We start from the raw sequence: 72,089 nt of genomic DNA, 5'->3' as shown, positions 1-72,089 counted from the left end.
CACTTGCAATGGAAAAAACAGCAATATATCAAACCCAGTGGTGTAAGAAAATGTGCATAATTTAGTCTCAATTGCTTTTTTACGCTTACAAGTGTCTAAAATTAAGTTAGAGACAGTCTTGAATCACTGCCATCTAGCGTCAAAAGGGTGAACTAAAGCTTCATCCTACGACCGCAGCGGTTGGAAAGGGGTTTACAAAAACCGTTCCGGGTCAGTTAATTTTGAGTTTTGAGGAAAATGTTGCGCCTAGATATTATTTTCATGTCCTTGCGCCAAAACATATGCCAGTTTCCTTGCAAATCTCGGTTATCGATACACTCTATTGCATATCATCCGATTCAGCAGGTCTCCCTGAGTCCATTGGTGGCTTTCCCGACTCGGTAGCTCAATTTGATCGGAAGTTATTGACGAAAAACTCGTTACTCTTTTGACGTCATAAATGACGTCACGGAAGGTGACGGCGGTTGTAGTTGTAGTAGACCGGCTGTAGTTGACCTCCTCTCATGATGCTTAAAGGGAGATAATGACCTTTTTCCACAAAATCTGAGTTAGGACCATTTTCTGACAAAACACAACAAGTTATAATGTAAATTAAAACCATTTTGCTCAATTCGGTACCTTGCCGCAAATATCTCAACTTGAAGTCACCTTAGCGGGGAGCGCTGAAAATGACCGTTGAATAAGTACTTACATCACTTTTTGGTACTTGCATGTAATTTTGTAAAATGAGCGTATTCCTTACATTTGATCTTCATCACATCTAGTTAGTTAATAGTCGTCTATAGTGCCTTCAAAAGATATTCATGGTTTGGGGGTGGTTTATGTCTAAATTTACGCAACTATTTTTCCTGTTCATCATCTGACGCCATATGCTGCTATTTAAGTAGCAACGACTCAATTTTTAATCGGTCCCGCCGACTGCACAATAAAAGAAGATAGATACAACACTTTTGCCGCATCACTGAAAAACTTATGCAGTACTGTTGGGGCATTCCACGATAGATCGTACCACTTTTTTCCAATTTGACACCTTCATCTCTCGGAATTTGACGAGAATTGGTCTCAGGGGTAATCAGGGGCTCTGAATCCACCTGTAACAATTTCAGGCTTATCAGATAAGTATTTTTTTGAGTTATGGTGTATAACATTTTTTCGATCTTGCTTTGCAGCGCTAAGTTTGGCGGGCTGTAACTCTAAGACGGATTATTCAAATGCCAAATGTTATATAACATTGAACATGCAATGAAACAGAGATTAATATGTATTTTTGAAATTTCGAAAAATACGCTATTTTTGATATATGACATATCGAGTTTTCTTTCATTTGTATTTTTTGGACTTTGGGACCAATTTTTTTTGGAATTTTTATTTCTTTAAAAAAAAATTTGGCTCATTTTTAAGAAGTATGCAAAAAATTAGGAAGGTGTTCTTTCTATAAATGTATTTATTTTACGTCACGATAACGGTTTCGAATAGTGATTTCGGGAGGGAGCTTACAAATGGCGTGGTAAAGCTGCCTATAGTGACATCACTGGTTACTGAAATTTCAATTTACGTCTGAGTCATCTGAAAAAAAGTGAAAAGAGGGTTCATCCAACCCTCTTTCCTATAAGCGCGAGGGTGAAAAAGGCTGTTTGGTTCTGACATTGTTTTGGACGCCAATGACCATAGCTGTCCGAGTGAAAGTTACAGGACGCATACATGGTGTCCTCCAGAGGTCTCACAACTTGTATATCTGGGAATTTTTTCAAGGTTACATGAGGTCAGGTCGGTCACGTGACATCACTGTTGTAAATCAATGGGGAAATATAAAAAACTGTTATTTTGGTGCCGAGAATGATCTAAAACTATCCCACGTACATGGTATCGTGATTTCATGCACTCCTTGCAAAGTTCAATGCTTTACTTTTGCATTGTTAACCTTGCGTGACGTCATTTATGACGTCACTAGGGTCGTACGAGTTTTTCGTCAATAACTCCCGATCAAATGGAGCAAGAGGGTCGGGAAAGCCACCAATGGACTCGGGAAGACCTTCCGAATCGAATGATATGCCATATGATACCCTTTGCCCAGCTTCGTGACCTGAGGGGCTCTGACCTGACCTTGACCCGAGGTCAACTACTTAAGTTGACCTCACCCTAGCAAAAAGTATACCATTCGATGCACCTGAGCTAGGCGAACACAATGCTGCCAAAATCGCGGCTCTGCGACCATTTTTTGCGAAGTTATTTACTAAAAACCGAACCCGTAACTTCAGTCACGTGACCTGACCTCAGACGCTACCGGTTAACCTGAGACCTTAAAATCGGGTACCAATCGCTGCGACTTGTAACGGCACACACGCATGTTTTTTTCCGCGAGGCTCTAGCTCTATTAGAAGCGAAACGGCGTGCTGGGGTCGTATCAACCCCTCCGAAACCCATTTTGTTTGCGGGAAAATGAGGAACTTATAGAAAGAACACCTTTCTAATTTTTTTGCATGTCGATTTGCAATGACATGAAGTTTATTTTGAAAAAATAAAAATATGAAAAATTTTGGTCCCAAAAGTCATTAGAGGCAAATGAAAAAATATTATGGTTTTTGTTCAATAATGAAATTTTTTCTTTGGAATTTTTAAATAGTAAAATAATTTTTGATTCATCGCAAACTTAGTGTTGTTTACTTTTTGTTGGTTGCTTAACCCGTTCTTGAGTTATAGGCCATCAAACTCACCGTTACATACCGAAGTTAAAAAAAATGTAATGCAATATAACTCAAAAAGTTTTGATCTGAGAAGTCTGATATTTTGCCAGGCGTCTTTGGGGCCTATGATTACCCCTAGGACCGATTTTCATTAAAATCTGAGAGATGAGGGTGACGGGCCTGGTACGATCTATCGTGGAATGCCCCTGTTATCAAAATTCTCATAACACCGTTCGACAAACCTGAAGTCTTTTTGAAATAAATATGCTTGTATTTTTCGCTTCAGGCTCTGACGCCAAAATAATGAATTTCGTAGTCGCAATCGCAAGACTTGGCTGCGTTTCTGGCGCATGCCGTTCATTTGTGGCGCAAAATAATACTTGGAAACAAAGAAGAGTAGGCACTATGTACCCCCGAATTAGAATCTAATTAATTCTAAACCGAATTAACTCTAATTCAAATTAGAATCCTTACAGCATATTTACGTCTGGACAACGAGTTGCGGGGAAAAGTGCTGATTTTGTTGCAGTTTTAGGAGCCGGTGATTAGGCTGGATTTTGGGGTTACTTTTTCGTTCCGATTCATGTATATCATAGTGTTTGGCTTTTGAATATTTTAGTTCTTTCAGATAAATATTACTTGCCTTACAACTTTTATAAAAACGTTTCATTTTTTATAAGTCGACCTTCAGAGTCCTAAAAATACATCAACACTACAATCATTGTAAACAAACAAATGGAGCACTCAGCACACCACTTGGCTCTGTTCCAAGGCGCTTTTTAAGTTTATCTGGTGGTTTCCGTGCTCTTGTACGTCGTTTTGTTGGATGTTTTGAATCCCTTAAGATTGACTTATATCATATTTTAGAAGCATGTGACTGAAAACAATCCGAAGTATCCAGGAGGCTGACAGAGGTCCTGCTGACTCCTGAGCAATATCAATATCAAGTTCACTTGAACTTTGAAGTTATGAAATTTTGGTTGATAAACGCAAGTTGATCGGGCTCATATATCAGCAACAAAAAGTAAAATTAAAAGAGCTTAATTGGCTGAGAACAAGCTATGATATTGCAGATCTGGGAGCAATACTGAAGAGCGCGCTGAGCCGGATCATGCCAGAAAATGTTGACTGATGAGCGCATATTGATGTATTGGTATGAATATTGAATGATAGCTTACAACAGCAAGATAAATTAGTGCTAACTATAAAGTTAAAAATCTAGAATGAATGGTCTTTGGCAGCTTTACTATGCTTAGATGCTATGCAGATTGTAATGTGCATCAGGTACTCAGTGTCTGGCAAATGACACATGCGATCATTCCATTGCTACTGGAGGAGAAAGCTTGGATCACTAAATCCACTTTATGTTGATTTTGATGTTAATCATTACTGTATTTCTTGAAAAAAGGATTGTTATAAAATTGTCAATGTGACAATCCATGCAACGATGTGATCATATAATGTGTACTGTTTATAGTCATTCGTGATGGTGATTGTTGGTCCAATATACAATGACAAAGCTCTCAGTCTCAGCGTTTCTTCCTGTGGATGGCCAGCAGTGACTCAGAGCTTAGAAGTATTAGTTTTCTTCACAGGGCTGGGATAAAAGAACTGAGGGTAATCTTTCACCAAGGAACTCTACTTTGACATGGTATGAGATGTAGGCACAAGTAGGTAGGTGCTCAGTTCCTATAGTCAGCAGTTGTGTAGGTTTAGTCGGGTTTGCTTGGATTAGGTCATGTTAGTTTTTTAATTTGCCAAGTGTCCATAAAAATGTGACCTGAGCAATGAGCATACCTGAATAACCTGACAGCTGACCTAACCTCAATCATCACACATATTTGCAGCCTACCCAAGACCTGCATAGCAGCTTAGCACCCAGTTATAGGTAGGTACTCACCCTAACTCAATCTACCTGCTAACCTTCCACTTGCCAATAGTTTGCTCACCTTGCCAAGCTGCATCCAGGGAAACAGTCAACTGAGGAACTGGCTCATTGGGTGGCTGGTGCGAGTCTGTGCATTTAAGGTGTTTCTTCTCTGAAGCTGCTCTGCACTGCTGTATGTCATGTTAGATGCTCAGAAAATGTGGGAAATGATTACTAAGCTGCTTAAGTGTTTTGTTAATGCTCAAGACATGAACAAGTACAGATCCTGCAGGGTACAGCTATGAGTTAGGTTTTTTTTTCTACACCGCCACCCATGAACAGGTGACCAGGAGTGCCCCCTCCCTCTATCCCAGCGACACACAGAACCTTACGTTAAGACCAGTGAACTTAAAATGAAAAGTCGCGGCACTCCCAGCTAAGAGTAAGGAAAAAAACAAAAAATGCAAAAAACGAGAGAAATATCAGTGGAGTATGCATGCTGTTAATATAGTAGCTTAAGAGAAGCAAAGTAGTCACAACTGAAAACAGTTGGTGACTGCCCTTCTACGCCTGAAACGCCCACTGATGCACACTTACACAGGGTATTGTTAGTGGGAGGAAGGGATTAGAGGGGGAGCAGTCATACATACATGGAAGATGGTCGTAGATGGTCATTTCTGGTCAAATTCAAGCAAGGTCATTCACTGAGCCTCTGTAAAGCTGTCCAACTAAGCAGAGCTTGTTGTCAGACAGCCCACAGAGGCCAGTTCCGAGGTGGTTGGAGTAGAAAATTAATGCAATTTAAGCAATATAACGAAAATGAGAGGTAACATCAACGAGAGAAAAAAAAAACGGAGAAGGAATACAGTTGGGAAGGAAAGACGGGCAAGAGAACTACTACCCTACAATAAACGTAGTTTTAATGTTTGACGGCCAGACGGGCCGCGAGCCCCCGCCCGCACCCCCGGAAAATCATCTTTCCCGGGGGTGCCCCCTAACCACCGCCCGGGCGAGGGGAGCGCCGACCCGACCTAGGTGCTACTCACCTAGGTGCTAGGTGAGTATGTTATGTGAATGTGCTGTTCCCTGTTTGACCATAGAAAGTATAAAAACAGCCACAGGGTCACAGTTATATTCAATCTCCACATAAACATACAGCAAAAACGGCCTCACTCCGAACACACCACAAAGAACTTAAGCCTTTGCAGGCACAAAAATGCTTTGATTTACAGGATAGGTATACAATATATCCTCTGTCCTTGGAGATCTTGCTGCCAAGTTGAGGTATGATGACTGAACTTCAGGATTGATCAACCTTTTCTTCTTAGCCACTGCTCATAACGAGAAAGACCAAATGCTTGTTTGTAAACTGCCTTGAAAATTTAATGATCCATCTTCAATTCTGACATGAAGGCACAAATAAAATAGTTCCCTCTCCTTTTGGAATACACAAAGCAAAATATTTAATAACTTCTAGTGGATGGACAAGAGCAATTAGCATAGCTATTAGCTTCCCCACAAGTTAACTTAGTGGAAGTGGAACTGATGAAAAACACTCAAATTACACTGACGCTTATTCGCTTCATATTTTGTAACAAATGCGCTAGAACTGCAATATAACAGCACTATATGCTTCTTGACAAAATGCAAAAGTAGTAAAAATTTAGCCCTGATGGCATTCATTCTTGGTGGAAACGTAATTAAAAAATATTTTGTAGTAACTATTAAATTCCGGTCGAAAAAAAGCGCACGGTTTAAAAAAGAATCATTCCAATGACGGTCCATTCTTGCGGTCCTGAAATCGCCACTATTTCCGGCCTCTCCAACGCAACTCGTTGTCCAGACGTAAATATGCATCCTTACAACCAAGCAACGACAAGGCGATAACATAAACAAAAACCCAAGCGTCGCTGTTTGAAACAAAAGCGCCATATACTGCGACTTTTTTATAGAGAAGGACAACGCATTTCGGTGGGTGTTACAAGTACTGCAAGTACTGCTTCTTTTTTTGCAAAAATAAAAACCTTTTTCACATACGAAAATGTGCTAGGAAATTTTCATATTTTATAGAAACTACAGTAGAAATAGTATAGATGTCGAGTAATTTTTATTTAAGAAAAAAGAAAGCTCATTATCTCCCTTTAATACGCTTCTTTCAGTTTCGTGGCACTACCTCAACTAGGGGCAATCACCAAGGCCAAGTTGTTCGCCCGGGCGGAAAATTCCAATAAAGCCTTCAACTAAAAAATTAAACTAAAATATTTATAAAAATAACCTATCTCCCAAAACTTTACCATGTAAAGCAGACATATAAAAGTTACTTTTTCAAGAGAAAAAAGCAGAAAAAATGCTTCCCTCGAATAAAGGTCACGTGACGTGACCTGAGGTCACGAGGTCACGAGGGCAAACACAAAAATAGTAAAAACAAGGGTGTTGATTTACTGCTATGTTCATTGTGAAAACATCCATATCTTAAAGGGAGATAATGAGCTTTCTTTTTTCTTTAATAAAAATTACTCGACATCTATACTATTTCTACTGTAGTTTCTATAAAATATGAAAATTTCCTAGCACATTTTCGTATGTGAAAAAGGTTTTTATTTTTGCAAAAAAGAAGCAGTACTTGCAGTACTTGTAACACCCACCGAAATGCGTTGTCCTTCTTGTCCTTCTCTATAAAAAAGTCGCTGTATATGGCGCTTTTGTTTCAAACAGCGACGCTTGGGTTTTTGTTTATGTTATCGCCTTGTCGTTGCTTGGTTGTAAGGATTCTAATTTGAATTAGAGTTAATTCGGTTTAGAATTAATTAGATTCGTACATAGTGCCTACTCTTCTTTGTTTCCAAGTATTATTTTGCGCCACAAATGAACGGCATGCGCCAGAAACGCAGCCAAATCTTGCGATTGCGACTACGAAATTCATTATTTTGGCCTCAGAGCCTGAAGCGAAAAATACAAGCATATTTATTTCAAAAAGACTTCAGGTTTGTCGAACGGTGTTATGAGAATTTTGATAACAGTAGGTACTGCATAAGTTTTTCAGTGATGCCGCAAAAGTGTTGTATCTATCTTCTTTTATTGTGCAGTCGGCGGGACCGATTCAAAATTGAGTCGTTGCTACTAAAATAGCAGCATATGGCCTCAGATGATGAACAGGAAAAATAGTTGCGTAAATTTAGACATAAACCACCCCCAAACCATGAATATCTTTTGAAGGCACTATAGACGACCATTAACTAACTAGATGTGATGAAGATCAAATGTAAGGAATACGCTCATTTTACAAAATTACATGCAAGTACCAAAAAGTGATGTAAGTACTTATTCAACGGTCATTTTCAGCGCTCCCCGCTAACGTGACTTCAAGTTGAGATATTTGCGGCAAGGTACCGCATTGAGCAAAATGGTTTTAATTTACATTATAACTTGTTGTGTTTTGTCTTTAAAAAAATTAAAATTAAACTTTTGTGACCCTGGCCGGTCAGGAGGTGAACAGAGGTCATTTCCGGGGAAGTACCCGACACGCGCATACCAGGTGTCCAGGATGGCAAAGCAGCAAAGCATATCGACCCGCAGCGAAGCTGTAGGCAGTGTTGCCGGCGGCATGACCCACAGCCAGGTCGCCGAAGCACTGGGCGTGAGTCGCCGCACGACTTGGCGCTAGTTGTCATGCAACAGAGGCGGACAGATGCTTGAGAACAAGCCGGGTCGCCGTAGGAAGAGTTCCGTCAGCCGGGTAGCGGAAATCGTTATCGCGAAGCGCAGTGCTAAAGAGAGGCGAATCCACAAGGAAACTGGCAAGAGGCATGTCCGTGAAGTTGGCGACGTCGCCAGCGACTTTTCCAGCGACGAGCACCGATTTTAGCCAAAACCTCGTCCTAGGTCAATTGGACCATGAGGATAACGAAAATCGAACCCATTCACCCCTAAACCTTGACCTTCAAGGTCAAATTCAAGGTCAAAGGACGGGGAACTGAAAAAGTGCCACTAAATATTGTCCGATTTTCAAAATTTTGGCACCAAAATGTAGCGCGTGCAAAGTTCTAGCCGCACATCGAAAACCATTTTCATCAAGGTCAAACTTCAAGGTCAAATTCAAGGTCAAAGGACGGGGAACTGAAAAAGTGCCACTAGATATTGTCTGATCTTCAAAATTTTGGCACCAAAATGTAGCGCGTGCAAAGTTCTAGCCGCACATCGAAAACCATTTTCATCAAGGTCAAACTTCAAGGTCAAATTCAAGGTCAAAGGACGGGGAACTGAAAAAGTGCCACTAAATATTGTCCGATCTTCAAAATTTTGGCACCAAAATGTAGCACGTGCAAAGTTCTAGCCGCACATCGAAAACAATTTTCATCAAGGTCAAACTTCAAGGTCAAATTCAAGGTCAAAGGACGGGGAACTGAAAAAGTGCAACTAAATATTGTCCGATCTTCAAAATTTTGGCACCAAAATGTAGCGCGTGCAAAGTTCTAGCCGCACATCGAAAACCATTTTCATCAAGGTCAAACTTTAAGGTCAAATTCAAGGTCAAAGGACGGGGAACTGAAAAAGTGCCACTAAATATTGTCCGATCTTCAAAATTTTGGCACCAAAATGTAGCGCGTGCAAAGTTCTAGCCGCACATCGAAAACCATTTTCATCAAGGTCAAACTTCAAGGTCAAATTCAAGGTCAAAGGACGGGGAACTGAAAAAGTGCCACTAAATATTGTCCGATCTTCAAATTTTGGCACCAAAATGTAGCGCGTGCAAAGTTCTAGCCGCACATCGAAAACCATTTTCATCAAGGTCAAACTTCAAGGTCAAATTCAAGGTCAAAGAACGGGGAACTTTAAAAATGCTACGTCACCAGCGACTTTTCCAGCGACGAGCACCGATTTTAGCCAAAACCTCGTCCAAGGTCAATTGGACCATGAGGATCACGAAAATCGAACCCATTCATCCCTAAACCTTGACCTTCAAGGTCAAATTCAAGGTCAAAGGACGGGGAACTGAAAAAGTGCCACTAAATATTGTCCGATTTTCACAATTTTGGCACCAAAATGTAGCGAGTGCAAAGTTCTAGCCGCACATCGAAAACCATTTTCATCAAGGTCAAACTTCAAGGTCAAATTCAAGGTCAAAGGACGGGGAACTGAAAAAGTGCCACTAGATATTGTCCGATCTTCAAAATTTTGGCACCAAAATGTAGCGCGTGCAAAGTTCTAGCCGCACATCGAAAACCATTTTCATCAAGGTCAAACTTCAAGGTCAAATTCAAGGTCAAAGGACGGGGAACTGAAAAAGTGCCACTAAATATTGTCCGATTTTCAAAATTTGGGCACCAAAATGTAGCGCGTGCAAAGTTCTAGCCGCACATCGAAAACCATTTTCATCAAGGTCAAACTTCAAGGTCAAATTCAAGGTCAAAGGACGGGGAACTGAAAAAGTGCCACTAAATATTGTCCGATCTTCAAAATTTTGGCACCAAAATGTAGCGCGTGCAAAGTTCTAGCCGCACATCGAAAACCATTTTTATCAAGGTTAAACTTCAAGGTCAAATTCAAGGTCAAAGGACGGGGAACTGAAAAAGTGCCACTAGATATTGTCCGATCTTCAAAATTTTGGCACCAAAATGTAGCGCGTGCAAAGTTCTAGCCGCACATCGAAAACCATTTTCATCAAGGTCAAACTTCAAGGTCAAATTCAAGGTCAAAGGACGGGGAACTGAAAAAGTGCCACTAAATATTGTCCGATTTTCAAAATTTTGGCACCAAAATGTAGCGCGTGCAAAGTTCTAGCCGCACATCGAAAACCATTTTCATCAAGGTCAAACTTCAAGGTCAAATTCAAGGTCAAAGGACGGGGAACTGAAAAAGTGCCACTAGATATTGTCCGATCTTCAAAATTTTGGCACCAAAATGTAGCGCGTGCAAAGTTCTAGCCGCACATCGAAAACCATTTTCATCAAGGTCAAACTTCAAGGTCAAATTCAAGGTCAAAGGACGGGGAACTGTAAAAGTGCCACTAAATATTGTCCGATCTTCAAAATTTTGGCACCAAAATGTAGCACGTGCAAAGTTCTAGCCGCACATCGAAAACCATTTTCATCAAGGTCAAACTTCAAGGTCAAATTCAAGGTCAAAGGACGGGGAACTGAAAAAGTGCAACTAAATATTGTCCGATTTTCAAAATTTTGGCACCAAAATGTAGCGAGTGCAAAGTTCTAGCCGCACATCGAAAACCATTTTCATCAAGGTCAAACTTCAAGGTCAAATTCAAGGTCAAAGGACGGGGAACTGAAAAAGTGCCACTAGATATTGTCCGATCTTCAAAATTTTGGCACCAAAATGTAGCGCGTGCAAAGTTCTAGCCGCAAATCGAAAACCATTTTCATCAAGGTCAAACTTCAAGGTCAAATTCAAGGTCAAAGGACGGGGAACTGAAAAAGTGCCACTAAATATTGTCCGATCTTCAAAATTTTGGCCCCAAATGTAGCGCGTGCAAAGTTCTAGCCGCACATCGAAAACCATTTACATCAAGGTCAAACTTCAAGGTCAAATTCAAGGTCAAAGGACGGGGAACTGAAAAAGTGCCACTAAATATTGTCCGATCTTCAAAATTTTGGCACCAAAATGTAGCGCGTGCAAAGTTCTAGCCGCACATCGAAAACCATTTTCATCAAGGTCAAACTTCAAGGTCAAATTCAAGGTCAAAGAACGGGGAACTTTAAAAATGCTACGTCACCAGCGACTTTTCCAGCGACGAGCACCGATTTTAGCCAAAACCTCGTCCAAGGTCAATTGGACCATGAGGATCACGAAAATCGAACCCATTCACCCCTAAACCTTGACCTTCAAGGTCAAATTCAAGGTCAAAGGACGGGGAACTGAAAAAGTGCCACTAAATATTGTCCGATCTTCAAAATTTTGGCACCAAAATGTAGCGCGTGCAAAGTTCTAGCCGCACATCGAAAATCATTTTCATCAAGGTCAAACTTCAAGGTCAAATTCAAGGTCAAAGAACGGGGAACTTTAAAAATGCTACGTCACCAGCGACTTTTCCAGCGACGAGCACCGATTTTAGCCAAAACCTCGTCCAAGGTCAATTGGACCATGAGGATCACGAAAATCGAACCCATTCACCCCTAAACCTTGACCTTCAAGGTCAAATTCAAGGTCAAAGGACGGGGAACTGAAAAAGTGCCACTAAATATTGTCCGATTTTCACAATTTTGGCACCAAAATGTAGCGAGTGCAAAGTTCTAGCCGCACATTGAAAACCATTTTCATCAAGGTCAAACTTCAAGGTCAAATTCAAGGTCAAAGGACGGGGAACTGAAAAAGTGCCACTAGATATTGTCCGATCTTCAAAATTTTGGCACCAAAATGTAGCGCGTGCAAAGTTCTAGCCGCAAATCGAAAACCATTTTCATCAAGGTCAAACTTCAAGGTCAAATTCAAGGTCAAAGGACGGGGAACTGAAAAAGTGCCACTAAATATTGTCCGATCTTCAAAATTTTGGCACCAAAATGTAGCGCGTGCAAAGTTCTAGCCGCACATCGAAAACCATTTTCATCAAGGTCAAACTTCAAGGTCAAATTCAAGGTCAAAGGACGGGGAACTGAAAAAGTGCCACTAAATATTGTCCGATCTTCAAAATTTTGGCACCAAAATGTAGCGCGTGCAAAGTTCTAGCCGCACATCGAAAACCATTTTCATCAAGGTCAAACTTCAAGGTCAAATTCAAGGTCAAAGAACGGGGAACTTTAAAAATGCTACGTCACCAGCGACTTTTCCAGCGACGAGCACCGATTTTAGCCAAAACCTCGTCCAAGGTCAATTGGACCATGAGAATCACGAAAATCGAACCCATTCACCCCTAAACCTTGACCTTCAAGGTCAAATTCAAGGTCAAAGGACGGGGAACTGAAAAAGTGCCACTAAATATTGTCCGATTTTCAAAATTTTGGCACCAAAACGTAGCGCGTGCAAAGTTCCAGCCGCACATCGAAAACAATTTTCATCAACGTCAAAATTCAAGGTCAAATTCAAGGTCAAAGGACGGGGAACTGAAAAAGTGCCACTAAATATTGTCCGATTTTCAAAATATTGGCACCAAAATGTAGCGCGTGCAAAGCTCTAGCCGCACATCGAAAACCATTTTCATCAAGATCAAACTTCAAGGTCAAATTCAAGGTCAAAGGACGGGGAACTGAAAAAGTGCCACTAGATATTGTCCGATCTTCAAAATTTTGGCACCAAAATGTAGCGCGTGCAAAGTTCTAGCCGCACATCGAAAACCATTTTCATCAAGGTCAAACTTCAAGGTCAAATTCAAGGTCAAAGAACGGGGAACTTTAAAAATGCTACGTCACCAGCGACTTTTCCAGCGACGAGCACCGATTTTAGCCAAAACCTCGTCCAAGGTCAATTGGACCATGAGGATCACGAAAATCGAACCCATTCACCCCTAAACCTTGACCTTCAAGGTCAAATTCAAGGTCAAAGGACGGGGAACTGAAAAAGTGCCACGAAATGTTGTCCGATTTTCAAAATTTTGGCACCAAAATGTAGCGCGTGCAAAGTTCTAGCCGCACATCGAAAACCATTTTCATCAAGGTCAAACTTTAAGGTCAAATTCAAGGTCAAAGGACGGGGAACTGAAAAAACGTAGCATTTTTAAAGTTCCCCGTTCTTTGACCTTGAATTTGACCTTGAAGTTTGACCTTGATGAAAATGGTTTTCGATGTGCGGCTAGAACTTTGCACGTGCTACATTTTGGTGCCAAAATTTTGAAAATCGGACAATATATAGTGGCACTTTTTCAGTTCCCCGTCCTTTGACCTTGAATTTGACCTTGAAGTTTGACCTTGATAAAAATGGTTTTCGATGTGCGGCTAGAACTTTGCACGTGCTACATTTTGGTGCCAAAATTTTGAAAATCGGACAATATATAGTGGCACTTTTTCAGTTCCCCGTCCTTTGACCTTGAATTTGACCTTGAAGTTTGACCTTGATAAAAATGGTTTTCGATGTGCGGCTAGAACTTTGCACGCGCTACATTTTGGTGCCACAATTTTGAAAATCGGACAATATTTAGTGGCACTTTTTCAGTTCCCCGTCCTTTGACCTTGAATTTGACCTTGAAGTTTGACCTTGATGAAAATGGTTTTCGATGTGCGGCTAGAACTTTGCACGCGCTACATTTTGGTGCCAAAATTTTTAAGATCAGACAATATTTACTGGCACTTTTTCAGTTCCCCGTCCTTTGACCTTGAATTTGACCTTGAAGGTCAAGGTTTAGGGGTGAATGGGTTCGATTTTCGTGATCCTCATGGTCCAATTGACCTTGGACGAGGTTTTGTCTAAAATCGGTGCTCGTCGCTGGAAAAGTCGCTGGTGACTTAGCATTTTTAAAGTTCCCCGTTCTTTGACCTTGAATTTGACCTTGAAGTTTGACCTTGATGAAAATGGTTTTCGATGTGCGGCTAGAACTTTGCACGCGCTACATTTTGGTGGCAAAATTTTGAAAATCGGACAATATTTAGTGGCACTTTTTCAGTTCTCCGTCCTTTGACCTTGAATTTGACCTTGAAGTTTGACCTTGATGAAAATGGTTTTCTATGTGCGGCTAGAACTTTGCACGCGCTACATTTTGGTGCCAAAATTTTGAAAATCGGACAATATTTAGTGGCACTTTTTCAGTTCCCCGTCCTTTGACCTTGAATTTGACCTTGAAGGTCAAGGTTTAGGGGTGAATGGGTTCGATTTTCGGGATCCTCATGGTCCAATGGACCTCGGACGAGATTTTGGCTAAAATCGGTGCTCGTCGCTGGAAAAGTCGCTGGTGACGTAGCATTTTTAAAGTTCCCCGTTCTTTGACCTTGAATTTGACCTTGAAGTTTGACCTTGATGAAAATGGTTTTCGATGTGCGGCTAGAACTTTGCACGCGCTACATTTTGGTGCCAAAATTTTGAAGATCTGACAATATCTAGTGGCACTTTTTCAGTTCCCCGTCCTTTGACCTTGAATTTGACCTTGAAGTTTGACCTTGATGAAAATGGTTTTCGATGTGCGGCTAGAACTTTGCACGTGCTACATTTTGGTGCCAAAATTTTTGAAGATCGGACAATATCTAGTGGCACTTTTTCAGTTCCCCGTCCTTTGACCTTGAATTTGACCTTGAAGTTTGACCTTGATGAAAATGGTTTTCGATGTGCGGCTAGAACTTTGCACGCGCTACATTTTGGTGCCAAAATTTTGAAAATCGGACAATATTTAGTGGCACTTTTTCAGTTCCCCGTCCTTTGACCTTGAATTTGACCTTGAAGGTCAAGGTTGAGGGGTGAATGGGTTCGATTTTAGTGATCCTCATGGTCCAATTGACCTTGAACGAGGTTTTGGCTAAAATCGGTGCTCGTCGCTGGAAAAGTCGCTGGTGACTTAGCATTTTTAAAGTTCCCCGTTCTTTGACCTTGAATTTGACCTTGAAGTTTGACCTTGATGAAAATGGATTTCGATGTACGGCTAGAACTTTGCACGCGCTACATTTTGGTGCCAAAATTTTGAAAATCGGACAATATTTAGTGGCACTTTTTCAGTTCCCCGACCTTTGACCTTGAATTTGACCTTGAAGTTTGAACTTGATGAAAATGGTTTTCGATGTGCGGCTAGAACTTTGCACGCGCTACATTTTGGTGCCAAAATTTTGAAAATCGGACAATATTTAGTGACACTTTTTCAGTTCCCCGTCCTTTGACCTTGAATTTGACCTTGAAGGTCAAGGTTTAGGGGTGAATGGATTCGATTTTCGGGATCCTCATGGTCCAATGGACCTCGGACGAGGTTTTGGCTAAAATCGGTGCTCGTCGCTGGAAAAGTCGCTGGTGACGTAGCATTTTTAAAGTTCCCCGATCTTTGACCTTGAATTTGACCTTGAAGTTTGACCTTGATGAAAATGGTTTTCGATGTGCGGCTAGAACTTTGCACGCGCTACATTTTGGTGCCAAAATTTTGAAAATCGGACAATATTTAGTGGCACTTTTTCAGTTCCCCGGCCTTTGACCTTGAATTTGACCTTGAAGGTCAAGGTTAAGGGGTGAATGGGTTCGATTTTCGTGATCCTCATGGTCCAATTGACCTTGAACGAGGTTTTGGCTAAAATCGGTGCTCGTCGCTGGAAAAGTCGCTGGTGACGTAGCATTTTTAAAGTTCCCCGTTCTTTGACCTTGAATTTGACCTTGAAGTTTGACCTTGATGAAAATGGTTTTCGATGTGCGGCTAGAACTTTGCACGCGCGACATTTTGGTGCCAAAATTTTGAAGATCGGACAATATTTAGTGGCACTTTTTCAGTTCCCCGTCCTTTGACCTTGAATTTGACCTTGAAGTTTGACCTTGATGAAAATGGTTTTCGATGTGCGGCTAGAACTTTGCACGCGCTACATTTTGGTGCCAAAATTTTGAAGATCGGACAATATCTAGTGGCACTTTTTCAGTTCCCCGTCCTTTGACCTTGAATTTGACCTTGAAGTTTGATCTTGATGAAAATGGTTTTCGATGTGCGGCTAGAACTTTGCACGCGCTACATTTTGGTGCCAAAATTTTGAAAATCGGACAATATTTAGTGGCACTTTTTCAGTTCCCCGTCCTTTGACCTTGAATTTGACCTTGAAGGTCAAGGTTTAGAGGTGAATGGGTTCGATTTTAGTGATCCTCATGGTCCAATTGACCTTGAACGAGGTTTTGGCTAAAATCGGTGCTCGTCGCTGGAAAAGTCGCTGGTGACGTAGCATTTTTAAAGTTCCCCGTTCTTTGACCTTGAATTTGACCTTGAAGTTTGACCTTGATGAAAATGGTTTTCGATGTGCGGCTAGAACTTTGCACGCGCGACATTTTGGTGCCAAAATTTTGAAGATCGGACAATATTTAGTGGCACTTTTTCAGTTCCCCGTCCTTTGAACTTGAATTTGACCTTGAAGTTTGACCTTGATAAAAATGGTTTTCGATGTGCGGCTAGAACTTTGCACGCGCTACATTATGGTGCCAAAATTTTGAATATCGGACAATATTTAGTGGCACTTTTTCAGTTCCCCGTCCTTTGACCTTGAATTTGACCTTGAAGTTTGACCTTGAAGAAAATGGTTTTCGATGTGCGGCTAGAACTTTGCACGCGCTACATTTTGGTGCCAAAATTTTGAAAATCGGACAATATTTAGTGGCACTTTTTCAGTTCCCCGTCCTTTGACCTTGAATTTGACCTTGGAGTTTAACCTTGATGAAAATGGTTTTCGATGTTCGGCTAGAACTTTGCACGCGCTACATTTTGGTGCCAAAATTTTGAAGATCGGACAATATTTAGTGGCACTTTTTCAGTTCCCCGTCCTTTGACCTTGAATTTGACCTTGAAGTTTGACCTTGATGAAAATGGTTTTCGATGTGCGGCTAGAACTTTGCACGCGCTACATTTTGGTGCCAAAATTTTGAAGATCGGACAATATCTAGTGGAACTTTTTCAGTTCCCCGTCGTTTGACCTTGAATTTGACCTTGAAGTTTGACCTTGATGAAAATGGTTTTCGATGTGCGGCTAGAACTTTGCACGTGCTACATTTTGGTGCCAAAATTTTGAAGATCGGACAATATCTAGTGGCACTTTTTCAGTTCCCCGTCCTTTGACCTTGAATTTGACCTTGAAGTTTGATCTTGATGAAAATGGTTTTCGATGTGCGGCTAGAACTTTGCACGCGCTACATTTTGGTGCCAAAATTTTGAAAATCGGACAATATTTAGTGGCACTTTTTCAGTTCCCCGTCCTTTGACCTTGAATTTGACCTTGAAGGTCAAGGTTTAGAGGTGAATGGGTTCGATTTTAGTGATCCTCATGGTCCAATTGACCTTGAACGAGGTTTTGGCTAAAATCGGTGCTCGTCGCTGGAAAAGTCGCTGGTGACGTAGCATTTTTAAAGTTCCCCGTTCTTTGACCTTGAATTTGACCTTGAAGTTTGACCTTGATGAAAATGGTTTTCGATGTGCGGCTAGAACTTTGCACGCGCGACATTTTGGTGCCAAAATTTTGAAGATCGGACAATATTTAGTGGCACTTTTTCAGTTCCCCGTCCTTTGAACTTGAATTTGACCTTGAAGTTTGACCTTGATGAAAATGGTTTTCGATGTGCGGCTAGAACTTTGCACGCGCTACATTATGGTGCCAAAATTTTGAATATCGGACAATATTTAGTGGCACTTTTTCAGTTCCCCGTCCTTTGACCTTGAATTTGACCTTGAAGTTTGACCTTGAAGAAAATGGTTTTCGATGTGCGGCTAGAACTTTGCACGCGCTACATTTTTGTGCCAAATATTTGAAAATCGGACAATATTTAGTGGCACTTTTTCAGTTCCCCGTCCTTTGACCTTGAATTTGACCTTGGAGTTTAACCTTGATGAAAATGGTTTTCGATGTTCGGCTAGAACTTTGCACGCGCTACATTTTGGTGCCAAAATTTTGAAGATCGGACAATATTTAGTGGCACTTTTTCAGTTCCCCGTCCTTTGACCTTGAATTTGACCTTGAAGTTTGACCTTGATGAAAATGGTTTTCGATGTGCGGCTAGAACTTTGCACGCGCTACATTTTGGTGCCAAAATTTTGAAGATCGGACAATATCTAGTGGCACTTTTTCAGTTCCCCGTCCTTTGACCTTGAATTTGACCTTGAAGTTTGACCTTGATGAAAATGGTTTTCGATGTGCGGCTAGAACTTTGCACGCGCTACATTTTGGTGCCAAAATTTTGAAAATCGGACAATATTTAGTGGCACTTTTTCAGTTCCCCGTCCTTTGACCTTGAATTTGACCTTGAAGTTTGACCTTGATGAAAATGGTTTTCGATGTGCGGCTAGAACTTTGCACGCGCTACATTTTGGTGCCAAAATTTTTAAGATCGGACAATATTTAGTGGCACTTTTTCAGTTCCCCGTCCTTTGACCTTGAATTTGACCTTGAAGGTCAAGGTTTAGGGGTGAATGGGTTCGATTTTCGTGATCCTCACGGTCCAATTAACCTCGGACGAGGTTTTGGCTAAAATCGGTGCTCGTCGCTGGAAAAGTCGCTGGTGACGTAGCATTTTTAAAGTTCCCCGTTCTTTGACCTTGAATTTGACCTTGAAGTTTGACCTTGATGAAAATGGTTTTCGATGTGCGGCTAGAACTTTGCACGCGCTACATTTTGGTGCCAAAATTTTGAAAATCGGACAATATTTAGTGGCACTTTTTCAGTTCCCCGTCCTTTGACCTTGAATTTGACCTTGAAGTTTGACCTTGATGAAAATGGTTTTCGATGTGCGGCTAGAACTTTGCACGCGCTACATTTTGGTGCCAAATCTTTAATATCGGACAATATTTAGTGGCACTTTTTCAGTTCCCCGTCCTTTGACCTTGAATTTGACCTTGAAGGTCAAGGTTTAGGGGTGAATGGGTTCGATTTTCGTGATCCTCACGGTCCAATTAACCTTGGACGAGGTTTTGTCTAAAATCGGTGCTCGTCGCTGGAAAAGTCGCTGGTGACGTAGCATTTTTAAAGTTCCCCGTTCTTTGACCTTGAATTTGACCTTGAAGTTTGACCTTGATGAAAATGGTTTTCGATGTGCGGCTAGAACTTTGCACGCGCTACATTTTGGTGCCAAAATTTTGAAAATCGGACAATATTTAGTGGCACTTTTTCAGTTCCCCGTCCTTTGACCTTGAATTTGACCTTGAAGTTTGACCTTGATGAAAATGGTTTTCGATATGCGGCTAGAACTTTGCACGCGCTACATTTTGGTGCCAAAATTTTGAAGATCGGACAATATCTAGTGGCACTTTTTAAGTTCCCCGTCCTTTGACCTTGAATTTGACCTTGAAGTTTGACCTTGATGAAAATGGTTTTCGATGTGCGGCTAGAACTTTGCACGTGCTACATTTTGGTGCCAAAATTTTGAAAATCGGACAATATTTAGTGGCACTTTTTCAGTTCCCCGTCATTTGACCTTGAATTTGACCTTGAAGTTTGACCTTGATGAAAATGGTTTTCGATGTGCGGCTAGAACTTTGCACGTGCTACATTTTGGTGCCAAAATTTTGAAAATCGGACAATATTTAGTGGCACTTTTTCAGTTCCCCGGCCTTTGACCTTGAATTTGACCTTGAAGGTCAAGGTTAAGGGGTGAATGGGTTCGATTTTCGTGATCCTCATGGTCCAATTGACCTTGAACGAGGTTTTGGCTAAAATCGGTGCTCGTCGCTGGAAAAGTCGCTGGTGACGTAGCATTTTTAAAGTTCCCCGTTCTTTGACCTTGAATTTGACCTTGAAGTTTGACCTTGATGAAAATGGTTTTCGATTTGCGGCTAGAACTTTGCACGCGCGACATTTTGGTGCCAAAATTTTGAAGATCGGACAATATTTAGTGGCACTTTTTCAGTTCCCCGTCCTTTGACCTTGAATTTGACCTTGAAGTTTGACCTTGATGAAAATGGTTTTCGATGTGCGGCTAGAACTTTGCACGCGCTACATTTTGGTGCCAAAATTTTGAAAATCGGACAATATTTAGTGGCACTTTTTCAGTTCCCCGTCCTTTGACCTTGAATTTGACCTTGAAGGTCAAGGTTTAGGGGTGAATGGGTTCGATTTTCGTGATCCTCATGGTCCAATTGACCTTGAACGAGGTTTTGGCTAAAATCAGTGCTCGTCGCTGGAAAAGTCGCTGGCGACGTAGCATTTTTAAAGTTCCCCGTTCTTTGACCTTGAATTTGACCTTGAAGTTTGACCTTGATGAAAATGGTTTTCGATGTGCGGCTAGAACTTTGCACGCGCTACATTTTGGTGCCAAAATTTTGAAAATCGGACAATATTTAGTGGCACTTTTTCAGTTCCCCGTCCTTTGACCTTGAATTTGACCTTGAAGTTTGACCTTGATGAAAATGGTTTTCGATGTGCGGCTAAAACTTTGCACGCGCTACATTTTGGTGCCAAAATTTTGAAGATCGGACAATATCTAGTGGCATTTTTTAAGTTCCCCGTCCTTTGACCTTGAATTTGACCTTGAAGTTTGACCTTGATGAAAATGGTTTTCGATGTGCGGCTAGAACTTTGCACGTGCTACATTTTGTTGCCAAAATTTTGAAAATCGGACAATATTTAGTGGCACTTTTTCAGTTCCCCGTCCTTTGACCTTGAATTTGACCTTGAAGTTTGACCTTGATGAAAATGGTTTTCGATGTGCGGCTAGAACTTTGCACGCGCTACATTTTGGTGCCAAAATTTTGAAAATCGGACAATATTTAGTGGCACTTTTTCAGTTCCCCGTCCTTTGACCTTGAATTTGACCTTGAAGGTCAAGGTTTAGGGGTGAATGGGTTCGATTTTCGTGATCCTCATGGTCCAATTGACCTTGGACGAGATTTTGGCTAAAATCGGTGCTCGTCGCTGGAAAAGTCGCTGGCGACGTCGCCAACTTCACGGACATCAAAGAGGCTGACTGCCAGCGATAATCCAGTCTCGCAAGTCGACAATCCATCGGTACCTGAGGATGTTTCTAAAGCTGGAGGCCATCAAGCCACGTCTCCAGCCTAAAACTTATGCTGAACATGTCTAGAGCTATCTTTCAACAGGACGGCACCCAAGCCCATCGAGCTAGAATAACGCAGGAGTGGTGTCGATCGGGTGCGTATTATTTAGGCCAGGGTTCATAATGTCCAGGGCATGATGTGTCCAGTGCTCGAAATGGCCAGTGCCTTGAATTGGCCAGTGTTCATATTGTCCAGGGATTACATGGTCCAAATGTGGCCAACTGGCTGCAGATAGGGTAAATTCAAAGAGGCCAGGGTTCATAATGTCCAGGGCACGATGTGTCCAGTGCTCGAAATGGCCAGGGTTCATAATGTCCAGGGCACGATGTGTCCAGTGTTCGAAATGGCCAGGGTTCATAATGTCCAGGGCACGATATGTCCAGTGTTCAAAATGGCCAGTGCCTTGAATGGGCTAGAGTTCATAGTGTCCAGGGATTACATAGTCCACCCAACCCAACCAAACCTAACCTATCCTAACCTAACCTAACCTAAAATAACCTAACCTAACCTAACCTAACCTAACCTAACCTAACCTAACCTAACCTAACCTAACCTAACCTAAGGTAATGATGTTTGCCTACCGGGGATAAGGAAATAATTTCTCGCATGAATAGATTGCAAGCAATAGTAAATCAAATATTTGATTTACTATTGCCTGTAATCTCTCCTAAGGCATTGCCTTCGGCACTGCACTGCTTCGCATTGAGCTGGTTCCGTGTTTTTTACATAATGACGTCACTTTCAGTGACTATGTAGTCCCTGAACACTATGAACTCTGGCCCATTCAAGGCACTGGCCATTTTGAACACTGGACACATCGTGCCCTGGACATTATGAACTCTGGCCATTTTGAACACTGGACACATCGTGGCCTGGACATTATGAACCCTGGCCATTTCGAACACTGGACACATCGTGCCCTGGACATTATGAACCCTGGCCTCTTTGAATATACCCTATCTGCAGCCAGTTGGCCGCATTTGGACCATGCAATCCCTGGACATTATGAACTCTGGCCCATTAAAGGCACTGGCCATTTCGACACTGGGAATAACGTACCCTGGACATTATGAACCCTGGCCAGAATGAATGCTCCCCTGTCGATCGCACTTCCCGGCAATCTAGGAGAAGGACAAATGACCGAAGAATAGCCCTGACCTGTCGTCAATAGACAAACTGTGGGTGATCTTCCGGGAAAAGGTGAACACAATGGCACAAGGAATGTCCGAAGGCACACTGCCCAGGAACGTCCGATCTGCCTGGTCCAAGATCAGTCCACAAAATCTGGACAACTTGATGTCTGACATGCCGAACCGTATGCTTGCCTGTATTAGGGAGAGGTGGGGATACTTACATATGTAAATACTGCGTAACTCTCATGTTTGTTATTTTCATGCAATGGGCGCTGGAAAGGTGTGGCATTGATTTTGGGACACCCTGTACAAGTATGTGTCATTTCTAAATGTCCAGTGTTTATTTTCCTAGTTATAGCAGAAGATAATAGTATCCGTTTTTTCTGGACTCCCTGTATATAAGATTTGCATGCCATGCCGATCTACTTTCGACCTACGCCATGTCAACAAAGACCTCTGGTGACGTGACCCACTGGCGGATCCAGGCTTGCGTTTTGGGGGGGGGCCAACTCATGCAGGAGCCAAACCTAGGGTACCCCCAAATCCTGTTTTCTCATCGGATTTAGGCCACTTATTTTTCGTCACAGCCCTGACACTATGAATTTTTTTTAACTAAAAAGAAAAATATATAAATGGTAGCCCACCCGACCCATGCCTTTATATTACTTTGTAAACACTTGCCATTGTTTTTATCGATCCACTTAAGGGACCCTCCCACCTTAACATTAGATTTGAGCTGAGATAGCCAAAATGGGGTCCCTGGCTCACAATTACCGGTTTCGGCACGCACTCACAACATCGAGAAATGCCTTAAATCGGAAATATTGAATTTCAAAATTGCAGCATTTTGATTCAGAGGGGCTAATGCTTTTGGATACCCCTCTGAATGTGTGACGTCAGCGGAGATCTAATGATTTTTTAATATTTTACTAAAACGTTTGGTAGCATGCGGTGGTATAGGCTGCTTTGCGCGCAACAAATGCCGCACTTTCAAATAAAGTCGCTAGGAACAGCAGCGGATATCCCAAAAAGTAAACAAAAATAAAAGTCTAATCTCTTGAAAACCGGTGAATATTTTTGATAAAATTTGGTAGATATTCGTTTTCGCCCTTTCTGAACCTAGCGACATCACTTTCATGCCAATTCATTAACTTTTTTGAAGGTGGGAGGGTCTCTTTAACCCGCTTCGAGTCAGTGCTTGGGTCCCTTTGCGGGCCAGGAGGTGGTAAAACAGCCCTGTCTAACTCGGCTCCTGGGCCACGCCCTGATTGAACTATGTTTCATTATCGTTTGGGGGAGGGGAAAACGGGCCACTTTAGGCCTCTGGGAAGGGGGCATGGCCCTAAATGCCCCCTCCCTGGATCCGCCAGTGTAAGAAGAGACCATTGGAGCTGCAGTTGGGTACCTCAGACATCAGGGTACGCCCTCAGATGTATGTATAGGACTCGCATGGAGACCTCTTATGCTATAGTGTACTGAAAGGACCCAAAGGAGCCTGTCTATATGGGCTCCCGGAGATAGACGTGGGCCCTCAGGAGCCCGCCAGAGCCCCAATGAGGGATAAGTGAGGGATACCAAGTGCCTGCAATTGCATATTGCATAAGCCATAACGCCTTTACAAATCAATATATTATGCATCAGTGGCAGATCCAAGGGGGCCACATGGGTCATGACCCCCTTGGTGCCCGGGGGCACCACAGGCCTGTCAGGGGCACCACCGGCCTAGTAGGGGCACCACCAGCCCGCCAGGGGCACCACAGGCCTAGCAAGGGCACCACGGGCCTGTGAGGGGCCCCACAGGCTTGTCAGGGGCACCCCAGGTCTGTCAGGGACACCAGAGACCTGCCAGGGGCGCCGCCGGCCTCGCAGGGGCACCATGGGCCTGTCAGGGACACCAGAGGCCTAGCAGGGGTACCACAGGCCTTACAGGGGCACCACCGGCCTTGCAGGGGCACCTTGGGCCTGTCAGGGGCACCACAGTCCTGTCAGGGCCCAGGGGCACCAGCGGCCTAGCAGGGGCACCACAGGCCTGCCAGGGGCACCACCGGTCTAGCAGGGGCACCATGGGCCTGTCAGGGGCCCCACCGGCCTCGCAGGGGACACCAACGGCCTCGCAGGCATCACGGCATCACGCATGGGCACCTTGGGCCTGTCGGGGGCATCACGGGCCTGTTGGGGGCACCACAGTCCTGTCAGGTCCCAGGGGAATCAGCAGCCTAGCAGGGGCACCCTAGGCCCGCCAGAGGTACAGCCCACCGCTAAAGTAATGTAGGGTTTTACCAAACTCAACGGTTGGCTTTGACTGGCGATTGTTTAATGCGAAGTGATTGAAAAGAAGATGTCAATAGCTAAAGTTGCAGCTGCAGGGGTGACGATACATATAAGCTACATTCAAAGTTTCATTGTAGTCTGGCTAATCGTTCCTAAGCTTCAGAAGCAGAACATACCCATGACTGAAACCCCACATTACTTCTGCTGTGAACTGCACCACAGGCCTGCCAGGGTCCAGGGGCACCACAGGCCTAGCAAGGGCACCACGGGCCTGTCAGGGGCACCTCAGGCTCCCGTGCCCCCCCCCCCCCCCCCCAGATCCGCCAGTGATGCCACACCACGCGAAACACCGCCAACTACCAGCTGCCGCGCCATAAACACGTGCCAACAACAGTCTTTTTTTTAAGGTCGACTCCGCTCGCGCAACTTTTGACTGACTCTCACTGCTACTATATTGCTTCCATATTATGCTGTGGAAAGCTTTACTTCACCAAGTGGCTAAAAACCTCCATCAAGGTATATTTTCTTAGCAATTTTTCTGGCGTTTTGGGGGGGGGCCAAACAGGCCACTTTAGGCCTTTGGGGGGGCCATGGCCCCCGTGGCCCCCCCCCCTGGATCCGCCAGTGACGTGACCTTTGACCTGACTTAAAAACTGACCAAAACTGTTTTTCGTTCTTGTTTTCGACGTTCTTTCGAATGCCGTCGTTCGAATGCCGTCTACCCCGTGTCGCTACGTGGCCCAGGGATCGAGCTAGAAGGGGGGGGGGGTGTTCAAACACCCCACTTCCCCAGCAGGGCGTAGAAATTAAAGACCCTCAGCGAGTCGCGGGTTAATAAGAGCCCAACAGGTGTGAAACAGGTAATAATGTTAGGTCCAAAGGCAGCGTCTCCATTTGTGATGTATTAGGTCGGGTATCACAACGGCAGCAGCAGCAGCAGCACGCGTGGCGAGCCCCAGGTCCAGAATGACCGCCGCCCCGGCTGCGGCCGTGACCCCGCGCCGCCGGTGGCAGCGGCGCGCCCAGCGGGAGGCGGTCCGCAGTGGCGCGCCCAGCAGCGCGCCGAGAGGTGGCACCGGGCACACAGTGCACTAACACATCCTAACAATAACTTCAAAATAGACGAAAATTGATAAACAGCGTTTATTGGGCAATGGCAATATTTGTGCTTCCACATGAACACCATCACACTACGGAACATGTAGAATATCGGTTAATAGACATATGTCCTGATGGTACGTCAGTACATTCTCCTATAGAACAACGCTACTTTTATTTCAGCTTTTGGCGGCACATACTCTGCCGACAGCGACCCGACAACAACACCCAGTCAGGCTTGTAGGTCCAGACAGTTTGTACGTCGTATTCGTAGCAACAGTAGCCGCGTTTACAAAGGATGGATAGATAGTCAGTGGCGGATCTAGGATTTGAGTTTAGGGGGGGCAAACATTGCGCCGCCAGGCAAGTCGGCGATAATTTCAAACGTCCAGTCTTAGGAACAAAAAAAAAACGAGCTACCCCTATTTTTCTCCTCGGATTTCGGGAATTTTTTTTTGATTTTTTACATTTTTGTCAGTCCGGCCAAGCCAGGGCAGCGCAAAAAAAATTGCAGCCACCCTGACTCCGGGAGATAGTTAGAGAATAGCTCACCGGCGCTATGGACGGTCCGTCCTCTACCTCCCGCATCACCTCGGCAAGACCTCGTCCGAAAGGTCCGCCCGCGCCGGTTCTCAAGGGCTTCTGTATCCGGAGACCGATAAGGGTCGCAGCAGCAGGTTCATGTGTAAATGCCCACGACCAAAGGCCACATCAGCGTACCTGCGATACCTACTATACGCAGTCAGGGTTGCCACGTAGTTAAACGTATTAAAGGGAGATAATGAGCTTTCTTTTCTCTTAAATAAAAATTTCTCGACATCTATACTATTTCTACTGTAGTTTCTATAAAATATGAAAATTTTCTAGCACATTTTCGTATGTGAAAAAGGTTTTTATTTTTGCAAAAAAGAAGCAGTAGTTGCAGTACTTGTAACACCCACCGAAATGCGTTGTCCTTTTCTATAAAAAAGTCGCAGTATATGGCGCTTTTGTTTCAAACAGCGACGCTTGGGTTTTTGTTTATGTTATCGCCTTGTCGTTGCTTGGCTGTAAGGATTCTAATTTGAATTAGAGTTAATTCGGTTTAGAATTAATTAGATTCTAATTCGGGGGTACATAGTGCCTACTCTTCTTTGTTTCTAAGTATTATTTTGCGCCACAAATGAACGGCATGCGCCAGAAACGCAGCCAAATCTTGCGATTGCGACTACGAAATTCATTATTTTGGCGTCAGAGCCTGAAGCGAAAAATACAAGCATATTTATTTCAAAAAGACTTCAGGTTTGTCGAACGGTGTTATGAGAATTTTGATAACAGTACTGCATAAGTTTTTCAGTGATGCCGCAAAAGTGTTGTATCTATCTTCTTTTATTGTGCAGTCGGCGGGACCGATTCAAAATTGAGTCGTTGCTACTAAAATAGCAGCATATGGCGTCAGATGATGAACAGGAAAAATAGTTGCGTAAATTTAGACATAAACCACCCCCAAACCATGAATATCTTTTGAAGGCACTATAGACGACCATTAATTAACCCTATTCCTGGCGGGCTCCGCCGGGACAAGAAACTGGCGGGGGGGGGGGCCGATTCGGCCCCCCCCTGAGATCTCGAGAACGAAGCAAGATAGCAACAAGCGGTAAACGGCATCGGATACGCATGGACAAGGTCTACAATTTTTACTAAGGTCATTTTCAGGTCAGGTCAAAGATGACGTCACAGGGGTCGAAAAAGTCAAAATGGCGGCGCTAGATATGGAGAGAGTTTTTCTCGAATAACTTTCGAATTAGTCAAGATAGGAACAAACTAAGGGCATCATCGTGACCCTCTCGTCAATCCGCATCGAATGATATATATGTTGACCTCGAAAGGTCAAGGTCAAAGGTTGACCTCAGGTCACGTGACCTCGAGGTCATCATGTATATCACTCGATGCGTCTTGACGAGCTGAACACAATGAGACCATCCACGCGTCTGTATCTTGTTCCTGTACGGAGTTATTGGCCAAAAACCTTTGGTGACCTTTGATGACGTCACATGACCTCACAGCTGCCCAACAGCAAAACAGACCTCAAGGTAGTGAAGGTTGATCGTATATGAAGTCATGTATGGTATATGGGGCCATTCCGACCCGTTTTAGTGGTAAAAACAGGGAGTTGATTTTTCCCCCATTGACTTATAATGGGGAGGTCGCGAAACTGACCTGACCTTAGGTCACCGATATCAAAATTCCGAGATATACAAATTGCACATACTGGTACCCTAACTAAAGCCTGAAGAGAAGAAATTGATCGGTCAAAAACTCTAGCTCTGGCGTGATTGCAAACTTTTCTGAGGTAGGGTCACCAAACCGCCTCTGGTGACCTGACCTGAGGTCAGATCAACTCAAAATTTTCAGACATGTTGCGTAGAAGCCTTTTAGGAAAAGTCAGAAAATTTGAGCTTCCTAGCTCAACGCGTTTGGGAGAAATAACCAAAAAACCTCAGGGGGGGCTCCTGAGGCCCCCCCCCCCCCGCCAGGAATAGGGTTAACTAACTAGATGTGATGAAGATCAAATGTAAGGAATACGCTCATTTTACAAAATTACATGCAAGTACCAAAAAGTGATGTCAAGTACTTATTCAACGGTCATTTTCAGCGCTCCCCGCTAACGTGACTTCAAGTTGAGATATTTGCGGCAAGGTACCGAATTGAGCAAAATGGTTTTAATTTACATTATAACTTGTTGTGTTTTGTCAGAAAATGGTCCTAACTCAGATTTTGTGGAAAAAGGTCATTATCTCCCTTTAACAGTTGTTTCCGGTAATAGAAAATGAGATCAGTCGATTAAGAATCCCAACAAGAAATAGACGAAGAACAGCGCATTTGTTTTCGGTCCTGCATTTATTGATGCAATTACAATGAACATTCCTTAACTTTGGGACTAAACTTCGCGAGCTAGCAAAATTATACAATAAGTGTTACTTTCGAGAGGAGATAAACGATGCTTCTACAGACTACATAGGACCACAGCGCAACAGCCAACGGAATCACACTGAACAGCGTTAAGTTCCCACAACATACTGAGCTTCTCCAACACCTCGCAAACCAAAAGCTCTGACTGAGCCTTTCTGTGTTTGTCCCCGTTAGATAACGGTATGGCTCATGAAAAAGCCGCGATTGGTAATCTTCTTTACGTTATTCCTCTCAGAAACCTATCTCGCACTTCATGCATACACATATGCAGCTCTTGTAGAGACTCTCGGACTTTGACACCCTTTTGGCACCCCCTTTGGAAATGGCTGTATCCGCCTCTGGACATAACTAATGTAGCCACAGTGGAAATGCTAGGTACGGGGACCCGCAGTTGCTACTGTACAGCGACCCTGAGTAAATTGTCCCAGCACCCTCACAGGGAACAACGAAAAGCTGTCAGAGGGCACGCACAGAAAACCTCAGCTGCTCTTGTACACGGACCGACAGTCGATATCAATGTTATCGGTCGTTACTGGACAGGACAGACGGCTAGAGTTAGGGTTCGTGTACAGTAGCAACTGCGGGTCCCCGTACTATTGGATATTTAGACCCACCAATATTTTTCAGCTCCTACGCCCATGCTATCTAGCAATAAAATATTATGCAAACACTTCTTATATACCCATGCAAACTCACCACTGTCCAACCGCTCACCAGTGTGGTGACCCCTGACCCCACACCCCACTGGCGTCTGGCGGTCTGCTGTTGACGGTTTGTTTACTTGTTTCAAGGTTTCAATAAATCGCGTTATCTTTTTTTTTTTTTGGTAGCAGTAGCAGTAGTAGCACTGCTGATGGATGATGGAATGACATTCATGGGGCGGAGGACTTTTTATCAGCTCACAACTTAAAGGGACACTCCCACCTTAACATTAGTTTTGAGTTGAGATAGCCAAATTGGTGGCCATGGCCTGCAAATACCGGTTTGGGCACTCACAACATCGAAAAATGCTTTAATTCGAAGATATGGAATTTCAAACTTGCAGTTTTCGGATTCTAAGGGGCTAATGCATTGGAATGCCCCCTTAGAATTTGTGATGTCAGCGGAGATCTAACGATTTTTAAATCTTAGACTAAAACCATCGTTAACACGTGGTGGTATACGCTGCTTTGCGCGCAACGTCTGCCGCACTTTAAGGCTGCCAAATTATTGCTTCCAAATAAAGTCGCTAGTAACAGGGGAGATCCCAAAAAGTAAACAAAAGTAAAAGCCGGAAGTATCATTAGAATATATGACCTTCTCCTCGGAAAATGACCAAATGGATGAAAATGATTATTTATTGATGAATTGATGATATTTCGGTCACAGACCTTCGTCTAAATCGAATTCGTGAAATCGTACAAGGCAAAAGTAGCGAGTTTTGCCTTGTACGATTTCACGAATTCGATTTAGACGAAGGTCTGTGACCGAAATATCATCAATTCATCAATAAATAATCATTTTCATCCATTTGGTCATTTTCCGAGGAGAAGGTCATATATTCTAATGATACTTCCAACATTTATCATGCTCCTCGCAACAGCTCTCAACGATATACGAAAAAGTAAAAGCCTAATATCTTGAAAACCAGTGAATATTTTCCGGTGAAATTTGGTAGATATTCGTTTTCGCTCTTTCTGAACCAAGGGACATCACTTTCATGCCAATTCATTAACTTTTTTGAAGGTGGGAGGGTCCCTTTAATATCACGAATATGACAACCTTCTAGTCCTCCATTTATTTCACATTTTCTTTTCAAACACCATATTTTTAGTATTCAAGTTGTAGTTTTTTTAGGGGGGGGGCAAAAAGATATGTTTGCCCAGAGGTTTTCCGTTTAGGGGGGGCAATTGCCCATTTTGCCCCAACGTAGATCCGCCACTGTAGATAGTTGTAGATTTACATGCCACGCCGATCTACTTTTAACCTACGCCTTGTCGACAAAGGCTGCGCAGAACATACGAAATGCCACGAATGCGAGAGTGAGTCGTAACAAAAAAAAAGAAGAGGCATTGTCACTCAATGTAGCCGGATACTCTTCACAAATTACAGCGCTACGACGCTGTACCAAACAGCGACACTCCTTAACTCCTATATGGAGGCGTTTAAAACACAACTAGGGGAGAGTGGGGCAAAGCGGCCACCCTAACGCTTTTCACGATGCCAACGCTTGATTTTTAAACTTGGAAAGATTCTTTCTATACCAATGTGATCCCTATTAAGTTGCCTTTTATTTCAACTGCGTTTTATTTCCAAAGGCGTTCACATATGAAAGATATTGACAAAACTTTAAACCTATGCATATTGGCCACTTTGCCCCATACCCTGGGGCAAAGCGGCCACCGGCGTCTTCTCAAGTCCCGACATGAGAAACAAAATAGTTGCCTCGTGTACGACTAGGGTATTTGATGGTGACAAGGTTAAGCGAGGATGGATGCTTACTTTATCATCTTCCATCTGTAGGTAAACAAAGAAAGGATTTTCATGAAAAAAAACATTTAATTGCATTATTTGGTAACTCATGCAACTGGAAAGTGGCCAAGATGAATGCATGACGACACATATGAATATAAATAATGTTTTTTATCCAGATGGAAGCAGCTTATGGCCAATTGGGGGGTGGCCACTTTGCCCCGGCCACTTTGCCCCGCGCATACCGTCCGAGACAAAAATATTCCAGCTTAGCTATTAGTGGGGTAAAAAACATTAAAATTGGTAGAATACATGTACGATAACCATGCAATGCATGGACAAGAACGCTTATAAAAATACCAAACGGTTATGGAATAACATAACATTTAAAAATTGTAAACATAGTAGGTAACCTGGCAAGAAATGCTTTTCCGTGTTTCACAGAACAATGGTGATGGGCCTGAAACCCCGGTCTGGCTCATTCGAACGACCGTGAAGAGAAGTATAATTGGAAACCATAAATTGGAACTGACGCCAGCTATGAAGGGCTAAAACGATGGGTGGCCGCTTTGCCCCGGGTGGCCGCTTTGCCCCACTCTCCCCTACTGAATCATTGTGTGCTAACATAAAGAAACCATATGTGACACGAGTAGCCACGAAGCTCACAAACGAGAACCACAGCTACACCTTTTTACGGCCAAATATAGACATAGTGCACGCAGTCAGCAATAGTGCAACCGATTTCGACAGATCGCCAAGCGCCATAGACAGACCATGGCAAACTGTCGGAATCGCCCGCACTATTACTGAAATGTACACACTGCCGCCCTAAATTGGGCGTAAAAAGGTGTATAACACTAATATATATTAACACATGGTTTCCCGTGTGTAAATGGTTTTAACGCACGACGTGGATGGATTGGAGCACGAGTGTGTTAACCCGCGCACCGACGGGGGGGGGCGGATATCCGCCCCCCCTGATGTTTTTCGCGAATAGCGGGAAAACCGCGGCGCGTAGCGCCGCGAAATTTGGTATGACTATAACCTCATCAATTTTACACATGGTGTGCAAGTTTGAACCTCCTACCTATTAAGGTCAGGTCACCAGGTCACTTTGAATGACCCAACCTCAAGTCACTTTTTTGCAACTTTGTCACCGTGCCAGAGCTACAGTAGATGTCGGAGGCCTTTGAAAGTCGCAGGATATTATTAGGTCATTAGTAGCTACAATTTGTATATCTCGGAATTTTGATATCGGTGACCTAAGGTCAGGTCAATTTCGCGACCTCCCCATTATAAGTCAATGGGGGAAAAATCAACTCCCTGTTTTTACCACTAAAACGGGTCGGAATGGCCCCATATACCATACATGACTTCATATACGATCAACCTTCACTACCTTGAGGTCTGTTTTGCTGTTGGGCAGCTGTGAGGTCATGTGACGTCATCAAAGGTCACCAAAGGTTTTTGGCCAATAACTCCGTACAGGAACAAGATACAGACGCGTGGATGGTCTCATTGTGTTTAGCTCGTCAAGACGCATCGAATGATATACATGATGACCTCGAGGTCACGTGACCTGAGGTCAACCTTTGACCTTGACCTTTCGAGGTCAACATATATATCATTCGATGCGGATTGACGAGAGGATCACGATGATGCCCTTAGTTTGTTTTTATCTTGAATAATTCGAAAGTTATTCGAGAAAAACTCTCTTTATATCTAGCGCCGCCATTTTGACTTTTTCGACCCCTGTGACGTCATCTTTGACCTGACCTGAAAATAACCTTAGTAAAAATTGTAGATCTTGGCCGTGCGTATCCGATGCCGTTTACCGCTTGTCGCTATCTTGCTTCGTTCTCGAGATCTCAGGGGGGGGGGCGGTCATCCGCCCCCCCCCCGTCGGTGCGAAGTTGGCGCAGACCCCCGTCGGTGCGCGGGTTAATGCACGAGTGAAACGAGTGCATTAACGCACGAGTGCTCCATTCCATCCACGAGTGCGTTAAAACCATTTATGCACGGAAACCATGTGTTAAACTAATTAATACATGCTTAACGGTGCGTTTTTAAATCAAAATTAAACCTAGCCCATGCCACTAAAAGGGCCTTTTATGGGAATTCTAAGAATAAATAAAGTCAATGACCCTTCCGAAAAACTTCAGTCGAGAAAGTCATCACTGCACGCGCGTGCACCAATTTAAATTGGTGCACGGCTACCTTCGAATTAACGCACGGTTAATCTCCAGTGAACGCACCGTAAAGTATGTATTAATATCAAACGTACAACGGCGGCCGGTCATGCACTTGTCGACATATCTCAGCATTGCATTTCGCCAATCAAACCATTTACCGCATCGGTCATACCTGTGTAATTCTCAAAACTGTGTACCATTTACAACCGACTTTTTGTGTCAAACTACCGAACCGTTAGAGTAGTGGCAGCAGTACGGCCAGTCTTCGTGTGGGTCCGCATGTGTCTGATAAGCTTTGGCTCGTTGAGCGAACCGAGCCTGGCAGTGTGAGCAGCCGTACGGCCGCTCCCCGTGTGGGTACGCATGTGTGAGGTGAGACTTGGCCCTTGAGTGAAGCGTGCCTTGCAGATGGAGCAGCCGTACGGCCTCTCCCCAGTGTGGGTCCGCATGTGCCTGATTAAACTTCCCCGTAGAGCAAACCGCGCCTGACAGATGGAGCAGCCGTACGGCCGTTCCCCCGTGTGAGTCCGCATGTGTTCGGTAAGGTGTGACTGTTGAGCGAACCGTACCGTGCAGATGGAGCAGCCGAACGGTCGCTCCCCAGTGTGGGTACGCATGTGTTTTGTTAGGGTAGACCGTTCAGCGAACCGTACCGTGCAGATGGAGCAGCCGAACGGTCGCTCCCCAGTGTGAGTCATCATGTGTCTGCTGAGGTTGGACCGCTGAGTGAACCGTGCCTTGCAGATGAAGCAGCCGTACGGATGCTCACCAGTGTGGGTACGCATGTGTCTGGTAAGGTGTGACCGGCATGTGAACCGCGCCGTACAGATGAAGCAGCAGTGCGACCGCACCCCAGTGAGTCTTGCGGTGACGTTTTATGCATGTGGACCTGTCGGTCGAGTACCGACACCGCTCGCACTTGAACCTCCCGTTCCTGTCGATGTCACGGTGACATCTCTTCACGTGTTCGTCCAGATGTTGTTGTCCCAGACATCGGAAGTCGCAGTGGGGACATATGACCGAGCCACTGATGCCTGAAGAATACACAAGAAGAAGAAAGGCCATTAAAAACGTTCCATGCCAACAGGTCGCACACACACTGGAACAATCACGACGCCGAGAGAAGACCCAAGCAGCTGGTGGTCGCGTTTCCAGGTCACCTTGGTGGTCGCCGTGGACGGTAGCGGCAATGTTGACGCGACAAGCCATCAGCTTTCCATGAGTTGATCCGTTTGTCGTTCGAAATACAGCCATCAGAAAGGGAACGCTGAGCTCGTACAGAATAGTTCACTTGCCCTTTATTAACTATATCACAGGGTCAGAAATCCGACCCAACTTAACCATAAAGTGAAGGGCCTATTTGACAACACCAAGGAATAAAAATTTGAAAGATAAAGAGAGGACAAAACACAATCAATTTTTCTCTCTAAGGAATGTCTCTATTTGGGAAAACTCCACCGTGGCAGGCACGCCTCCCGTATTCCACACCACGACCAAAATAAAATATACATGATACACAAAGTTGCATTAAATATTTTCTTTACATTTTAATACAAAAGCAATACAAATAAATAGCGAGAAAAACACGCGTTGAACAAGTAATAAAACTTAAAAAAGCCGAAAATTGTTATACACGCGTTTATTCGAACATGGCAATATATGTGCTTCAACATGAACACCATAACACTAAGACACAGTTAGTAGGTATTGGTTAGTAGACATGTGTCCAGTGTCCTTAGGAAGTATCAGTACATTCTTCAATAGAGCAATGCAAACAATGCCTTAGGTGTCACATAATCTGCCGAGGGCGACACGACAGAAACACCCCGTCAAGCTTGTAAAGTTGTAGGTACAGACAGCACATAGCAACAGTAGCCGCCTTTATGTACACGGGATGAACAGAGTATAAAGATTTACACAACATGCCAACCTACGTTAGACCGGCGCCCTGTCGACAAAGACTGCGCACATAATGCGGAATGCTGCAAATACTGGAGGGAGCCAAAGCCGTACAGAGAAACATTATTTCGATATAACCCATTGATGCCGGAATTTTTATTTTTTGATTCTCAAGTTATCCTTAACAAATGTTTGCCACATGGGTCCCAGTAAAAAAAAACTGTGAAAGCTTTAAAAAACTGTTCCATCGGTTCTCAAGTTATAGGCATGGGCCATAAATGACCCAACCGGCATTAGTATAGTCACAAATGGGAGTTATCACGAAAACTGATTTATCTAGATACCTTATTGTGTATACTGAATAAGTGTATTCCTACTGTATGGCGGTCTCAGCCAATCAATATTAACCCTCGCCCGTAAACGGTGTTTTGCCACCTTCGCCCATGCAGGGGGGGGGGTTGGTGCGACCCCCCCCCTGGCGTTTGAAAACGAAGCGTCGTAGAGCTTAGCGGAAAAGACTAACGGATTGCTCTCAACGAGATCTCGCGATTGGTGGTATATTTTTTGGTCCTAGGTCAACATTTGACCTACTTATGACCGGTCAAAGGTCAAATTTTCGGAAAAATCTAACTTTTTCAGATTTTCGCGCCGATTGCGGCAAAACGGTAAGAGATATCGACTTGAAACCTTCACTATCGTGATCCTTGATCAATTCTCTATCGTTTGGTGTGTATTTCGATGTCATAACTCTAAAAATTATGCGTTGGGAGCATCGGAAGTCTGCAAGGTCATTTGTGCATTGGGTCACGTCAGGCGTGTGACGTCACTGACCTGACCCTGACCCAAAATGAACTACAAGAAACAACCGACTATGCCTGAAATGGATAGCAAATTCGAATTCAGGGCATCAAAATACCCCGAAAAGGCATACAAGTGCAAGAAGTCATTACAGGTCAACCGAGGCCACTGACCTGACCTTGACCTTTAGTAACCTTGAAAAGGTCAACGGACTTTGTGCCAATGTCAAATCAGCCAGTTATGATTCTAAAACAATCCATCAGTGTATCAGGTCAGTCGGCATTTATACCATTGTGAAGCAATCTCCAATTTAGCGTAAATCTGGCCGGAGGTTGTTCCCTTTATGAAGTCATAACTCCGTGACCTGACATGACCTTGACAAAAAATTTTTTTACCAAAAGTCGCGCAAAGGATGCTATCTGAAACGGTTCGGCGTGTAGCTAAGAAAAACCTCAGGGGGGGGGGGTTGCACCAACCCCCCCCCCCCTACATGGGCGAGGGTTAAGACGCACTGCATTGCAATGCTTTGCGACGTCTCATTGGCGAGGCTGGTGGTGCCGCTGGCAGGCCTGTGGCGCCCCTGCTAGGCTTCTGGTGCCCCTGACACTGTCAGGGACACCATAGGCCAGACAGGCCTATGGTGTCCCTGGAAGGACTGTGGTGCCCCTGGGCCCTGACAAGCCTGAGGTGCCCCTGACAGGCTTTTTGAGACCCTGACAGGTCCGCGGTGCCATTGCTAGGCCTGTGATGCCCCTGGCAGGCCTGTGGTGCCCCTGGCGGGCCTGTGGTGCCCCTGCTAGGCCGCTGGTGCCCCTCGGTCCTGGCATGACTGTGGTGCCCCTGACAAGCCTGAAGTGCTCCCAACAGGCCCGTGGAGCCCTTTACAGGCCCAAGGTGTCCCTGCGAGGCTGGTGGTGCCCCTGTGAGGCCGGTGATGCCTCTGCGAGGCCGATGGTGCCCCTGGTAGGCCGATGGTGCCCCTGGCAGGCATCTGGTGCCTCGGGCAGGTCTGTGGTGTCCTTGCTAGGCCGATGGTGCTCCTGCAGGCATGTGGTTCCCCTAACAAGCCTGTGCAGTGGTACCCCTGACAGGCCCGTGGTGCCCTTGCTAGGCTTGTGGTGCCCCTGTCAGGCCTGTGGTGCTACTGATAGGTCGGTGGTGCCCCGGGCCCCAAGGGGGGGGTCATGAGTGACCCATGTGATGTGCGGATCCCCTCCTTCGGATCCGCCACTGTGATCTGATCACAACCCCCAGAAATAAATAATCGTATAATCATCAGTTGCTTCCATTGTATTTAACATAGGTACTGAGTAAATTGATAACACTATTGCCGGCTGGGTCATTTATGACCCAAGGATATTTATTGAGGAACAAAAGTTATCCGGTGACGAGAAGAAGGGCAAAAATACATGTCATACTTTTTCAGACAAATTTAAATAGGTAGACGATCATTCAACAGATAGTAAATTGCAAACATAATACAACATTACTTTTTGGGACGGCGCGCCATTGTCAGTGACCGGCGGCTGTGCAGTCCCGTCGTCTTTGGCTCCAGAAACTTCAGTGGACGAGCTCACACCAGTTTTATGCCGCTCCGACTGTCGTCACTAAACCCACAAAATCGACAAAACACACGCGCAAGTTCATCAAAGTGCCACTTGCCTCCATTGAGAAGAAACATTAAGATTTTGCTTTTGGGTCATACATGACCCAAGCGGCATTAATGGGTTAAAATGGCGCTACGGCGCTTAAAATAACGACAGTTCCACAGTCCTTTCCTCCTATGTAAGGGCGGCTTATTAAATACAGAACCACTGAATCACACCGGATAAGTACAAACAAACCAGATATGACACTGGTAGCCACGAAGCTCACAAACGAGAGTCAGAGCTATAACACGAATAACTAACGTACAACGGGGGCTGGTCATGCACTTGTCGTGAAGCCTCAGCACTGTGTTTCGACATTCAAACGATTTACCGCTTCGGTCACTCACAGCTTGTTATTCTCACCAGTGAACCAACCACTTTAAAACGTATTTTTTGTGTCAAACTGCCGAACCGTTGCTGATGTAGAGGCAACCGTGTGGCCGCTCTTCGCGTGGGTCCGCATGTGTCTGAAGAGATATGCCCGTTGAGTGAACCGGGCCTGGCAGTGTGAGCAGCCGTACGGCCGCTCCCCCGTGTGGGTCCGCATGTGTTGAGTGAGAGTAAAGGCCACCGCACACTAGCCATTCGGCCGGTTCATTCGGCCGTTACAGCAGCGATTTTCTCGCGCGAGTCTTTATATCGGCCGAAACAACGAACCAACGACGGTGCATTCGGCTCATATTATTCAGGCATTCGGCCCAAGCGATGTTCACGCGACGACCGAAAAAAAGTTCGACCGGTTGAACTTTTCTCGCCGAAGCAGTCATTTAGCGGCCGAAAATCAACAGCCGCCATATTGTTTTCATACAACCTTGACAAGTGTTGTTTACATTCCAATCATGTGAGGGGCTCGTGTGGTGTGGAGTTGTTTGCGATGGAAATGAAGTAAGTATTCGAATGAATATCTGTGTTGTGTATTTTGTCAATTGCATATGTGATTCAGATTGAAATGTTGTTTAAATATTGGTTTCAACTTTCAACCATCTCTGATCCACTATTCATTTCAATTTCAATTTCCATTTCCCCATTTTCTCCATTTGCCATGATTATACATAGTCAGTGGGCATAAATTTGTCTACTACTCAATGCCACAGTAGGTATTCTTGGAAAATGGCCATTTATTATCCATATAAGCAAATATTTTCTGCTTTTGCCAGTAACTTGAAATGCTGGACACAATTGTTCTAGGTTTCAAGGAGCTATTCTTAAATTATTTAATCAAAATTCAAACCCTGCAAGTCAAAGTCATTGAAAGTACCTGTAATGTTCTTATATAATGTTCTTACCATGCAATCTGGGTTTTCATTTATCATTTCATTCACATTGCCTCCAACAGGCTACTGTCGCACTAATGTGTCACATATCAGTTGGGCAAACTAGACTTTTGGAATCAAAATATAGAGGCATCAATAATTTGATTCTGGTGGGAGGAGCCATGACCAAATATGGGCATGGAATCAATTTTTTGATTCATTTGGGTACACTTTTGACTTCAAATGAATCGTTACGGTTGAAAAAAGGCCCATGACGGTGAGATTTTTCTTTTAAAAGGTAGAAAAATGTGGTAGGCTTGCAAAAAGTGTTACCTCAAAGCTGAGAAATTGTCCCTTTGGCTTTGTGAATGGGAAAAAGACAGAGCCACTGTCCATCAGGTAAAAGCTGTTTTGAGGAAATCACACTGTATGTTATTTTGGTATCATGAATCACATACTAACCAATCAGTATTTGTGTAAAATGGCAAAATGAAATTTTTAAACCCCTAATTATCATTGTTGTAGTGCTTTTATATTATTTATATGGTTTTTACCTGTTGCTTCAGTTTTTGTATTCTTGACATTTAAAAATTGTGAATTGTTATCAAATGTAGTGAAGGTAAAGTACAACAATGCTATAGGTATCAGTTCTGGTGCTGAGGATACCACTAAATGAGAATAATAGCGAGATAAATGCTGTATTCTTGCAAGTCATTGTTGCCTATCTGTTAACATTACCTGTGAATCAAAATAATGATTAGCCAGCTGATGAGGAATCAATATTATGATTATCTGTTTAAAGTGAATCAATTCCTTGATTGCCTTTCACTACCTATATAATTCAAATTGTTATGATAGGAGCAATATTATTTTGCTTAGGAGATAGTTCGAGCATTTCTGTTCAAGATCAGGCATGCTCAGTCGGGGAAACTATGGTAAAATCTGCCATTTTTAGCAGTCTGCTATTTTTAGCAGAATTCTGCTTAAAATGGGTACGAATCTGCTAAAAATGGGTACGGTAAAAAGTACTGTTTGAAAACTGGTCAAACATTCATCTTTCACTCAGAAACACACTATTTTGCATGCAATTTCTATACTACAATTCTCACATTTTCAAATGAACCTATCATTTGCCTAAAAACTTTATGGAACAATGCTGTAAATCTTGCTGATTCAGGAAGCCCCAAATATTATTAGAACTGCTATTTTTAGCAGCTGCATCTGCTAAAAATAGCAGAAGATATATCTATGTATCTATTGATTAATGGTGAAATGTACATGTATAACTGAGCTTTGGCACCCCACGCCCACTCCATCCACCAGAGGAGGCAGTACACTGTTGCCTAGCAGCACCATCTTAAGGCAATGGCACAGTTGACCAGGCTGAAACAGAGACAGAGACAGAAACAGAAACAGAGACAGAGACAGACAGAGACAGAGACAGAGAGAGAGAGAGAGCGAGGGAGAGAGAGCTTTTTACAGCATTCAAAAGTGTGGAAGGCTTCTTGAAAACAGTCTGATTACTGCAATACGTGTCATCATGAACCTCACATACCAAAGTTTACTAAGTCCTAGTACGTCCAGACAAGACTGAGACAGTATGCATTTCAAACAGGCAAAAGCATGCAGACACATACAGAAATAGCATCAGGTTCTTAAACCGTGAAGCCCGATTACCCATATGGCCCTCGTAAGATCTGTGGTAGACTCACACCATGCAACATTCAATATTCATCTGGTCACGCAATCAGTATGCAATGATAATGATCAACAAATAAACACACACCCACACCAATGTTTAAGGTTTGGCAATTTGATGTTGATTTTTGAAAATAATAGTCATCTTGAGGAACAAAACATGTGAAAAAAATAGTAAATAATTGACCACCAGCCTGCAGCCTGACGTGTTTGACTGCTAGGCTGTGCCAAACTTCTACTCATTTCCCAAAAAAGAATTGTCTTCACTCAAAATAGCTGGTCATTACATACACTTTAAAGTCTGGAGAATAAGATGGAGGTAACATTTTTAACCAAAATGGATTATTAAACCACTAAAATGACATCCTAACCATTAAGGTTGAAAAGTCGTGCCAAAATCCAGCAGGGTATAAGCTGCTGTTTGAACAAAACCAGGCAATGCTATGTGCCAAATTTACCATTATAAGAAACACTGTGGCCAGGGTCATCTTAAAAAACCACATAAACGGCTAAATTAACTATTAAAATATGCCTACATAGCTATTTACCCCTTCAATGGTATGACCTTGATAACATGTGTGTCAACCAATCATGCCAAATTGTGTTTGTTATAGTGATGGCCTGTTCTAGTAATGAATCTCAACCTTATGTATTTTTTTGCTAGATTTTGTTTTCAACATTATTTTCTGTCTATTCTTAATAGAAGAAACATAAAATACCTAAAACAATGACCAATTTCTAGGAAATTTCAGTGCATTCATCTTCCAATGGCAATATCTTATTAAAAAATAGTCGGATCTGAAAGAAAATAGAAGAGGACACTCTCAGCACTATTCTCATCATGAATCTGCCAGGCATTTGATGCGCATTTGCTTCAAGTAGTGCGCAAATCTGTTTTTGTATGGGTCCGTACCCAAATCTGCTATATTTGGGTACGATGACGTCACGTGCGTACCCATTTTTAGCAGGTCCGTACCCATTTTTAGCAGATTTCTGCTAAAAATAGCAGACTGCTAAAAATGGCAAGATTTTACCACAGTTTCCCCGACTGTGCTCCTTTTTGAAACACTCTCTTATTTTTATGTGATTGGTAAGTTAGAAATGGTCTGCATTTATGCCCAAAAGGAATCAATCTTTTGATGCCTCCATATTTTGATTCCAAAGGTCTAGTTTGCCCAACTGATATTAGATATGTAGGTACTTTATTGCATGGTTGGTGAAAGTGTTGAGCACAACTCTTTCTTATGGTACAAGAAGTGCCATAATTCAAAATCTGAGTTGTCAAACTATAATAGAAATTCCATTTTTCAGAGTATTTTTCCTTTTTCTGTGTTTCTGCCAGATCAAGATGTTGGATGTGTCAAACGTAGGGCCATGAAAGAAAAGTCTGGAGGCTTTATGGGATGCACACAAACACTTGCATGCAATATTTGCATTGAAAGAGTTGTGAGATCAGCATGCTGAATGTGTTTTTTTGTGTGTTTTTGTCTGCTCTGTACAGGAGCTCATTTTATGTTAAATAAAATGTAATGGCACTGAACAAATATAAAAATAGCCACCTGTCCCTTCTGTAGTAGCTATTCACCATTCAATACTGTTTTGTGTATCATTTATTCCCCAGAGATCTTTCACAATAGTGATAGTTTTCTTCTCTGCCGGGTCAATGAACCAGGTAGATGTGTCCACTCCAACCAGTGCAGATCGACCTTTGTGTACAGTTGTACACATTTCAGTGTGATGAGCGGACCTTTGATAGCTGTTCCACCAACCCGCCTTTAGATGGCGCGCGCGTCTCCCAGCAGGCAGCAGAGGCGACATCTACTGTCGGCTCAGCTGGTGTGGAGGGTGCACCGAGTGTCATTACCAATATACCTATAAACACGCCATTGCAGTGGCCTCACTCGAGGTGGGCTGGACCCAAGAGGATGGATGACTCGGGCTAAAACGATGACGCGGGTCGTGGGCCCAGCAGCACAACAGGTGGCGTTCAAAATTAACAAAGTCCCTATGTTTTCAGTTGGGTCGGAGAAGTGGATCTCATTCAAGCGGTACACAACAAGCCAGTTTCATGAAACACGAGTCTTCCTGGACGATGAGGCACCAGCTGAACCGCAAACGGCCGGCGCACCAGCTCTGTCCCCGGGGCCGGCGCCCCGGCAAGCAGCACCAGCTCCAAGGCCGGCGCTCGGGCCAGCCCCGTCTCTGGAGCGGTCGGTGCCGGCATCACCAGTGTCCGCAAGGAGCAGCCGTGCCCAGTCGAAACGCTCGCAGCACTTCAAAAGTTCAAAGTGTACAACAGGTGGCTAAACCGTTGAATGATGCCGACCTGGCTTTCGGTCAGTGTGTAAAAGCGGTTCGAAAAAAGCCATCGCTCCCGGAACTTCCGCTCACTGCCGCGCAACGTCTCCTCCGTCGGCTCCGGCAGGTACACTGCACCGCAGACGTTCACGATCGCGCAACAGATGTACACCAACGCGCGCGTGGTCGACTCCGCGAGCCGGTAGCTCGGCGCCAGAGCGGAAAATTCAGCCCCCGACGCCAGATAGTGGGGTGTAATCGCCAGCCGCAACGGTGCGCTCACCGGCTGGAGGAAGGTGGTGGTCGAGCGGGCGATCTGGCCCTCGATCTGTGCTAGCAGGAGGCTGAAGGCTCCCTAGCTCAGTCGGAAATACTGAACCTGTGTCGCTGGGGGTCGTTGAGCCGAAGCTCCTGCTCTCGGTTGGCGTGCTCGCCCAGCTCGTCTCGGCGCTGCAGCACGTCGCTGACCCCATGCGCCGGACCAAGGGTCTGCGTCTCTCCTGCACCCTCTGGAGTGCCAGCTTGAAGTACAGTATCGCGATGGCTAGTTGAAGTGTGTACGGGTTGTTTGGTGGCTCAGCATGCAGATAACTAAATCTTTTGGTCCCAGAGCATCAATACAATGCACATTAATGTTGCTAAGTTTGGTTAATCGCTTGCGATATGCTCAGACCATTTAGACCTCAATAGTCGGTGTACTTTGTTCAATGTTTTTAACAGCCAATTTGTTTTCATTATCAAGCAAGCTACCTACTCAAACTGCAATTAACCTATAATTTTGTTTCTTTTTTGAACGATGCACTAAATATATGAAGCTGGATTATATTTGGTCTTTTCCAATATTCATTATAAAACATTCATTACTTGCGCTCTTGGAATTCGGTTACAACAGTTTAGGCGATATTTCAACGACGATATTTCTGCTCTAAGCGATTCGGCCATTCGGCCGATATAGACACTTGCGCGAGAAAATCGCCGCTGTGACGACCGAATGAACCGGCCGAATGGATAGTGTGCGGTGGCCTTAACCCGCTGAGTGAACCGTGCCGGGCAGATGGAGCAGCCGTACGGCCGCTCCCCTGTGTGGGTGCGCATGTGTTTTGTTAGGGTAGACCGTTCAGTGAACCGTGCCGTGCAGATGGAGCAGCCGAACGGCCGCTCCCCAGTGTGGGTCCGCATGTGTGCAGTAAGATGTGACCGTTCAAAGAACCGTGCCTTGCAGATAGAGCAACCGTGCGGCCGCTCCCCAGTGTGGGTCCGCATGTGTATGTTGAGGCTTGATCGAACAGTGAACCGTGCCGGGCAGATGGAGCAGCCGTATGGCCTCTCCCCACTGTGGGTACGCATGTGTCCGATACGCGATGAAAGGTCAGCGAACCGTGCCGGGCAAATGGAGCAGCCGAACGGCCGCTCCCCCGTGTGGGTCCGCATGTGTGTGTTTAGGTGTGCCCGTTGAACGAACCGTGCCGTACAGATAGAGCAGCAGTGGGGTCGCTCTCCCGTGTGAGTCATGCGGTGGTGTTTCATACGGGCGGACTTGTCAGTTGAGTATTGACACCGCTCGCACTTGAATCTCCCGTTCCTGCCGATGTGACCGTGTCTTATCTTCACGTGTCCGTCCAGATGTTGTTGTCCCAGACATCTGACGTCGCAGTAGGGACACTGAAGTGTGCGACCAACACCTGTGAAAGACATTGAGAGAAGAGCGATGTCGACAATGTTCCTGGCCAAATATGAAAAATCAGGCAAAAATGATTTCATCCTGTGTGATACTCAATATAAAAAAAAAATGAAGGACATGCATCGCTTCCATAGTAGCGATGCGTTAGTTGTCGGTGAAGCAGGATTAGGGCGCCAGCTGTGCCGTCCGCATCTGGACAAAGAAGTTTGAGAGCCACTGAAGGTACTGACCGATGCCTGACATGCGGTCACGACGTAAAGAGACGTCGAGTAGCGGTGGTGGAATTAACAGTCACCAGCCGATAAACTTGCGACGGCGATAAACACGTAATGGACAAGATCGGTTGGCTGACACAGATGAAAATTGAACGCCCACAAAGGCATAGGTGCCGCAACACCCTATGAAATGTAATGTCCCCAAACGCAAGGATGCTGGATGGCTCAACACCCCCAGGTTTTTGATGCAGCTCCTCAAAATGCAGCAGCTTGCATAAATTCCAACAATGCTGAACAGATGGGCTGGATTTCGGATTGAGTAACATGATGTGCCCCACTCGATGTCAATAAAAATGTTGTGGTTCTTATTGAAAACTTCGACAATATGGACAATATGTTCAGAAAAAAATGTTGACATTCAAGACTACCCGAAACGGTACTCAATGCCACCATCGCGCTACCTGTACAGTCATGAACTAGCGTTTTGTTCTTGTCAAAAAGTTTGGATTTCCGTTGCAAACGTAAAGAGACGTCACGAGACTTCAAAGAGACTTTTGCGAAACGTAAAGAGGCGTTACGAGAGAATGCTGACGTCATGGTGTAAACTTCTTCGGGAGTAAAAAAAAACTGCATCTATTTGATAGTTTTAGACATTGAAATCTTGTTCCGTTAGACTGATCCTGAATATTACGCAATATCCCAAAACAATTAAGTAATTAAAGAGATTGGGTACCTCATAAAAAGGGCAAATTCACACGATGACATCACGAAAAACGAACACGTTACAGGTATGCCAGTGACTACAGCCTGGTCACCGGCACGTTGTTGTATTGATAGTACCGGACTTTGTCAAGCAAAAACAAACCTTTTAACTTCAACAACATAAATGCGCTCGATAGTTTTCGAGAAAACCCTGCTGACAGGATGTGCCCCGTGACACTATCTGCCCCAATCTTCCCTACCCATCGGCCGTCAACTATTCAAAATCATTTTAAAAGGTAAAATCGTTCCCCTCAGCAGTCCTTTAAGGATATATACCACTCCCAAATATATATTTTTTCTTGCTACAGTTTAATGATTATTTTATGACAAAAATGATGCCGATTAAAAAACATGTTTATGATTTTTTACTTATAACAGGTATACGAAGAATTATATTGTATCTTCCGTTGGGACTAAAGATGGTGGCGGAGGATATTACGCGTTCACCAATCATATTGCGTTCTTTGAAAAAAAAAAACAGCTGCACATGTGCGTATCGAAAAACATGTGCGTATCGAGGTAAGACCGTCGAGTGAACCGTGCATGGCAGATGGAGCACCCGTACGACCGATCCCCAGTGTGGGTTCGCAGGTGTCTGGTGAGGTGTGACCGTCGAGTGAACCGTGCCTTGCAGATGGAGCAGCCGTACGGCCGCTCCCCAGTGTGGGTACGTATGTGTTTGTTGAGATCTCCCCGCCTAGCGAACCGAGCCTGGCAATGTGAACACCCGTGCGGCCGCTCCCCAGTGTGGGTCCGAATGTGCATGGTGAGACTTCCTCGTAGAGTAAATCGTGCCTTGCAGATGGAGCAGCCGTATGGCCGCTCCCCAGTGTGGGTCCGCATGTGTCTGGTGAGATTTGACCGTTCAGTGAACCGTTCCTTGCAGATGGAGCAGCCGTATGGCCGCTCCCTAGTGTGAATCCGCATGTGGTTGTTTAGGCTTGCTCGAACAGAGAACCGTGCAGTGCAGATGGAGCAGCCATACGGCCGCTCCCCAGTGTGAGTCCGCATGTGTATAGTGAGGGCGGACGGTTTGGTGTACCGTGCCGTACAGATAGAGCAGCCGTATGGCCGCTCCCCAGTGTGGGTTCGCACGTGTCTGGTGAGGGTGGACCGTTCAGTGAACCGGGCCGTACAGATAGAGCAGCCGTATGGCCGCTCCCCAGTGTGGGTCCGCATGTGATCGGTGAGACCTGACCGCCTAGAGAACCGTGCCTTGCAAATGGAGCAGCCTATGGCCGTTCCCCTGTGTGAGTTCTGCGGTGGTTTTTCATACAGTCGGACCTGTCGGTCGAGTATTGACACCACTCGCACTTCAAGCTGCCGTTCCTGCCCATATGACCGTGACTTCTCTTCACGTGTCCGTCCAGACAATGTTTTCCCAAACATCTGAAGCCGCATTGGGGACATTGGACCGAGCCACTGATTCCTGAAGAATACACAGAAAGAAGAAAGGCCATTAAAAAAACGTTCCATGCCAAAGCAGGTCGCATTATGCGAGCTGCTTTAGCATAGAACGACCTAACCCGGTTAGGTCGCAAGCCGAAATGCCAGTTCAAGTTACGAACCGAGCCGATGTAAGTTGGCATATAAACGTCGTGCCTGCATACGTCAAAGTAGCAGAACTTCTCAACGAACCGGGCAAAAAACAGTCTACTGTCGGCAGAAGGGTAAATGGCATTACCAGCGTCACTTCGATGGACACCATAGCTCTCGGAGCCGCAAACGATGAACTGACCTGAAGATGAAGGTCCGGCCGGAGAGGAAGTCACAGACTTCTCAGACGTCTCCGAGTGGACGGTCAGTTCCCGGGCCGAGTCGTCTGCGTAGTACACCAGCAGCTCAGAGCCCCGCGGAACGGGCTTTGACGTCCTGCATAGGGAGATAAATATAGCATTATTGATGAAAGCTTGATTGGTGTAGTCACAACACTTACACAGTCATTAATAACTTCGACGAATCCATTAAAGAAAAATAGGGGCCACAGGACAAACCGCGCATAAAATACGTAATGCAGTTAGGAAGAATAGATCCGTGGATTCCAAGACAACAACGCACCTGAAGTATACCTGGCCCCGGTACTGGAAGGCCACTATGTTTTGTTCTTCCTCCGAGCGGGCACAGTTGACCCTTCTGAGCCAGTTGCTGCAGCTCGGGTCTTCGGCATTCACCGAGTGATGCACGCGCTTATCCTTCTTGATCTGTGGTAGCAAACAAAAACGTAGTTCATCATATCAAAGAACAAAGTAAAAATATGGCATGTGCAATGAAAACATTATAAAATTTACATGTTGCTAACATTGGTCTAACATGTTTTCCATGGGCGCCGCCACCGGGGGGGACGGGGGGGACGCGTCCCCCCCACTCACAGAATGGAAGGGGGACGTCCCCCCCAAACTCATTACGGAGCGAGCGAAGCGAGCGTATAGTCGTTCGTAGGTTAACGGAAATTTCTGAGTATGCCGTGGTCACGCTTTTGCTAGGCTTATATCTCAGCAACCACTTGATCGACTTACATGCGGTAATTTTTGTAGGGTAGCTAACGAGCATCGGACTATTCCCGATGCATGTGAGTGACCCCATATGCACGTGCCACGTGAAAAACGAAGAGGTGTCAGTGTTGTAGCAATTTCAATATCTCGGCAACTACTGGGCCGCCATTGCGCTGAAAGTTGGCATGTAGGTAGGTATACCCACTAGGCAATGCATATCCATGTGCCACAGTTGGGGTGCTGCTGCACGTGCGCACATGCAGGGGTCGATTCCAGATCTCGAGAACGGCTGAACCGATTGTACTGAAATCTGATACATGGTTAGGGACCGGTTAGTAGGGTGCCGTGCAAAAGTCAGTTGGGACCCATTTTGCACGTGCGCACGTGCAGGGTGCCGCTTCCAGATCTCGAGAACGGCTGGGCCGATTGCGCTCAAATTTGGCACATCGTTAGGGACCGGTTAGCAGAGTGCAGTGCACAAGTTAGTTGGAGGTATCCCCTCGCAATTTCGCACGTGCAAGGCCCACCCCACCCTCTCGCTCGCTCCGTTGGTCGCCCCAAAAGGCGTTTTACTGGTTGTTATCCTACTCGAAATTTGATTAGGCGCTTCGGTCCAATGAGACCATTTCAGAGCCGCAAGTATGAAAGAATTAGTGGGAGACATTGGTCGGGGCAGCCACCCCAGTGAGCCGCTTGGGATGAACCCGACCAATTGAACAGGCAGCCTGCAGCCCACTGGCACTCACTGCACCCAGCAAAGGACTATAGCTCCAGTGGAGCCATTCCCGCATGGGATAGAGTTGTCCGTCCAGCCTGGAGCAGGGGTTGCGGCGTGGAGGAGAAGGATTTGACTGTCCTGAGGATGGAAGAGATGGAACGGCCGGTGCCGAATCTGAGAGGGTCCAGGAGGTTTAGATAGGTACTCAGTATATGGGGTGTGGGCCTACATGCAGATTCAGATTCAGATTCAGAGGTATTCAAATAAGGTCCACAATAAACGTGGCTTTTCACTCATTCACGTCTTGTGTAGAGCAGAAAGGGAAGCTGGATGCATTGGTCTGACCCCTGCCACCTCGGCCAACAAAATCTCCAGCTCTTTTCCGACCTGTCATCGCGGAACTGCCGATTTTTGATATCGTGATCAACGTGTGTCGTATAACACGACTGGCCGAACACGGGCCTAATATATTTCGTCTAACTAGCCAAGAGCATGACTTTACACCAATCCATTCCGACCTCGAAGTCAAAATCCAAACATTTTCGAAGACTTCAACTCCGACTCTAGCCAAAACTGGTCAAAACAGTCAACTCCGACTGATTCCGGCTCCGACCCCACACTTCTGCAGTCACGCTACACTAAATTTCCAGCTTCTAAGAAATAAGCTATACCTACGGTTGACAGGACCACAAAACTTTGAGGCGACTTGACTACTTGATTTGGTTTTCCTGACCTAAGGTTTTCTGGTATCAAGCTTGTTACACGGGCTGCAAAATTCGTATTTTGGAGCAGTTTTGCCTAATGTTTTTTTTTTGCCAATTTTCGCGGCGCTTCGCGCCGATTCGTGCACAACCCAAAAAGAGATATTTGTGACTATACAACGCCCCCTCCCCCACGCGGGTATGCAATATGCATTACCTATGTAATATGCATTATCGATCATATTAGTGGCATACATCAGCAATTATACCGTGATAGAACACGAGGCTTTGCCGTGAAACTGAATCGGACATCAGATGTGTATAGGTAGGTACTCGGTGGGAATGCGGTCTATAGCCATTACTTTAAGGAAATACCTAAACATGGGTGTCCATTTCCGCCAAGTCGGGGGTGCCCGAGCTCTCCAAATTCCCCGCCGGCTCGGCCGGCTTGGCTTTGGAGCCTCAACAGACCGTGCGGGTCAAGGTCACCGCTCGGGCGGCGGCGGATTTGCTGCGCCCGGGCACCCCAAACTCGGTAGAAATCGACACCTATGTACCTAAACTACTTTCCTCAAACCAGTTGTTTTGCCACAGTTTTATGAGTTTTTAAACTTAAAATGGTCAGGCAATAATGAATATTTGCAAATGGATTTTATATTTATTTTTACATCACTTTTCCATCTTTCGTAGAGGCTACTTACCTATATTGCAGCGGAAGCTGATCACGCGTTGACCAAGCATAGTACGTAACTCAAACCAGCTGAATGCTGATTGGCTAGCATTTTTCCGTAAGGGAATGGATTCCTCGGTAAGAGAATGACAAAGTGTAATCTATGGGAATGACGTCAGTCTTCAAACCTAAAATCGATACCGATATATTTGGCTAGGGCGATCGTTGGGTCATAAGAGCTCCTGATTTGTTCTCGTCTCAGCTCAAGCTACAAAACTGCTACTTCAGTTCAAAACCCTATGTTAAAAGTGGCATATTTGCTTTAAACGTTGAATGCATCCGACCGAAAAAAGCCACGGTAAGAATGTCTACTTTTGGGTTTTCAGTCGGTCAGTCCGTCCCCCCCAGTCAAAAATCCGTGGCGGCGCCCCTGATGTTTTCTAAAGGGAGATAATGAGCTTTCATTTTTCTTAAATAAAAATTATTCGACCTTCATGTTATTTTTACCGCAGTTTATTAAAAAGATAAAAACATTTCTGGCACATTTTCGTATGTGAAAGCTGTTTTTATTTCTACAAAAAAAGCAGTATTTGCAGTACTTGCAAAACCCACTGAAATGCTGTGTCCTTCTCTTTCAAAAAGTCGCAGTGTGCGGCGTTTTTGTTTCAAACAATGACGCGTTATTCCCATAGCCGTGCGTTATTGTGGCCATTCAAATCAGATGGAACGCAGCTACGAAATTTATGTCATCCGGTACACATGTATTTCGACCCACTCGTATTCTAAGAAAGGTAATGTATTTGCATCAATATATCAAAAGAATCTTTTGACATACTGAGTAATTTTAGTGGTACTAAAAATTTCAAATATTGATTTATTTTTACACACCGATTTTACTTAAACCTGCAAGTACTTGCTCACCCATCACTACCAAGCGCGGAGCGCTTGAGCTACTTCAACTTAAAAAACATGGTAATTTTGTGCTTTCGGCAAAATGCAATGAATTTTCATTATATCTATACATCTTCTACTAAAAAATGGTCCCAACTCCAATAAAGTGGGAAAAGGTCATAATCTACCTTTAATAGCTTTTATCGTTGAAGTAAGTCTAAAGTGAAAATATGCGTTTTTTACCTGCAAAACAAAACAACTGAACTGACCTGCCATCTGTACCCGGTTGTTCGACTTCGGGCCTGACCCTGCTCGGTGGTCAAGGTGCCCTCGTAAGGACCGAGTCTTTGGCGCGCAGGTATGTCCTTCTCCGCCAAAACTCCTGGAATCAAATAAATACAAGCCTTCACCTCAACTAAATGGACACAACATGTACTGATACATGGGACATGAAATCATACAACACAAGCAACCATCACCAAATGATGCATCAAATCAAACGTCCAGCAGCAGTTGTTACGTATCGCCATTTGTCTTGCCTCATTAACTTACCGGTGCCAGACGCTGGATTTGTCGACGGACCAGAGCTGAGAGAAGGCGGGAGAGTCTTGACGTCCCTGTCGACATCTCCGATACCGGGTCGTGCCTGGAATGTTCAGCGCATGTGGGGCGCAATGTCGACAATACAATCAATGCATTGAGATTATCTTAAGCCTGTTTGTAAATCAGACGCGTATGTTTTGTGGATATAGATCATGAACCTGTTCTTGACCACGTACCCATGACAGTATTACCTGCTAACAAGACAGAAGCAAAGCAATAATATAACTATGAGCATGGATTAGAGTAAATACTTCATCCATGCTATGAGGAAGAGGATTACGTAAATGTGAAAGAAATAGATCATTTTTACATGAAGCTCATGTCGTTCCGTCACTAGGGCATCAGGCACAATTGGTCATATTATTTAATGTCTAAATGTGAGAGGAGTCATGTGTAAAGAATACGAATCAGACCAGTATGGACCAGTCTTACCTTGGTATCGTGTATGATCTTGAGCGGTCCATGGACGGGACATTCACCGTCCCAATCGCGGCAGCACACGTCACAAACTGTCAGAAAGAAGGGCGAAAAAATTATTAGCGATTTGATGAAGAGCAGACCAAGGTTTAATCGTTCAAGGTTCCGTTAGACGGAAACAATGCGTCTGTATTCGGTTTAATTTGTCTGCAATATGAGTGCTTATCGTGTACATTCGTCCGTTGATGAGGACAAGGTAGCTGACTAAAATCGAGAGAATACTCACATATGTTACTATCATCGAGACCGTCCACATCTCGGTAGTTTATGACGAGACGTTGACTCTTGATGAACACTCCTTCAGCAAAAACTGCAATAAATTCAACAGGGTAATAAATCATTCGGTGGCATTTCGGTAACGCGTCAGTTCAATAGAGTGCATGCAATTGAACATAAGAATGGTTCGATAATGCCATTCAATCACTTTGTAGAGTACGAAACCAAAAATAAAAATAAAACTTACATTTTCTCTGAAAAGGGCACAAAAGTAAGACCGAGGATATCACGATAAACCCATTGCTTACAGTCTCTTCACATATATAAACTTACCTTCAGTAGAGTCTCGAATGGCAGACGAACAACCAAGTAACAGACTCCTTTTTGCATTGGAGATGAAACAGGCACTGAAAGAACAGACAAATGCAAATATTATTAGAATTCATCAAGGATAATATGTCATTGTTTACTATGTCAAATAACAACTAAAATTTCAACAACAGCACTGAATCATGCCCTAACCTGTCCCGGTCCACCTCAGTAAACCCGATGAAGTCCTCAGACGGTGACGGTGATCGAGGTCGGTACTTTTCCTCCTTCACTAAAGAATGCAGAGCGTGGTCCGACAAAGGATCGTCGTCCGACACCGAGGGAGACGACGGCCGCTCAACCTAGACCGGATCAACAGACGAACAATATTAAATGAAACATAAGATGTTTATCCTCCACAGATATACAAATTGGAACACATTATGCGCTGTCATTCCCTTTTATTAACCTCGCAGCTAAAAACCAATGAGAGGTGAGCACCTTGTATTTGAACACGTACCCTTGGTGAAGTGACTTCAATCTTTATCTCCTCTTTCACAACTGGCCGAAAGTCGCTCTCAGAGCCACTGTCTATGGGAGTGCAGTTCCTCGGCCTCTGAGACTTCCTCACACTCCGTGACGGACCCCATTCCCCGTCGCTGTCAGCGGAGCCCTCCAGAGACCACTTTGGTCCTTTTGGTGACATTGATGCAGCCCGCATGAGCGGCAGTAGTTCAGACACTGGTGGATCTGGAATAGGGTCCAATGTCCTTTGTCAGTTCACATTGAGTTGACTAGATGAAAGCACAAAACGGAGAAGTTATGTAGCAAGAAAATACAAAGTTGCAGAGTTATCACCACCAATAATTGAATATTCCTTATGGAATTAATACCCATAAAACATCTCTCAATAATGACAATGACATGGTTTGCTAACAAGAATGCAGCAGGAAAATAATGGAGGTGCTCCTATACCTAGCATTTAGATCCTAGCTTTATATGAAAAAACTGTAGCCTCAAATGATCTCTGATGACCTTTCTAGAGGGCAGGCTAGCAGCCAAAGACACCTTTGTTGTCACAAGTAGTCCAAATCATTGCGATTCTGAAATATTTTTATTGGTCCTCCTGACCTGGCAGGCAGACATGACCTCAACCTGGGGTCAAAAATGTCATATGTTGTCAAAAAATGATGAACTACAAGCTACTCCAAGCAGTGAGGCGCTTCGCACCAGTTTTTTATTCACACGCAAAAAACTGGACAGGGTGGTAACAACTAACAAATGCCCCCCCCCCCCCCCCACTGGGGCAAAGGTTAAAACTGGGTAAATACTATTAGAATTGTCTCGTGGCGACCTACATGATGGTACTTTCCATTTCCCACTGTTGAAGCTTCTTCCTTACCCATGGATGCCTAGACAAAATCATTGCGTCAGTTTTGAGGTTAGGTAAGGTCTGGTTATGTTTCTTTTTTAATATTTTGGAGACACCTACCTTATCATCATATCTGGATTTAGCGCATTAAAGGAACCCTCCCACCTTCAAAAAAGTCAATGAATTGGCATAGAAGTGATGTCCCTTGGTTCGGAAAGATCAAAAATGAATATGTACCAAATTTCACCGAAAAATATTCACTGGATTTCAAGATATTAGGCTTTTACTTTTGTTTACTTTTTGGAATCTCTGCTGTTCCTAGCGACTATTTGAAAGTGCGGCACTTGTTGCGCTTAAAACAGCATATACCACAACATGCTACCAAACGTTTTAGTTAAACATTTAAAATCATTAGATCTCCGCTGACATCACAAATTCTAAGGGGGCATTCCGGTGCAGTCGCCCCTTAGAATCCGAAAACTGCAAGTTTGAAATTCCATATCTCCAAATTAAAGCATTTTTCGATGTTGTTGTGAGTGCCCAAACCGGTACTGAAGGCCATGGCCACCAATTTGGCTATCTCAACTCAAAACTAATGTTAAGGTGGGATGGTCACTTTAAAAATGGAAGAATACGTATTACGTAAGTAGGTACTACCTACTTACTTTTGAAAAGTGAGTCGATGCTATTATACCGAACTTACCATGCTGATCCATCTCAATCTCCAAATCAAGATCCCTCGTTTTCTGTGCGAGTCCGCTCAGAATGAGAATTCTATAGATGGCCTTGATGAGAATAAGTTGAAGTCAAAGTTGAAGTGCGCATCACTAGCAACACACGACGCGTGCTCTCACGTGGTACTGCAGCAAAACTGCGTCATAAATGTCGAAATCCAAGGCTCAGGGTCATCGAAATCAACGTCCATCAATTGAGCAGCAGATTGATATTCGCGAATATCAAACTGAAAATTCGATATTCGGACGGCGAACGCAATAACTCAAGAACCAGTGAACCGATTTTGATGAAAAGGCCCTCATTCGATTCCTCGTTCTTTATTGCAGGTTGACGGCGATTTCCAGGTCACTAGGTCATGACCTTCAAGGTCAAGGTCAAGGTCAAAGGACGGGGAACGCTCTACCGATTTACATGCGGTAATTTTTGTAGGGTAGCTTCATTCCTTCTACTAAGTATTGGACTATTCCTGATACGGCTTTGGCAGGTAAACAGGTTGTTAGCTTTCAGATTCTATTAGGTAACTGCGTAGGTGACAGGTGTAACGGAGGTGTAACACAGGTGTAACGGAGGTGTAACGTAGAAAACCTGAGAAACACACAGAAAGAAACCCACATCATAAATATGAACATAAATCATAACACTAAGTGACTTATGAGCATGAAAAACATCCGAAATATAGGTAAATTAGGTAAATCGGTTATCAACGTGAGAAATCAATGTATGGAAACGATATCACAGATTGTATCCATAGGTAACAACATAAGCTGATAAATAGGTAACAAAACGACAATATTCTTTGATTCATACATACTCTGTCCCGAATCTGGCCGGGTGCCAAACTCTGTTCATGGCATGATGACTGCCAAAGCGAAAATGGCGTCCTCGACCACGCCGCCGGTGAAAAGCAAATACGTCTCTGCCGCGCAGCTGACGCCGCGACTTCAGTGAGTCGCAACCACTAAATATCACTTGACCAGCGGTGGAGCAGCGCCGCTACATGGCTCCCCAATTTGCAGGTTGCAAATTCCTTAACACACTACGAACATCCAACAACAAAAAACGGCACTTCTGCTACGACGGCTATCGTCGCTCACACGCGAGTATTCACTCAGGGCTCCTCGACCGGGAATCACTCTCGGTATGCAGACAGCTGGGCTCTGGCTGTGAATCAGTCCGCATGAGGAGGATCACCCGGCTCACTGGCCGAATCTTCAAGCTTCCACCGATCTGCACCGAGACCTTGCGGACAAGGCCGTCCGCGCCCGGGTGCACGTTGACAACCCGACCGAGCGGCCAGCGCGGCCGCGGCTCTGCGTCGTCCATCACCGAGACGACGTCGCCCGGACGTAGGTTAGGCCGCCGGTGCTGCCATTTCTGGCGCTCTTGCATCGCCGCTGTCGTTAAGATCTCCCTCCTCCACCTCGTCCAGAACTGGTTCGCCAGGAACTGGACCCGCCGCCAGCGTTGTCGGACGTACAAGTCTACGGGGGTGAAGGACCCTGGATAGGGGGTTGCTACTCGACCTTTGAGAGTTAGTAACTGATTGGGGCTGAGGGGCGTAAGCGTTTCGTCTGGAGAGCTTGACACGTATGTTAGTGGGCGGCTGTTGACGATTGCCTCGGCCTCGGTGAGCAGCGTCCGGAACAGCTCGTCGTCCATCGTGTGGCCATGCGTGGTCAATAGAGCTGTGAGAACCGTCCTCGCGCTGCGGATCATGCGCTCCCAAACGCCGCCCATTGAGGAGGCGTGAGGCGGATTGAAGTTAAACTCGCACCAGTCGCACTCCGATTTCAGCAGTTCACCTCTGATGTAGGTATGATCGTCCTTCTTCAGTGATTCCTCCAACAGGTTCTTTCCGCCAACGAAGTTCGTTCCGTTATCACAGAACAATGTCCTGACTAACCCTCTACGGCTGGTGAAGCGCTTGAAGGCGTTCAAGAATGAGTCCGCTGACATCGAGTTTGCAGATTCCAAGTGAATGGCACGAGACGCTAGGCATGTAAACAATACACCCCACCGCTTGACCTGGCTCCTTCTTTCTTTGATATAGAAGGGTCCGAAGCAGTCCACGGCACAGTGCGTGAATGGCTCCGCAGGCTCGGTACGCTCTGGAGGCAGGTCAGCCATCTTCTGCTCCTGCGGCTTGCCTCGTAGCCGCTTGCATGTGACGCAGCTCAGAATGTGGCTGCTCACAGCAGAACGGCCGCCGACAATCCAGTAGCCGGCCGCTCGGAGTTCATTGAGCGTCGAACCTCGGCCAGAGTGGCCCGTCTTCTCGTGGTAGTGCTTCACTAGCAGCTCTGTGACGTGACTGTGCCTAGGTAGAATCGCTGGGTGACTGACTTCTGGTGACATCGCGCTTCTGCTGATCCGGCCACCGACGCGAATAACTCCGTCCTTGTCCAAATACGGATCCAGGCGGAAGAGACGCGACTTCTTGGAGAACTTCTTTTCATTTTTTGCTGTGCTAAGGAGCGCGTACTCATCTTGAAACGCCTCCTTCTGTGTTGCTTTCAAGATCTCGGTTTCTCCGCGATGGAGCTCCTCCACCGTGAGGGGCTTGCCGACTCGTAGATCCTGACTGTAGACTTTTGCTGTTGTGCACCGACCGGCGTTCACTTTTGCTGCTAGTACATGCTTGTAGCGTACGCAGAGCGCTACAGACTTCTTGGCTCGGTGCCAGTTGGAGAAGTACGTCATTCTTCTCGGTAGGTCGGACATTGGAGCTTCTGCGGCATCTTGCTTGTCCTTAGACCGTTCACCCGTCACCTTGTGGCTTTCATCTTGTGGTGTGACAGGCGTCAGGTTCTCATCTCCTTCACTGGATGCGCAGAGCTCGTTGACTTCCTTCATCATCGTCTTCTCTTTTGACATCTTCTCCTTCGTCATCTTCTTCTTCTTCTCTTGCTTCTGGCTGGTCACTGTCTGGAACGTGGACCGCTTGACTTCTGGATCTTCGTCCGCTACGCCGAACTGTTCCTTCGTTACTGGCAGGTTCTGCTGGGCTGTCAGGAATGGTGGTCCGTGCCACCAGAGACTGCTCTCAATCAGCTCGGCGACTGTTGCACCTCTAGAGGCGAGGTCTGCTGGGTTCATCTTGGACTCTATGTAGAGCCACTGTTCTGGGTTGGTTGACTGTCGTATCTCTTGCACCCTGTTGGCGACGAGTCCCACTATTCCCCAGCCGAGCATCGTTCTCACCGCCCACGGGTCGTCGTTGTCTCCAGGGATGATCTCTCTGGGCTTGATGGCTCTGGCACAGTTAATGCCGAGCAGTAGACCGATCTCCGCATCCGCGAACTCGTCGTGGATGTCGTCTGCAAGCTGGCGGAGATGGGGCCACTTCTCGCAGGTTTTGGGTTGCGGTATCAGACTGCGATCAGCTGGTATGTGAGCACGAGTGTACATGTCTGGAAGATCTGTTACACTGCCGTCAGCCAGACTCTCGATGCGAAGATCCTTCACTAACTGACTTGAGAATGATGTCGTGCCGGCCATGGTACTGAGCTCCAGCTCTACTTCTGAGCCGCTGACTTGTAGCGTCTTGCAGACTGAGTCAGTCATGAAGCTGGCGTCCGACTGAGCGTCCAGTAGCGCGTACGTGATGAGCGCGCGCTCCGGACGGTGCCTGTGGAAGACCTTTACTGGCACGATCATTGTGTGACAGTGAGATGAGTTGTGCTCCTGCATGTCGCCTAGACTGGATCGCAATGTTGTCGCTTTTGCTGACGTCTCCGGGGACGCACGCTGTTGCGACTCTCTTGCTTGCGATGTCTTCCGTGTGTCTTCCTTTGTCTTGATTTGGATGACGTCATCGTGCAGCAGAGATGGGTGGAGACGCTGACAGACTGAACACCTCTCTTTCCTGCGGCAGTCACGCCACATGTGGCCGGGTCGCAGGCAGCCTCGGCACAGCCTCCTCTCTTCAACTGCGTGTCTTCTGTCTGTGAGCGTCATCTTGATGAACTTGCTGCATGCAGTCACTGAGTGGTCAGCACCACAGATGACACACTGTCTGCTTCTGGTGACAGACTTCTCTCTCGCTGGGTTACTCTGATGACCACACGCGTTGCAGACCTCAGCGGACGATGAGAAGGTGTGCACCTTTCCTCGAGGTCTTGCTCCCCTGGTGTCAGCTTCACCTTCCATCTGCATGCTGACAGGACCGCACGCGATCCGAGCTTCGGTGGTTATGAAGTCCACGAACGCTGCAAACGTTGGGTACCGAGGAGAGCGCCCGAACACGCTACTGTCCACGACGCGTTTCCACCTGTCGGAGACGTAGTATGGCAATTTCTTCAGCACCAGTTGCACTGTGTACGGGTCGTCCAGCGTCCTCATACCAGCAATGGCACTTGAGGCCATCAGACAGTGTTCCAGGAAGTCTGCCAACTGTTGAAGTCCCTTGTTGTCTCCTCCTCTGATCACCGGCCAGTCTCGCAGTCGCTTGGAGTACGAGTTCGCCAGCAGGTAGTCGTTGCCATACCGACTGACCAATTTCTCTTTGGCCTTGGTGTAGGCGTCGCTTGTTCTTAGATGTAAGAACCCGGCGATTGCACTGTGGGCGGCGCCGTCAGTATATCTTCCCAAGAAGTGGAGCCGTTCTATGGGGCATGAAGTTCTGTGTTCCACGTAGGTTTCAAACCCTTTGATCCAGACTGGAAACTTCTCGATGTTACCAGTGAACAGTTCAGGCTCCAAGACTGGCAGGCGGTTCTCGTTGTTCTTCTCAGTGAGGAGCTTCGCCAGGGTTGACAGAACGTCAACTGCTGAGGATGACTGGTTGAGTTGGTCTCTTGCAGGTTGCTGATTACTGATGTCTCCAGGCCCTGCAACAGCTCCAGCCTGTGGAACAGGATAGGGAGGAAGCATGGGCATGGATGCAGTAACATCCCTTGCAGCATCAGATGAGACATTGAGGTGGGTTGCTGGCGGCAGCTGTGCTGTCGCATCAGTGGAGGCGTTGAAGCGAGTCGTTGACAGCAGCTGTGTTGTCTCATCAGTGCAGGTGTTGAAGCGGCCTGCTGACAGCAGCTGTGCTGTCTCGTCGGTGCAGGCGTTGAAGTGGCCTGCTGACGGCAGCTGTGCTGTCTCACCAGTGGAGGTGATGAGACGGGTTGCTGGCAGCAGCTGTGTTGACTCCTGAGCGCACATCCCCTCACCTTCCTCGAACTTCAGCAGTGCTGCACTCTTAGCCTCCAGGATGCTCTTTTCCTCTTCTACTTGCAGCTGCTCCATCTTCCACTTCAACTCCTGTTGCTGTCGTTCGATGGCTAGGCGTTGCTTCGTAGCTGCTTCCTTTGCCATCAACTCTGCTCTTCTCTGTCCCTCCTCCAGACGCAGAAGACCTATTCGGGAGCGAACAGAGCCTGAGGATCTGCCTGATGCTGACGGAGCAACAGCTGCCTTGTGTGTTGGGTCTGTTGGTTCCAGTTTGTTTTCCATCTTCAGTTTCATCTCGTTGAACTTGCAGAGGACTTGCCTGTGCTCTTCTGTGTGTGGTTCCTTGGCGTCTTCATCTAATAGAGCTCGTAGATCTGCTTCTGTTTGCACGAACATGACATAGTTCCTTTTCCATGAGATGTAGGCGGTTCGAAGAGCTTCATCTGGTCTTGTGCCACTTGTTTCTGTTTCTTCTAGTGCCTTTACAATCTCATTTCCCACCTTGATTAGACTCCTTTCACATTTCTTGTAGACATCTTGTTTCAAGCTCAGCTGATAGGCTTTGCCAGCCTCTGTCATCTTTCTCACTCTTGTCGTGTCAACGTTGCCTTGATTTGAGTCCGCCATGTTCTGGGACTGGTTAGTGGGGCGACATCTACGAACTACAAATTCTACATGAGAATTGGAACAGGTTTCAGCATTATTTAGTACAGGAAAAATGACACTGGTTAAAAACTACATTGGGCCGATACAAGGAGAGTTTTCTACTGATACGGCTTTGGCAGGTAAACAGGTTGTTAGCTTTCAGATTCTATTAGGTAACTGCGTAGGTGACAGGTGTAACGGAGGTGTAACGCAGGTGTAACGGAGGTGTAACGTAGAAAACCTGAGAAACACACAGAAAGAAACCCACATCATAAATATGAACATAAATCATAACACTAAGTGACTTATGAGCATGAAAAACATCCGAAATATAGGTAAATTAGGTAAATCGGTTATCAACGTGAGAAATCAATGTATGGAAACGATATCACAGATTGTATCCATAGGTAACAACATAAGCTGATAAATAGGTAACAAAACGACAATATTCTTTGATTCATACATACTCTGTCCCGAATCTGGCCGGGTGCCAAACTCTGTTCATGGCATGATGACTGCCAAAGCGAAAATGGCGTCCTCGACCACGCCGCCGGTGAAAAGCAAATACGTCTCTGCCGCGCAGCTGACGCCGCGACTTCAGTGAGTCGCAACCACTAAATATCACTTGACCAGCGGTGGAGCAGCGCCGCTACAATTCCCGATGCATGTGGGTGACCCCTTATGCACGTGCCACGTGCAAAACGAAGGGGTGTCAGTTTTGTAATAGTTGCAATATCTCGGTAACTACTTGGCCGATTGCGCTTGAAGTTGGCAATGTTGGCATGTAGGTAGGGGCACCCACTAGGCAATGCATATCCATTATCCATGTGCCAGAGTTGGGGTGCTACTGCACGTGCGCACGTGCAGGGGTCGATTCCAGATCTCGAGAACGGCAGGACCGATTGCGCTCAAATTTGGTACGCAGTTAGGGACCGGTTAGTAGGGTGCCGTGCAAAAGTCACTTGGGACCCATTTTGCACGTGCGCATGTGCAGGGTGCCGCTTCCAGATCTCGAGAACGGCTGGGCCGATCATGTCCTCAAATTTGGCAAATCGCTGGAGACCGGTTAGTAGGGTGCTGAGCTGACTGCTGTGCACACGTCAGTTGGGGATACCCCCTCACAATTTCGCATGTGCAAGGCCCACCCTCTCGCTCGCTCCGTTAGTCGCCCCAAAAGGCGTTATACTGGTATCGTAAGCTTTACATGCCATGCCGATCTCCTTTCGGCCTTCGCCTTGTCGACAAAGGCCGCCAGTGGCGGATCCAAGGGGGGGTCACATGGGTCATGCCCCCCCCCTTGAGGCCCGGGGGCCCAAAGACCTGCCCAGGGGCGGATCCAGGAAAACTCCAAGGGGAGGGTCATGAATCGAAGTGGTGCCCCTACCTATACCCAAAATTAAAAACTCAACGGATTTCGTCCACTTCATTTTGGTGGTGCCCCCATTTTCAGTTTTTTATTTTTATTTTTTATTTTTAGTCAGTATCTTACCTCTTAGCCACAACCACATTTACCAATTGTAAGCAAGTATACATATATGAATGTGCTATGTGTATATATGTTGTGGACGCTGAGTAATGAGTACTTACCAGGAACGTTATCAGGTAAGCAAATCGTTGTTAGTCCGACGAACTTGACCCTGGCGTCTAAAGGGTCTGTCCTTGACACTTCAGGCTTGTCAGGGGCACCAAAGTCCTTCCAGGGACACCACAAACCTGTCAGGGGCACCTACGGCCTTGTAGGGGCGCCACAGGCCCGCCAGGGGCACCACAGGCCTGCCAGGAAGCAGGGGCACCACAGGTCTAGCAAGTATACACGACAGGCCTGTCAGGGGCACAACGGGCCTGTTGGGCCCATGAGCACCCCTAGGGGCAGGGGCACCACAGTCCTTCCAGGGGCACCGCAGGCCTGTGAGGGGCACCAGCGGCCTAGCAGGGGCACCAGTCAACACAGGCCTGCCAGGGGCACCAGAGGCCTGCCAGGAGCACCACCGACCTCGCAGGGGTAACTTGGGCCTGTCAGGGCCCAGGGGCACCACGGGCCTGTCGAGAGGCACTTCAGGCTTTTCAGGGGCACCATAGTCCTCTCAGGGCGCAGGGGTAGCAGGGGCACCAGAGGCCTGCCAGGGGCACTACAGGCCTAGCAAGGGCACCACTGGTCTATCAGGGGCACCACGAGCCTGTCATAGCCAGGCATCTCAGGCTTGTCAAGGCCCAGCGGCACCACAGGTCTGTGAGGGGCACCAGCGACCTAGCAGGGGCACCAGTCAACACAGGTCTGCCAGGGGCGCCACAGACCTGCCAGGGGCACCACAGACCTGCCAGGGGCACCAGAGGCCTGCCAGGGGCACCACCGGCCTCGCAGGGGCACCTTGGGCCTGTCAGGGGCACGACGGGCCTGCCGAGGGGCACTTCAGACTTGTCAGGGGCACCAGTCCTCTCCGGGCGCAGGGGCACCAGAGGCCTGCCAGGGGCACCAGCGGCCTAGCAAGGGCACCAGAGGCCTGCCAGGGGCACCACAGGCCTAACAAGGGCACCACGGGCCTGTCAGGGGCACCTCAGGCTTGTCAGGGCCCAGGGACACCACAGTCCTTCCAAGGGCACCGCAAGCCTGTCAGGGGCACCAGAGGCCTGCCAGGGGCACCACAGGCCTAGCAAGGGCACCTCTGGCCTGTCAGGGGCACCTCAGGCTTGTCAGGGCCCAGGGGCACCACAGTCCTTCCAGGGGCATTACAAGCCTGTCAGGGGCACCAGAGGCCTAGCAAGGGCACCACAGGCCTGCCATGGACACCACAGGCCTGCCAGGGGCACCACCGGCCTTACAGGGGCGCCTCAGGCCTGTCAGGGGCACCACGTGCCTGCCGGGGACACTTCAGGCTTGTCAGGGGCGTTACAGTCCTGGCAGGGCCCAGGGGCACCAGGCCCGTGGTGTCGCTGCTAGGCCTGTGGTGCCCCTGGCGGTCCTGTGGTGCCCCTGTCAGGACTGTGATACCCCTGATAGGCCGGTGGTGCCCCTGGAAGGTCTTTGGGCCCCCGGGCCTCAAGGGGGGGGGGGCATGATCCATGTGACCCCCCCCTTGGATCCGCCCCTGGCACCAGTTGAGGGCGGGCCACTGCGGCCGCTCGCTCCAATACCTGCACCGGATGTGCCGCCGCCCGCCACCCCTCCGCGGCATGCCTGCAGTGCCCCGATAAGCAGTGGCGGCGGAACACCTTCAATTAAGGGGGGGGGGGGCACTGCCGATTTTTGGTCCCATTCTTTCCATGCAACGCCTATAGGGCTAATGTTAAAATGCCCAAATCAAAGGGGGCACGGTGCCCCGGTGCCCTCCCCGTTCCGGGCCGCCTATGCCGATAAGCGGTGCCCCCCCCCCCCCATGGCGCTCTGTGCCGTGTGCCCAGTGCCGGGAAGAGGCGGACGTGCCGGAGTACGTGTTGTTCCGCTGCCCGGCCCTCGCTGGCGCCCGCCTGCGGCAAACGGGCAGCGCCAGCAATCAGCATCCCCATCGACCCGTCGCGGCTGCGGGACGCCGATCTTGTGGCTGCTTTGGAGGCCGGCTACCTGCGCCATAGGGAGCCTCTTGGGCGGCTTTGGTCTTCCGTAAGGAGGTCTCAGGGGGACAAACAACAACAACACAACAACAACATGGCCTAGGCGCTTTGCCCCACTCTACACTATACCTACCGAGGATTATAGCATGGATGAAAGAACCTGGATAGGAAACTCCTATTCCTTCAACATTACGGGCAGCGTTCCGGGCGATCGACCTGCCACCTAGCGTTCGGTAAGTATCGGGACTGGAAACTCCCGCCGTTAAGCATTACGGCCTATGGGGGACGCGGGGCGGCATGTTTTGAAACGGGTATTAGACCGCAATGCGGATTTATTTTTAGGTTTAGAAGCTATTTACGACAGACAAAATTGATTAGGCTATCGAATGAGACCAAAACTATTATTGTCCGTTCCGCACAAAAGTCGTACACGAGGGCCGAATACAGGCGACCGTGAAAAAGAGGGCCATTTCTAGTGTTTTTCTTTTACGCGGCGCCGGTGAACGCGTACGCGGCGCCAGTGAATGCGCGGCAGACGCGGCTCCCGCTGCCGCCGCGTGTGCCCTCGGGCACTTACCGAAGGGAACGCAATCAGCTGTTAGTTTCCAATCCAGGTTCTCCTTCATCCATGATTATAGCATTAATTACTATGTAGAAACTGTGCTTTAAAAACACGGCAATAGTTTCCCCTGAATACCTAAGGTATAGGCAGGTATAGGTACTCGTTTGGTTCTCCAGGCAATGCAAAACAGAAACACCTTGGCTTTATCAATGGACTATTGTCTATTTGTAGTTGTACATACATATCTCAGTTGTGCTGTGTGCAGCGTTTTAAGGCGACTGTCCTGCCCTCTTCCGTTAATAAAATAAACCGACAAACCTGACGCGGAAATTAGGAACGGCGCAGTCACAATCATAACACAAACATTTCGTTTGTGGGTGGTGTGGAGGGCGCGGGCGCGGATCGGCGGATCGATAAGCTGTTGTGGTTGCCGTGTTGATACGAGCTCGGTTCTTCTGCAATTTTACGACTTTTTTTTTCGTATTTATCTTGCTCTTCATTCCTAGCGGCTTTTTGAAGTTGGAGGTCTTGTGATCAGCGAGGATGGCGGATCAGGAGCTGCGTAGGCGTCACCCCAATGAGAAGGGCGACCCCGATATTGACAGCGAGGTAAGTAGTGTTCTAAATAGGTATAATAATATTTATGTATTTTTTGTGTGTCTGTCCATGTCCATGTGTATCCATTCTGTCCATGTCCATGGCCCTGTTTCACAGCCCGACACTGCGCGCGCTGGGAGCTGAGGCATACCCCTGACGTCACTTGAATGATGTTGCATGCGATCCGTTAGCTTATGGTAAGTCGCGTTTCGAACAGAGACCTTGAAGACCCTAGCATCTACCAATTGAACAGAAGTTTGAGTGCGAATACTGCTAGCGTGCGGATCGTGCTGGCGCCGCGGTGCTAGCGTTTTGCGATGACGTCATAGCGTAGCGTCAGAGGGAAGTTTGTTGATATTGCCATGGAAACCCAACGCGCCGGCGCGCGCAGCGCACTGCAGCGCTCCGCCGTGAAACAGGGCCCATGTGTATCCATGTGTGTCAAAGTTCTTGCTGGGTGGCGTAAAATTGCAAATCATGCGTTCTTGACTCCCAACCGACAGGTTCGGAAAGTCTGACCTCTGTTGCCAACCTTGATAGTTGCTACCTAGCACTAGCAATAGCCATGGGCATTAGCCACTTCTAAGAATGGATGTGACAATGCCACAGTAAAGTGTGTCAGAAATGCTGGTGAGCCAAATCAGCTTTGTACCCCAACCCTATAACCTAACTGGAAATTGAAATAGGTATTGTTAGTTATTCCCTGACCAATCCCATTTTGTCTCATGTCAATTTTTGGGGCAATGATGCAGTATACATCTGTTACCACAATGTGTTATTTGGCCCTAACCTGCTTTATGCCTAATATACACCACAATATGAGTAGGTATCTGCATTGTGTATCAGGCACCAGCCACCAGCTGAGTGCAGTGCCTCGACTCATATAGTAAGATCCCTGAGATTGCCATGCTGTGCAGATTGTTGTAGTGGAATCAGGGTGTCTGAGTGCAAGTTTTGGCAAGCCCCAATCAGTAGCCACACACAATTAGATATTATGAGTGCAGACTAAAAAGGCATTTAATTTATGTGTCCTTTAGTTAAGCCTTCTATGAGTGATGTTGATTTTTGCTACCTGCCTTATGGCTGTTGTGGTCATCACAACGGCCATAAGGTAAAGGGGTTGGGTGTGGCAGACCCCTCAGCTGTTCATCTAAGGTCAATGGCCATAACCTGACCTTCACGCTCACCAAAAGTCTACAGAAACATGCCACAGATAGAAGGTCGTTTTGGGCGGGGTAATGAATTTTCAGGGAAGGAAGGTGTAAAGTTGAATGTTGTTTGTTGTTTGCTCGATTGTATTATTCATTAAAAGGCGCCTCTTGCACACTCATCACGATTCGTCGCTTTTAACACGGGTTATTCTTGAAAAACCGGGTGGATATGCTAGATTCCCTGCCTCCCCCTTGTTACTACGAGGGTGAAGGCAAGATTCGCTACCTATCGGCAAACAATGGTAAAGTGAGCTTTTATCGCCGGCATAACCCATTTGTGGCTGAAGTCTGGATCGAATAGGGAACATCGCAGAAACTGTTCAACCGAACTGTCCCAGCTGTCCGGCCAGCCCAGAGTCTACGGACTATTTATCCAGTGAGCTCTTTGGACGCCGGCTTAGTTAGAAACTCACCCCACTATTATTTCACGGACCTGCCACGTTCCCTTGCCTTCCAGAAGGGCCGCTGTTAAAACTTCTCAGGGCCTTGTTAAAAGGTACCGCGCTACCCGCCGCTACCACTTACCAATACCAATACCAATACCAATTTGTATTCAGGCAAATCCACTCATAGTGGCTATTCCTTGCCATCAGTCAAGTTGTGAAATGCAGTAATATACCTAAAAAGACATTCACACTTTCCATATGCACATAAACTAAAACGGGCATAATAAAAAGGGAAAAACTAAAATAACCCTCGCCCGTATTGGTGTTTTTCCAGCCGCGAACGTATAAGGGGGGGGGGGGGTCCGTTGGACCCCCCCTTGCCGTTTCGCCCCTGATCAAGCTAGAGCTTCGCGGAAAAAACGAGCGTGTTGCCCGTAGTGGTGTCAATTACGGAAAATCGGAATACCGATACCAAACCAAATACCAACCAAAACCGTGGGGAAATACCGAAACCAAACCAACTTGGGAAAATGAGGGAAATACCAACTTTTTACCGATTTCTTAGCCTCTTAAACATTAGTGAGGGTTAATGCTACCAACAAAATACCAAACACATTACGATTAAAATACCAAATACCAAGTTGGTATCGGTTTGGTATCGGTATACCAAAAAGTTGGTATCCGATTGACATCTCTAGTTGCCCGTGACGAGAGGAAGCCGATGATACCCAATTTTAAGGTCCTAGGTCATTGGTTGACCTTGCAGGTCAGGTCAATAACCCCAAAGGCGGGAAAATCGGGACCTGTTAGAACTTCGTAAAGTGTGGCTGCTATGGGGTTTTTCGGGGTGCTGATCACGAATATCATGTTAGTTTTGATCACAGATGATGTCTTCATGTATTTAGGCCAGGTCGGGTCAGGTCAGGTCAGGTCAACCAGTAAGGGTATTCGTAGTGGGTGGCAACCGCCTCTGACAGCTTCGTAACATGTTACGAAGGCACCAAAACTACTTCGTAAATGTTCATATGGTTGCTAAATTCGAATTCAGCTCCAAAAACTGGCCTAGAAACATGTAAAACTCGAAAAAGTGAACCGAGGTCATCAAAGGTCAGTGACCTGACCTGACATCAGATGACCTTAACACCCACCCTAATGCATGGGGGCAACATCATATCACATGTTTGAACGCTTGAAACCACGAAAAGACTGCAAACGCGCGGCTAATGCGAGCCGACATAGGTACGCCGAATCACGATTCCAGCCAAACATGGTCTCGAAAAGTAGGTCACAGGTCAAAGGTCATTTGGGTCAGGGTCATGAAATTTTCAGGGTAGGTGTGAAATTGATGAACGCGAGGGTACTGAAAGTTTCGTCGCGATCGGCCGCTTTTTACGCGAGTTATTCGCGAAAAACAATGGGGGGGGGTCCGTTCGACCCCCCCCCCCCTATACGGGCGAGGGTTAAGACAATAATGACGACGACAGGAAGTAACTAGTTGTACTATGGCTTCGGTTTCAATTGAAACATTAATCAAAATTACAAAGTTTATTCGTGTTTCCATGGCAGCCGAAGCAGTCTTACCATTTAGCGACTGGTAGCGCTGTGCCGTGAAACCTGCCGGATCAATAACTCGTTTCCCCGCCGGTCGAGCAGTGGGGTGTTCGCCAGGGCTTCCTTCTCAGCCCCGTCCTTTTCGTCCGGCTGTGGCTTCTCGCCTGGCGCGCTGCCAGTAGCTAGGGCGAAACGATGGTGTAATATAGTTACGCATATAGCTGGTAGACGTGATGAAGTAAATACATATCTTGAACGGATTTACTTATTCGCTCGGCAAAGGCGCAAAATTGGCCTTCGTAGTCGATGCGCCCCCTTAAGCCTCAATAAACAAATTGTTCGCTCAGCATTATGGTATGTTTGTAATGCGCATTTATTCTGCTCATGTATCACCAGGCATGGTGTATTGGGGTTGCCTTTTAAGATACGTACGGGACATTTTTTACCGTACCTAACTTACTACAGCTTTGAGTATTTTACGCCTGACAAATTTAAAATGATAACTTATACAGTTTTGGAAGGCGACTATGGAACCTGGACCTGACATCGAACGAGCTCCAAATTCAATAGGACGCTTGTGACCTTTTTCGTCGATGTCCCGACTTTCTATCTGGATGTTTTGGCTGTGTCGCCGCCATTATTCTTTGTAAGGCTCAATATAGAATTTGTTTGCGTATTTTACACTTTTGATCTGTATAATATGGTTTAATTCTCTTGTGACTATTAGCCCATATGGACAAAAGCTGCAGCCGCACTTACAAACAATGCTCACCAGTCACCACTGGCCTGGACTTACGCGCAGACTTGCGTAAAGACGGGCAAGAAAGCACGGCTTCCCACATGGTAGGGCAGGGCATGGACCGACGCGCGGCTACGTCTTGGCGTTGTATTGTATCGCCTCGTTGGATCAGTTATCATCGTTAAAGGATAGTCTCTGGCTGTGTTTGATGAACCGACTGTCATTGACGGACAAAGAGTAGCAATATCAGGGGGTGCAGAGAGACATCTCATTATATTTCTGCAGATGATTAAAAGCTGATAACGCCTCTTTGCACGTTGTTGTTTATCTAAATCAATATTTTTTTTTTTATAATGCCATAAGCGTTTTCAAGAAAGACGGCGATTTTCAATAATTTCGGACGCTGCGGGCCGCGGGGGCTTATGCTGCGACCCTCTCTTTCTGTTCTGTGAGTGCCTATGTACCTACTGTCGAGCCATGATGAAATGCTCCAGCCAGGATTCGTAGATAAAACCACACTTTTGTGAGGGGAGATGAACGGGATAGGACATGGTTTGCACTTCGTTGTCCGTGTGAATATGCTGCTGCATGAGCGTTGTTGTAGCGATATGCTGCATACCTACATATATGGACCCGTAATTGCCTTTATATCATAACATTGTGTTTGAGGAATGGAGTGGAAACTTTTGACTGAAATTAGCTTAGAATGGAAAATTGATCACAAAACACGTCTTCTAGTCGTTCGGTGAAGCTTGATCTATCACTTGATAAGCATCAGAACCACATAAAAAGCATGCTGTAAGTAAAAAAAAAAAAAATCCGCGTTTAGATTTTACTTTTGTATTCATTGTCATTATATCATTTTTAGAATGTTGTGAACATTTTAACGTTCTGGGTGCTGTGTGTGCGGTGGTGAGGCCATCCAATGAACGCTGGCGCTGGCGCTGAGCCCCTTCTGGGGCTCGGGTGAAGCTGGATGTCTTGTGACCCGGCTGATACACACTCTGGGGAAGTGTCTCATCTTCGTTCATTCGTCGATTCATTCATTCATGCATTCATTCATTCATTTGGACCTTTGAAAATGTGTTTGCTCTATTGATCTTGCTTCGTTTAGTGTTACTGACTCTCATTAACGTTTTCTAATGATTACAGGTGCCGCCATCTGAAGAGAAAGTAAGCGCTGATTGGTGTCGTGCTGTCCGTAGCTGTAGAATGTAGCGTAGTGTACATGCTGCTAAATGTGTTACTTACGCTCTTATAATAGCCTACACCTTAGCGCGATCGACGTTCGAAGGCTCTGAGGTTGTTACCCAATACACCTATGCTTTACAGTGCGCACGATACCTGTAGTAAGAGTAGGCGTTTAGTTTAACACACTTACTAGATGTTGATATCATAAGATGATTTCCGAAGTAATTAGAATATTGGTTATTACAATGCACCGGTTCGGTCGCTAGAATTTATAACGATTTCATCAAACGGCCATTGACCACTTTAATCGTGATCGTCATAAATTGCAACATACGTGTCAGCTCAAACACAGATAACAGTAGAACTACTGTTATCTGTGGCTCAAACCTTACACACTGAAGCGATGTTTCGCTGATCCCGCGTGTCATACAGAACTCCCGTAGCTTCCAGCTATTTAGTAATTCGTTTTACGTAGAAATAGTCCAAACAGTTGTTGCTCGATTCGGCCTTTCTCCTCCCCTCATCCACAGTGTTTATGTTAAGGTGTGCCGATGTAGAACATTTAAAAACACGTTTTTTTGCTCCTAGCTGTACATAAGTTACGTGTTAGTGGATGTGTTTTGTGTTACTGTTGAATTGTTGATGCATGGAAACGTTCAGCAGAGTATATTCTCCCGCGTATACATTTTCAGAGTATATTCAGAGTATATTCAGAGTATGTATACTCAGAGTTAATTGTATCTTTTTTAACCCTGCTGAGTTTTCTGTCTTTCTAGGATATCATTTGTCTGTTCTGAATACAGTGTATGCTGATTTGCCGATTATATGCATCACCCGTCACCTCGCCTTGCCCACCACATTTTGTTGTGTTTATACTTGTATTTGGGTTTAAACTGGGGCTCTCTACAGATGGCTAGTACGAGTCCAGTTAACATGGCAACACATCGGCATACCCATACACAAGACAACACACTTTGCATACACACACGGACACATACAGGAATAATACAGCTGAAACAAATAGGTAATGAGTATTGGTCATCTACCGTCTATGTCCATACACAAGACAACACACTTTGCATACCTACAGACACATACAGGAATAATAAAGCTGAAACAAATAGGTAGGTACTGAGTATTGGTCACTGCGCCAGTCTGGTCATCAGCTGGTGACGTGAAGCAGAAACTTCTATACGTCCTTAGGCTACCAGGGCCGTTATCTCTTCCGTATAGAGACTGACCGCTCCCCTCTCTTGATCTGTGATCATAGATCAGTGGTCGCCATAGATCAGCGGACGCTATTGATAGTTTATCGGCGAGGTGTTGGCCGGTGGAGGGGGAGGGGGGAGGGGGTATATGAGTGGCCATCGGTCAGGGTCATATTTGGGCGTGAGAGAGACACTACAACAGCGAAGAGAGTTAACCACTAACCATTGACTACTATTAACTAGGGCTAGTCTTGATTTTCACCACATCGGTTGTATGTGCCAAGTTTTTGTTGGATAGCTTTTCGTATTTTATAGATGGTTCAACTGGGTTTGTTCTCTATTATAATATGCACCATTTTTGTTTCTTTTTGTGTAGCGGTGAATAATAAGCGTAGATAGATACCGTAAAGTGGGGGCTATTTGAGACAGTGGGGCTATTTGAGACAGTATTTAAAATCGCTATAAAATGAAGATCGTTTGATTTTTTGTGTGATATTTTTGCTCAGGGAGGTGTGGAATCGAGCAGTAAATCGCCTGAGCAAAAATTAAGCATAAGTTTCAAACGGTTTTTATTTTATAACAATTTTAAATACTGTCTCAAATAGCCCCACTGTCTCAAA

At 45.8% G+C, this 72,089-nt stretch overlaps 2 protein-coding genes and 1 long non-coding RNA gene across 3 annotated transcripts; 1 reads left to right on the top strand and 2 right to left on the bottom strand.

The window, feature by feature from the left end:
- The first annotated feature begins 38,397 nt into the window (after positions 1-38,397).
- LOC122376052 lies at positions 38,398-43,650 on the top strand. The gene is made up of 2 exons (XR_006255509.1): positions 38,398-38,461; positions 42,545-43,650. It is a non-coding gene; the product is annotated as an uncharacterized LOC122376052 (long non-coding RNA).
- Positions 43,651-43,685: 35 nt separating this feature from the next.
- On the bottom strand, positions 43,686-54,811 carry LOC122376053 (histone-lysine N-methyltransferase PRDM9-like). The gene is made up of 12 exons (XM_043355721.1): positions 54,636-54,811; positions 53,081-53,310; positions 52,774-52,922; positions 52,585-52,658; positions 52,262-52,345; positions 51,991-52,067; positions 51,508-51,601; positions 51,225-51,337; positions 47,542-47,684; positions 47,222-47,355; positions 43,827-44,507; positions 43,686-43,696 (listed from the first exon to the last, which is right to left on the bottom strand). Exons 1-12 carry the CDS (start codon positions 54,646-54,648, stop codon positions 43,686-43,688), a joined length of 1,803 nt encoding a protein of 600 aa, XP_043211656.1. The 5' UTR covers positions 54,649-54,811.
- A 1,064-nt stretch (positions 54,812-55,875) lies between these two features.
- LOC122376051 lies at positions 55,876-61,123 on the bottom strand. Its single transcript, XM_043355720.1, has 2 exons — positions 56,815-61,123; positions 55,876-56,284 (listed from the first exon to the last, which is right to left on the bottom strand). The coding sequence occupies exons 1-2, from the start codon at positions 60,455-60,457 to the stop codon at positions 56,019-56,021; spliced, it is 3,909 nt and encodes a 1,302-aa protein (XP_043211655.1). The 5' UTR covers positions 60,458-61,123; the 3' UTR covers positions 55,876-56,018.
- Positions 61,124-72,089: the final 10,966 nt, after the last annotated feature.

Source organism: Amphibalanus amphitrite, unplaced genomic scaffold (assembly GCF_019059575.1).
Source record: "Amphibalanus amphitrite isolate SeventyFive unplaced genomic scaffold, NRLGWU_Aamphi_draft 001997F_arrow, whole genome shotgun sequence".
Taxonomy (NCBI): domain Eukaryota; kingdom Metazoa; phylum Arthropoda; class Thecostraca; order Balanomorpha; family Balanidae; genus Amphibalanus; species Amphibalanus amphitrite.
The sequence above is the reverse complement of the archived record's forward strand: the minus strand, read 5'-3'. Positions and strand labels throughout refer to the sequence as shown.

Excerpts from the sequence above, each read along its gene's own strand:
- LOC122376053 (XM_043355721.1), bottom strand. Across the intron at positions 52,659-52,773 it reads ACTGAGGTGGACCGGGACAG|TGCCTGTTTCATCTCCAATG; the intron begins GTTAGGGCATGA and ends CTGTTCTTTCAG. Across the intron at positions 47,356-47,541 it reads CGGGGCCAGGTATACTTCAG|GACGTCAAAGCCCGTTCCGC; the intron begins GTGCGTTGTTGT and ends CTCCCTATGCAG.
- LOC122376051 (XM_043355720.1), bottom strand. The coding sequence starts at position 60,457 with ATGGCGGACTCAAATCAAGGCAACGTTGACACGACAAGAGTGAGAAAG. Across the intron at positions 56,285-56,814 it reads CACATGCAAGCGGCTACGAG|GCAATCGTCAACAGCCGCCC; the intron begins GCAAGCCGCAGG and ends ACCGAGGCCGAG.